The 72,089-nt window shown below is 35.1% G+C and overlaps 3 protein-coding genes across 3 annotated transcripts; 2 read left to right on the forward strand and 1 right to left on the reverse strand.

The window, feature by feature from the left end:
• Window positions 1-24,760: 24,760 nt before the first annotated feature.
• LOC142620694 (B3 domain-containing transcription factor ABI3) lies at window positions 24,761-27,707 on the reverse strand. Its single transcript, XM_075794020.1, has 6 exons — window positions 25,965-27,707; window positions 25,719-25,811; window positions 25,388-25,488; window positions 25,194-25,240; window positions 25,042-25,118; window positions 24,761-24,922 (listed from the first exon to the last, which is right to left on the reverse strand). Exons 1-6 carry the CDS (start codon window positions 27,705-27,707, stop codon window positions 24,761-24,763), a joined length of 2,223 nt encoding a protein of 740 aa, XP_075650135.1.
• Window positions 27,708-38,797: 11,090 nt separating this feature from the next.
• Window positions 38,798-39,408, forward strand: LOC142620695 (cytochrome b-c1 complex subunit 8-like). Its single transcript, XM_075794021.1, has 2 exons — window positions 38,798-38,976; window positions 39,309-39,408. The coding sequence occupies exons 1-2, from the start codon at window positions 38,807-38,809 to the stop codon at window positions 39,406-39,408; spliced, it is 270 nt and encodes an 89-aa protein (XP_075650136.1). The 5' UTR covers window positions 38,798-38,806.
• Window positions 39,409-41,459: 2,051 nt separating this feature from the next.
• Window positions 41,460-42,515, forward strand: LOC142620697 (uncharacterized). Its single transcript, XM_075794022.1, has one exon. The coding sequence runs from the start codon at window positions 41,460-41,462 to the stop codon at window positions 42,513-42,515; it is 1,056 nt and encodes a 351-aa protein (XP_075650137.1).
• Window positions 42,516-72,089: the final 29,574 nt, after the last annotated feature.

The following is a 72,089-nucleotide window of genomic DNA, read 5'->3' on the forward strand; positions in this document are numbered from 1 at the left end:
CTATTTTTGTTAATAATTTGATCATTAAGTACTCTCCATGGTTAACTATTTCATGATATTTTAGCTCTAAATTGTAGTGGCATGAAGAAATTTTATTGCTGTAGACAATATATATATATATATATATATATATATATATATATATATATATATATATATATATATATTATGAATAATAAGATTACAAATAGAAATAGATAGTGCCAATATGAAAGCAAAATAAAAAAAATGAGGAATATCAAAACTAAAATTTTGAAATGTAAATGGTAAAAAATAAAATCCAAAATTTTAAGGAAAAAAGTGTGCTTTATTATGGAAATACGATATTTTAGTGTAAGAACTATAACTTCATTTGTTTTATGCTTTGGACATGGCTAGTAGGCTACCAACAAAATGTGGGGGAACCCATTCCTATGTAAATATTGGGGGCTATTTGTTTCTCCAATAAATATATATATATATATATATATATATATATATTTTTTAGGGGGCTATTTTCTTTTTACTATTATATCTAGATATTGTACATTATATCAAAGGAATCAGCATCTTTTATACCACTTTCCTCGTACCATTCTATGTTCCATGCCATGAAAATCAGCCTGAAGTACCTCTGCAATCTCTGGTAGTACATCTTTTATCCAGACTTGTAATGAAGAAAAAGAAATTGCTCACCTCGCAATCAAGTGAGCTACAATATTACAATGCCTCCTTACATGAGAATAAGATATAATGGAGAATTGAGAGGCTAAGTACTGTATATCGTTGATAGTATGACCAGAATGTGAAAGGCTGTGAGAATTTGGTTTTAGAACATTCATGAGGATTAGTGAGTCACCCTCCAAAACTCCCTTATTGAGACCAATTTCCAGAGCCAACTCCAATGCACGCCTTGTTGCCAACGGTTCAACTTCTATGGTTGTATTGGGTAGGGGGATTCGCTACGACAAAGACACCATCACCTGCCCCTTGCTATCTCTAATCACCACCCCTATTCCGGCTTGATTCTCTACCTTGAAAAGAGCCTCATCAAAATTAATTTTGTACTGTTGGTGTGCTGGGGGCTGCCACTGAGTAGGAGGTCTTCCCACGAGTTCCACATCAGAAGTATTATGCAGCAAAAATTCCTTTAGCCTGCTACGAGCTTACTGCATGAGATTTGGGAGAGTTTCACATTTTTTTCCACCCTCATTTCATTTCTTCTCTTCCATACAGCCCACACTACCATAACAAACAGCTTCGAGTCCCTATTCTCTGCTAGAATACATCCAATGAGATCAACAAAGCTCTTCATTTGTTGTAGACTACGCTGATTCCATGCTGGTACTAAGAGCCATATTTCCTCTAGTTTCGGGTAGAGATAGAGGGCATGGAGGAAGTCTTCATGTTGCATTTGGCAGTGATCACAATAGTTCTCGTTAAGAATCTTTTTTCTCACTAAATTCTACTTTGTGGGGAGGGAATTTTTTGTAGCTCGCCAAATTAGATTCTTCACTTTGCTTGGTACATTGAGACTCTATATCCCTTTCCACAATGGCTTAAGCATCAAAGGGTTGGGCTGTCCTGGTTGTCAATTCTAGTACACCATCTGTAGAAACTGATAGCCCATCTTAACCGTGTAAGCACAATTAGCACTATGAGGCCAAATTAATTCATCGGGTTGCTCTATAAGGCAAAGGGGTATGCTTTTTACCATTGCTGCCACAAAGTCCATTAGTTTTTCATCTATTAAATCTGTCCTCTAGCATCTCCCATCTTCATCTATCAAACTATGGACCTTAGCCTTAGCTAGCCCACCTATCTGTGGAGATAAAACCAGTGGTGAGTGTCTTTGGGGCAGCCACCTATCCCCCTAAATATGAACTGACTTCCCATCCCCAATTCTCCAAATTGCTCCGCGCTTAATCACATCTCACCCTTTTATGATACTCTTTCATGCATAGGATGCCAATCTTGGACAAGTCGCTTCCATGATCGAACAATGTGGGAAAAACCTTGCTTTAAAAATCCGGTATAACAATGTGGACTTATCATGTAGGAGTTGCCAAGTTTGTATAGCAAGCAATGCATCATTAAAGCGTGACAAATCCTTGAAACCCATCCCTCCTTACTTGGCATACATAGCTCTTCCCACCTTACCCAATGCACCTTTCGACTCTCTCCCTACTGCCCCCAAAAGAATCTTTGAATGAGAGCTTCAATGTCATGGCAAAGAGTAACCAGTAGTTTGAAACAAGACATAGTGTACATAGGAAGTGCTTGAGCCACTGCTTTTATTAAATCTCTCTCCCCGCTTGTGATAGGAATTTGCCTTCCCATCTGTTGGGGACATATTTTTATGTAATTGGCATACCTTTTGACAAAATGCACTTTACTTGTATTTGGGTAAGTCTAAGTAGGTTCAAGATGATCATTACAAGTGGTTAAATTGAAGACATGAAGATTACTCAAGAACTGCTCAAGAAAAGTGCAAATTGCAGGTCTTGATACCTCCTCGATAGAAGCTCGATCTGTCAAGATTCATTAAAGCTCGACAAATGTTTCGATCGATCGAGCTTACGGGTTTCAGATTATAGCCAACAATGTTTTTATTCTAAAAAGCTATTTATTTATGAGTTTGTATAATTCTTATTGGACTAGGAAAACTCAAGGCTTGTGTAAATCTATTTGGAATAGGAAAGCCTATTAAGCTCCTATTTAAAAGAGGTGGAAAAAGAAAAACCAAACCCTAGAGAGCTTCATAAGGTTTTCTTTTTGAAACCCTAGCCTCCTCCCACAGAAGAAAGAGTTCTTGCTGCATTTCTTGTACGCCTTTGGGTTTTGTAACCAATCAAAGTCTCTTGCACCAACATTGAAGATCTTATTGGTGTTTCTATGTGAAGCTGCTGCAAATCAACGACAACAATCAAAGGGTTGCTGTGGAGTTAGTTACGTACTAGGATTCGTGCAAAGGAGTAAGTCGTGTACTGGGATCCGCGCATCAAATAGGTTAGTCACGTACTTGGGAGCCGTGCATTGAAAGGAGAAATTGTCACTACAAAATAAGTCTAATTGGGTATTAGGGTAAGGGTCCAACTATAGGTTGGTAAGGTACTTGAGATTCCTTTACTTGTAACCGTTTGTTGTGATAATAGTGGAATTTCGAGAGTGGTGACCTTAAAATCACCAGGTGGGGTTTTTGCCATGTAGGTTTTCCCCATTTGTAAACAGATCACCATGTTATTTAATTTCCTCTGCATACTTAATTTAATTGGTGATTTGTTTGTGCTACTACACAAATTTGCATGTTAATTTGATTAATTAATAACTTGGCTAATTAATTAATTAATCCATCATAAGGGGTCAATACGTTTTTGGCCTATCAAGTGGTATTAGAGCAGGCACACTCTGATTAGGGTTTAATCTTTATGTGTGATCCATTGATCCCTGTTTGTCATGGATAGAGGTCAGTCTCTTATTATACCTTCATTGTTTGATGGTACTAACTATGCATACTGGAAAGTACGCATGAAAGCTTTTTTGTAGTCTCTAGATGAGAAGGTATGACAAGCTGTGGAGATAGGCTGGACCAAGCCTAAAGAAGCGCCGGCCGATTGGGATGAAGCTAAAATCAAGCGGTAAACTTCAACAGCAAAGCATTGAATGCCTTATTCAGTGCGGTCACTAATGAGGAGTTCAAGAAAATATCTTCCATTGAAACTGCTAAGGAAGCATGGACCATCCTTTAGACAACCTATGAGGAAACAAAGGCTGTCAAAGATTCGAAACTACAGAGGCTCACTACAAGCTTCGAAGAAATTAAGATGAAAGAGGATGAGTCATTTGATGAGTGCTATGCCAAGCTCAAGGACATAATGAACTCAGCTTTCAATCTTAGGAAAATCATTCTTGAACCCAAGATTGTGAGAAAAGTGCTCAGATCTCTGCCCAAGAGATTCCATGCCAAGATCACGGCAATAGAGGAATCAAAGGATATTGACAAGATTCCTCTGACTGAGCTGGTTGGCAATCTGCAAACCTATGAGCTAGGGTTGATAAGAATTGACAAGTCGGGTAAAGGCAAGAGCATGGCACTGAAGGCCAAAAGCAATGAAATAGATGAGTCATTAGATGATAAAGACTCTAAGATGAAGTCCTACATCACCAGGCAATTCAAGAAATTCATGAAAAATGCCAATGGAAAAGTCTTCAACAAGGACCGTAGGCAATCTAGCTCTTCTTAGTTCAAGAGCCAAGATAAAGGGAAGAAGGATGTTAGGGATGGCGGTCAGTACACTATTCCAGCAGGACCTAAGTGTTTCGGGTGTCAAGTTTTCGGCCACATGAAACAAGAGTGTCTCACATATCTCAAGAGCATTGGGAAGAGCAAAGCACTAGCTGCTACTTTAAGCGACACTGAGCCTAAGGATGATTCCGACAATGAAGATGACGGAATTTTGAATGCCTTCACTACCACTGTCAATCCTACTAAAGGGATTGTTGAAGATGTGGATGAAGAAGAGGAATTGGTGGAATCCAAGTTTGAAAAGATGGATAATCAAGATGATATCCATACAGCCTATGAGAAATTGTACAAGCTTTCTGAGAAACATGAGAAACTCTATAGGCTAGCCACCAAGAAGCTTAGTGATGTGGAGCTTGACCGTGAAGAGCTTTCCACTAAGTTTGATAAAGCTAATCAGACTATTGGGGCACTGAGATTCAAGAACAATTTCTTGGCTGAGAAGACCAAGAAGCTTGAAGCGGAGCTGTTTCAAGTTAGACCTCAATTGGAGAGGACATCAAGTGCAAAGCTGGATGAGATGCTCAGCATTCAGAAATCTGTTTCTGATCGAACCGGTTTGGGGTATGAATTCTCTTCCTCTAATATTGCTTCTACTAGTACTACTGTTTTTGTTTCTCTTGCCAATAATTTTAAAATTGAGAACAATGATGTTAAAACTAAATTAGCAAGTGAGAACCTAGACAAGGGTAAATCCATCTTAGGAGCACCACCTAAGCCTAAGAAGAAGGAAACTAAAAACCCTAAGGCCAAGAAGGCTAACTCTCAAAAGCCTAAACAGAAGAAGCAGCATCTCTGTCATCATTGTGGTATTGACGGTCATACTCTACCAAATTGCTATAAATGATTAGCCACTCAATAGAGCAATGTCATGATAGCATCTGGGAACTAGAATCAGCTTCAAACCTCTCTTGCTCCTCTTGGAGATCTTCTCAAAGCCCTCATGTTTCTTTCGAACTTGAACGGTTTCAATCCTTCCCCTTCTTCACCGGTTCAAGGGTTTGCAAAAAGGAAATGTTCTTCCAAGGTGTGGAAGGAAAAGGGTTCCAAGTGATTTATTCATTTTTTCTCTCTCTCCCCTTCTTGTTTTTTTTTTTTTGCATTACTTGTGTGTTTTGCTTTACTATTTTTGAGTTAGTCTAGTTTTATGCATTGTTTTGCTTTGATTAACATGTTTTTGTTTGCTTACTTTCAGTTTTTGATTTATTTTGCTTTTCAGATAAAAATAAAAAAAAAATTGAAAAATCAGAAAAATACAAAAACAGTGTGTGTATATGTACATCGGTTCTTGTGAACCTTAAAATGGTCATTGAAATAGAGTTTTCTAAACTTTGTATCTCTTGGAGCTTAGATGAGCATCTCTATGCACAACTAAGAAAGTGAGCTTTGTGGCTCTTAGTTTGTGATGAGTGAGGTTAAGTGATTTCTTGTACTTAACACTTGTATCACTCTTTTTGACGAGTAAGACTAGAAAATCCTAAGAGAAATGCATAAATAATCATCTCATCACTGTTACCCGCCAATCATGATATGACATCTATATGCTTCGGCATAGCAAAAGTGCAATGTCAAAAGCTTAACATAATTAGATATTTCTTTTCTCTCTTTTATATACCCATGTATGGTTTGTTTAATAAAAAGAAAATATGCAAAGAAAATAAAAGCAAAAAGATCAAAAATGCTTTAAATATGATTGCAAGTGTGTTTTCTGGGAGATGTGGGAGTTATAGGATGTACCTCAAAGGTGATAGTCCCCATCAAATAGTTATTATTGTGTGTGAGTTAAAGTGATTTTCACACAACACGCAATTTCTTTGCTATTTTTGATACATGCGCAGGTACAATGTGATTTGGTCATCACAAGGCTTACATGTGTTGATGCATGCTCACTAAACTGTCTTGACTTGTTTTTGAAATATAAAATCGGTTAGGCTTGTTTAGTGTGTGAGTGTGTATTTTGAGATCCCTATGCTTCAGATTGTTGTTGAGAGATGTTTTTGAGAGTCTAATATGTTAATTGGATCATTGCCTGAGTTGCATATTTGATTGCATTCATATCTGTGTTTTTCTCCTCTTTGAAAAACTGTTTTTAAGCCATCTTGACACCGCCTCGATACCTGGCTTATCTGTCGAGCTCTTTAGTTGCATCTTATCGTAATCTCGACACCTCTCGATAGCTAGGTGGATCGATTGAGATATCTCCTATCTCCTCGATAGATTCTCGATAGCTTCTCGATCCATCGAGGTTAGCTTCTTCTCGATAGATTCTCGATACCTCTCGATCGATTGAGATACCTTTGCATGCATTTCATTTTTCTTTTTTTTGCATTTTTTTTCTTCTTCCTTTGTGTCCATAGCATCTTGTTTTTCTTTTTCTTATGGGTCTATGGTTCCTTGTTCTCCTTGTTCCCTCTATATCTGTTTTATGTCTTTCTCCAGTCAAGTCTTTTATGCCCTTTGACAATCGTGTCAAAAAGGGGAAGAAATTTGAGAATTGAATGTCATTCCTTAGGGGGAGAAAGTTTTTGATGTAACTAACTTAGGAGGAGAGTTAGTTTGATACACATTGATATATTTTTATGTTGTGTATCTTTTTGGTTTTGTAACCCTTTTTACATACATGATGCTTATCAAGTGGTATATGTGATGATGTATGTGTTTCATTCTTTATCTCACATGTGTTGTTTCTTTTCTCTTTTTATACACATGTTTCTTGTTCATTTAACTTGTCATTGTTTTCCACATGGTACCTTGATGTGTTTTGTTTAGTGCCTTTTAGGAAAGACAAGTTGAAGCCAAGTCAAGATTCCGAACCTTCTTCTTGCAGCAACTTCCAAGGTTCAGATCTTTTAGACTAGGCTTATTTATTTATTCTTTAGTAGAATGTATTCTAGGACATCAATGTACTCTTGTGGTTTTGTCACAAATTGCCAAAGGCGGAGATTGTTGGGGACATATTTTTATGTAATTGGCATATCTAAGTAGGTTCAAGATGATCATTACAAATGGTTAAATTGAAGACATGAAGATTACTCAAGAACTGCTCAAGAAAAGTGCAAACTACATCTCGATACCTCCTCAACGAAAGCTCGATCTGTCAAGATTCATTAAAGCTCGACAAATGTTTCGATCGATTGAGCTTACGGGTTTCAGATTATAGCCAGCAATGTTTTTATTCTAAAAGGCTATTTGTTTATGGGTTTGTATAATTCTTATTGGACTAGGAAAGCCCAAGTTCTGTGTAAATCTATTTGGAATAGGAGAGCCCATTAAGCTCTTATTTAAAGGAGGTGGAAAAAGAAAAACCAAACCCTTGAGAGTTTCATAAGGTTTTCTTTTTGAAACCCTAGCCTCCTCCCACAGAAGAAAGAGTTCTTGCTGCGTTGTTTTAACTGTATTTATTTTTTGCCCGGATGATCGTTCATAAGTGGCTAAGATCTCCAAAAGCTTCTCACACACATTTATTTTTGCCCTACAAAAAATAAGACTGTCATCTGCAAAAAGAATGTGTGTTAGTTTTGGTGCACTCCAACAAATAGATACACTCCTTATGTCTCCATTCTCCTCAGCTTTTCTCAATAATCCATGGAAGCCTTCCATGCATAATAAGAATAAGTACGGAGATAATGGATCTCCTTGGTGTAAACCCCTTGTGGGTTTGATGTGACCATATGGCTCCCCATTAAATTAAGACCGAATAAGTAGTTTTGGAAATACATTGCATCATCAGATTTATCTAAGTGTCCCCAAAACCCATCTTCTTCGTTAGTCTCTCCATATACAGCCATTCCACCTTATCATACGCCTTGCTCATATCTAATTTAAGTGTCATATACCCCTCTCCCCTGAACTATGGTTTCTCATTTAATGGAGAGTCTTGAAAGCCACCATAATATTATCAGAAATCAACTTGTCCTTCACAAAAGCACTTTGTTGTTCCAACACCAAGTGGGGTAGAACTTTTTTCAACCTATTACCCAACACTTTTGAATAAATTCTATACAATACATTGCTAAGACTAATAGGGCAATATTGTGAAATATATTCTAGATTATTAACTTTAGGGATCAAAGTTATAAATGAATGACACAAAGATGGAGGGAGGTTACCCAAGTTTAGGAAATATAGAATATTATCAACCACATCGCTACCCACCAAGGACCAATAATGTTGGTGAAAAATGGGTGGCATTCCAGCTGGTCCAGGTGATTTCAAAGGAGCCATTTGCTTAAGTGCAGTCACTACTTCTACTTCAAAATTAGCCAACAAATCATTGTTCATCTCAGCTGTTACAACTTGAGGTATTAGTGCCAAAATCTCATCAAAGATGTCCTGCCTTTGGTAAGTGAAAAGAGCTTGATAAAATTCTAGAACAATATCCTCCACTCGGCTTGGATTAGTGCACCATTGGCCATTATTATCATGCAGCCCCTTAATATAATTTTTCCTCCTTTGTGAAGCTTTGCTATGAAAAAACTCCGTATTCCTATCCCCATATTTCAACCGCTAAACCTTTGCCCACTGCCCCCGCATTTGTGCTGCTTTATCAAAGAGTTTGTTTACCTCTTTCTCCAATTTTTTCATCAAAGTCATTGACCCCCCACTACATGCTAGTCTCCGGATTGGGTAGGTTTTTTTCTATTTTGTTCCTTTTCTCTTTTTACATTTTGGAAACATGTCTTTCTCCATTTGGTCAATCTTCTCCCACAATTGTCAATTTTTTTTATCACTTTCTCACCCCTTGGATTAGCACCTGCTTGCTACCGTACCGCTTCAATTGTTGCCCCACACCCTGGCTTACTCATCCACATCTACTCAAACTGAAATAGCCTCTATTGCTTGCATTCCATCCCATCCGAAGTAATTAACAATGGATTATGGTCCGAAGTAGTTACATCTAGATGATAAACTTGTGTATCTGGAAACAAAGAAAACCACTCATTGGTTGCCACCGCTGTTTCCAATCTCTCCCATACTATGAAAGTATCAAAATGCTTATGCCAAGTGAACTTTGATACCACAAAACCAAGATCCATAAATCCATGTTCATCCAAGATGTCTCTAAATGCTTGCATCTGATTATGAGGTCTAGTTCTTCCACCCAACTTTTCCAATTGCTTTGTAACTTCATTAAAATCTCTCGGCATATAACCAAGGTTCGTGACTTTGGGTTCTCAAATTTCTCAAATGCGCCCAAGCTTCATGTCTGAGTAGTGTATCCAATTCTCTATAAAAACCTGTGAATCTCCACTCCCCTTCCTTGCTTTTGCAAATTGTGGCATCAATATGGTTCTTTGAAAAAGTCTCTATTGTTAAGTCAAACTCCTCTTTCTAGTACATCACCAAACTCCCTGATTTGTTTCTCCTAGGTGCAATAAATTTGTACTTAAACTTCAAGAAATTTTAAATTAAAATTAGCCTAGCTTCATCCGTATATCTCTTTATTTAACTAAATCCTCTCGTTATGTCTTTTCTTAATTTAATTACTCACAACAAATTAAGAAGCCAAACACCACTACCATTAACCTTGGCCAGCACCGACCACTTCCACCTATGATGTCACCAGTCACAATAGCCACCGTTGCCCGATCTACACCACTGCTGGACATCTAAGCTACTATTCACACTCAATCCCATCAACCACCATCACTCCATCACAAATAAATTCTAAAATCTTTACATTAAATATAAATAATCTAAAATTTAAAAATCACATAAAAAACTCTGTTACTTTGCTTGGATTTAGTGCTTCCACACTCACCAAAACCCTAAACTTCTCCCAACTTTACTTCGCTGAAGGCTTCAAACTTTTATTGAGACCCAAATTGAACACTTAGCTTGAGACCTAGCTCTAGACTTCGATGATAAATCTTTTTTCTAGGCTTCAATGATAAATCTTCGGAGGATGACGCATCGATTAGATCTTTTTCTAGCCCTTGGGACAAATTTAACACAAAATCAAAGCTCAAAATGATTTGCTCCAAACAGAAGGAAGACAAGATTGATCTGAATGTGATCATCAAAGGCTTTGAAACTTGCCTGCGACTTAAAGTCGAGCAAAACCATGGGAATTGGAACCCTAAGCAAGACAAAGTGGAGACCTTAAATCCAGCTGAGACGAAGCAAAGATTGTGAACCTTGAGTTTTTGGCATTGATTTGAGGGCTTACTATATGAATCGAAGAGGAAACACTAGGCAATAAGGATTTGAGATTGGGAAATCTTGTTTGGTCTTAATTTTCTAGAAAATTGTAGAGAAAGACTTTAGGATATTATTTTAATTTATTAGTTTACCTTATTTTTGGAATTAAAATAATTGTTTTTATTTTTTTATAGTTTTTTTAGGTTATTTAATTGATGTGGCGCACTTAAGAGACATGGCGTGTTTTCATGGGCTATATTTCTTTCACATATGACAATCATATGTGGCATTAAATAATGAATACATTATCAAAACGACCTTCTAACTAGGAGAATAAATCAAAATTTGAAATGTTAGAGGGAAAAATTAAAATGACCCCATACTTCAGTAATGTGATTTGCAAATTTTTTTTTTTTGGTTGAGAAAACAGATATCTTTTTATAGAATTAGGGAGCTGAAAACTAAACAAAAACAACTGAGTCTAAGTTTGGTAGAATATCTTCCATCCAAACTAACAAAGGAAAAGAAAGGAAAAAAGAAAAAGAAAAAAAAGACCAAAACTATATATAATAACCTCATTCTCTCTCCTTTGTGTGGAGCATCAAGTGTGTGTTTTTTTCTTAACAATAAATAAATAAAGTGAAAGGGTTTGGCAACACTACACCAACACTACTTGTATACTTGAAATTCCCTTTTACGAAGAGACTTATAACTCAATTAACATCTATTGATATTTTAACAAAGTAAAATGCTTAGGTCCAGTGTCCAGTTGTACCATACCCGTTGAAATGATGACATGTCTACTTTTAACCACATATCATCATCTCCACGGATCCAATGCACTAAATGCACTAGATCTAACCTAAGTCTTTCAATAAAATTGTCTAAGATCCAAATTAATCAATAGTTGAAAACACCAAAATGTGTCAATAGATTCAAATCATCTATACTCTTACTCTTGGAAAATCTATTTGATATCCCGATTCATAAAATCAATATTTAAAATCCAACTTCTTTTATATTTCAACACTTCTTGTTTTTACATCTTAACCGGATGTGTAAGCTTCAGATTCCAGTACCAACTTTCATTTCCATAATTTGCATGGTTATTATGCTTTGGATCCGATTCAAAATTTTAAGAATAGGTGAGTCGTGAGATAGTCCCAATTCATTATTGCTAATATATAAGTGAATATATATATATATAAATTTGGAATTGGGACTATCTCACTGATTCTTAACAATTTTGCATTGGGATTTCCAGTTCATGGATTAAAAGGCTTTAAAGATCACTACAAAAAAACAGGGCTATCCCAGCGTTTTCAAAACCGCTGGGACAGCCCCAGAAAACGCTGGTATAGGGTCAAAATTCCTATCTCGGCGCTTTTTTTCCCGGCGCTTCAAACCGCCGCGCAGTGCCAGTCGGTATAGGGTCGCTGGACCTGTACTAGCGCTTTTTTCAAGCGCCGGGATAGGTAGTAAACTATACCAGCGCTTTTAAAAGCGCTGGTATAGGTCTTGAATAAACATAATTTAAAAGGCCTATACTAGCGCTTTTGAAAGCGCTGGCATAGGCAATACCTATTTCAGCGCTTTTAAAAGCGCTGATATAGGTCTAGAAAGAACAAAATTTAAAAGGCCTATACCAGCGCTGGCATAGGCAATACATATTCCAGCGCTCTTAAAAGCGCTGGTATAGGTCTTGAATGAATATGCATCAACTAGGCCTATACCAGTGCTTTTGAAAGCGCTGACATATGGACGCCTATGCCAGCGCTCTCAAAAGCGCTGGTATAGGTCTTGAATGAGTATTATTTAAAAGGCCTATACCAGCGCTTTTGAAAGCGCTGGCATAGGCAGTACCTATTCCAGCATTCTCAAAAGCGCTGGTATAAGGCATATGTATATACCCCTATACCAACCCTATTCCAGCGGTTTTCAAAACGCTGGAATAGGTCCTTTTTTTTTTTTTTTTTTAAAAAAAATATTTTTAGCACCTGTAATTTTTAGCACCTGTAATTTTTTTTTTAATGTACATACAATACATATTTTCCAATAGCAAATACAATACCACATTAAACCAATAAGCTAAATATAATTAATTACACCATATCAATAATTACATCCCAAATGTCTAAAATATTATACACAAAATAATACATCCCAAGTGTCTAGAATGTTATGAACAAAATAATACATTCTAGCTATATAATAAAGTTTCCAACTATGTACAATGTCCTACACAAAAAAATACATTCTAACTATATAGAATATTATAATAAAGTTTCCAACTATGATGTGTATATATATCAAAGTTTGAAACTTTATTATAAATATGAAAATGTCACAGTAACTACTCCAAAATAGATGGCCAAATTATCGCCTACTGCATATCATCAAATGATAAGTGCTAAGCACCGAGAGACTCGATATCCACTGCAGAACCACCATCACCAGCACCACCATCATCATCAACATCCTACAAATTAAGAAACACACAATGGATTAACGTACTAAACAACAGAGTTAGTAGCTGAATGACACAATAACACTACTATTTCAATTAAGCATATCAATTGGGTATTAGTCTCAATAAATTTGTCAAAAAGTGATTAATGAGCAATTTATGCAAAAGATTCAATAAGTGATTACTTACAAATAAGTACAAACCAACCATCAATGCAAAGAAAAGGAAAATGTTTTCCAAGCTCCCAGTCAGAAAACCACAATACAATTATCAACTAAAATAAGTTCAAATGAGGATTTAATAAACAAACCAAATATGTAAATGACCTCTTGCCTAAAGAGACATTCAGGCCCTGTTTCGTTTATGGCAAGTGTGGATTCATTTTCTATACTCAAATCTTATTCTCATTTTTTGTTTCTAACTATTTTTTTTTTTTTTTGGGCATCAATTTTCAGTTTTAGTCTTCCCTAACTTTTTTTTTTTACAAACCCAATAGATACATACACAAATGAAGCTTTTTGCAGTTATCCCACCAGTTAGAAGTCACTTCCTACAAACTGGTAAAAGTCATAGCAAATATGCCTGAAAACAAACACCACACAACCATGAATCCACCATTAGATTTCAGCAAGCTCATTCCTAAACTCCTCAAATCCACCTTCAGATAGAAATGGAGTGGAGAAGAGCATACTCCCACCTCCATCACTACCACAACTAATCAAAACCCACAACATCACCACCACTAAATTTGGAAACCATATACACACAGGCACCCCACAACCAACCAGATAGAGTGGAGAAGAGACAAAAAGAAACAACCAAAGCCATACCCAAAGCCATGCCCAAATCAAAACCCAAACTAATCACCACACCCACACCTACCACCAAACCTACTATCATAGCTACAACTTGGATTCAACATCACCAAACTCAAAATAAAAATGCACATATTCAGACACAGAAATACCCACAAACAGTAGCACATTTTATATCAACTTATTGATATAACTTATATAACTTATTGACCAATGAGAAAGATATAACGTTAAAATTTCCATTGCCAATATATATCTTTGTTTAAGCCTAGTAATTTTGTAATTGCTGCGCAAATCTAGAGATTGAACTAAACAAGAGACAAAATTGTACTATATCTGACCGTAATGGATATAGTCTTCAATGAGTTGTTCAATAAGGCATTCCACTTGCATGGTACAAATTTTGGATTATTGAAGATGTTACTATGTTTTGAAGGAAAGAAAAGCATGGTGTTTTCTGTTATCATGGGGCCACAATTTACATTACCATATATCTAATACATATGACACACAACATACTTTGTATTCAAATTTCTTACCCTAGACAAACTAGGAAACGATGGGCATAATCGAGTCAACGCCCTCCGCATTAACCTCATTTCAGCTTCAAGGGCATCATAACGAGTGCATTTCTCCTTCATTGCTTCTACTTGAGTAGACAACTCCATAACTCTTTGGTCAGTTGCAATAGATGTTGGAGGTGGCGTACTATCATCCATTGACCTTGCACGATTGCCAGAGGGGGTTGGACCAAAGCCTACCCCTCTGACACGGCCACCTCTCTCTGCACCGATAATCTGTCCGAATGCATCATCGGGCTGCCAAAGTATGCCAGCCTCAATGTCGTTTCCCTGCAACTGTGACCCCGTTGCCATAAGCTGTTTCATCTTTGCCTAGTACTCACAAATAAACAAGACAACATATTAGCAACGAGGGCAATAATACACATGCAAACATGAGTAATATGCTTTTATATATATAGAAGTTGGGTTGGAGTTATTATAAAAGAGGCTGTACAATTTTGACTGGTACGATTAGCTTTTTCTGTGAGATTTGGTCAAAAAAATCTTTATATGAAATGGTATGAACTGTGCACCTATTAGTGTTAAAAATTTATGTATAATTGGAGAGTTCACTAGAGCTCATTGTAAGAAGAGCTTGTCATAGCCTTTCAAATTGAGTGTGTCACATCTCAGATCGAGTGCTCCAGTTCTTGGTTTACTAGGGTAGTAGTGAATATGATTAGTTACTAGTTTCTTAGAAATAGCAGTGGGTCTTTTTTTGATAATTAGAAATAGTAGTGGTTTTGTTTTTAGAGAATGACATTTTTCTTCCAAGACAAGACAATGCTAGTGAGGATTAGTTAACAATACCTTCAGCTGTAATTTATTGTAAAATACATTAATTAAAAGAATGGAAACTAGTTGAACTCTTGAACCTCCATGTGAACTCAACTTCAAACTTTACAAGTAGATAGATTGGATGAAAAATATGAGCTGTGTGTGTGGGTAGTTGGAAAATATGAAAAAATTTCTGGTTTCCCAGCCATAAATTGGATGAAAAATTCAAAGGGTACCATATGGGCAGTTCCCAATTTTCTATGCCATATTTCAGCTTTCTACAAATATTTGTAAGTGTGTTGTTTATTGCAATTTTGGTTGGTTGGGGAAAAATATGGTCAAACTCATAGGTCCTAAAAGGACATGTCTTTATTCTCATTTTAATTAATATCAGATGCAGGTTGGATTAACTACAAAAAAAAAAAAATGTTATAAACAAAAGTTTCCTAACATTGGACGACCCTAATCTAATATAATCTAATAATCCCAACAACCTAATCAAGGACAAGGTTGGGCAATGAGAAACCAGTCTCCCCTTTAATTAAAGTCCCTACCATGTGACGTTAATCAAAGAACTTCTTTTCAACTCAAAATACAATAAATTTAAATTTAGAAGAATAATTTGTTACAAACTTACAATGTTCGCTTCCGCAGTGGCATTCACAGCAGTACCATCACAGTGAGAATACGCCACTACATACATCTCACCTCTCTCTAGTTGTTTGCCTTTCTCTATTGCCTACAACATGGTCAGTACATTCGGCATATTAAAGCGAGGGTGTCGATTCGATGGTGTCGAATCACATTTATTCCTACTTTACAACACAAAATGATATAAGCTTTGTTATTTTAAGCATGTTATTAATGCTACAAAATATTGTTCTTACCATGATATCTGCCGTCTGGGCCATGCTTCTCGATCCCAGCGTATGTAGCTCTGTTTGCTTTTCACGCCGCAGTTTGTTATCTTTTGACAACTCCTACAAACATTTCAATAAAGTCACTACCAATTACAATAAGAAGCTAATATATAATACTCTTGAGCATGGAACCTATAAAAGCAAAACATCTATACTACTGTAACTATTACTACCTTAAAATTGTCAGAGAACCAATACTCCACCAAGCCATGAAATTGAGTGTCATCAACCTCCGGCAGTGATAGCTGAAGTAATTCTTCCTTAGTTGTGCCCTGCTTGTAGTACTTATTCTTCAACTCTGATTTGTGGCCCCTCCACAACTTCCCAATCCGTGAGAGTGCCCATTTCCTTTGGTCGCCATGTGGGATGCGGTTTGTAGGAATTATGTATCGTGCCTACCATGTGTAAAGTTGAATTAACTCCTTAGGAGGTCACATTTTTAACATTATAGCAAACTGACATAAAGCTTTAAACAAGTAATAAAGAGTGAAGAATTTGAAAGAGAGAGATTTTGATACCAAAATGTTGTGTTGCTTCATAATTTATAAGAAGTTTAAAGTGTCAGGGAAGATACTTTAAAACTCTTTATAACATTTTATCCATAAATAAAATAAAATTTATGGATTAATTGAATCTATAGGAGAATGAATTATGACTTATGAGGTAGTATTTTAGGGGCATAAGTAACCTACATAAGACGAATATAAATATACACTAGAAGAACAATGTGGGCTAGATAATATTTCTAGAGCAACCTAAGACAAGAAGGTCACTTCAAGGCACAAAAGCACTTTTAAAATTGTGTGGTAAAAATACAATCCAGGTTTAAGGTGCTAACTCAAGGAAGCAGAGCCAATGCATGATCAATCCATAATATAGAAAATTAAAAGATTAACTTTACATAGGTTAGAGTATAGACAAGATGAACCAATTAAAACAGAATATCTTAAATCCAAACTGATTACAAGGGAATCAGAGATGCACACTCCTCTCAAAAAACATTTCACTATGATTTTGATCCACTTTTCGCTGATATATTTTATTATGTAATGATCTCCATGAGAAAGAAAGTGTAAGAGATGCTTATGAAAAATTTATACAAGGTAAACGGCATAATCACCACAAGTAGCACTTAAGATAGAGAAATTTGAAATCCACAAAATATTTTATTCTGACTCAGCAAGCTAAGCTATAGAACCTATTATTGTAGTTTGCATAACTTTATATAATTTTATTTAGACAAATTGAATTTTATTTTGAACCAAAAGATAAAAGGAAAAAAGAAGAAGAAAATCATGACTATTGAAGCAATTGATATATGTTTAAAGAAAATTCATGGTCATTTCTTGGCTCCATTGCTTTTTTCCTAATACCTGAACGGCTTCCCAACACCGATTCTTGTATTGTAGTGGCATGGATGGCCATTTTCGGTAATTGATTGGGCACATATCAGGCTTTCTGGCCAATGTTCCCACCACCTAGCAAAAGATCCAGCATTCTTCCCGATTGGCTGGCGCGCTCCGTTTATCTTCAAGAATAATTTTTTGCCCGGTGGCATATTCCAAATATCATCAAATCGATTAGGCCCACGTTTATTGGGCATAATAACCGCTCCTGCTGCCGGTACATCCTCAGTATCTATTAAAACACCAAGTTGCATTACAATGAAACACAAAATAATGAAATGTCAAGAAACTAGCCATTTGGATACTTGGATATTCCAAAAATCATTTAAGTAAAGTTATATTGTATCCTTATTAGTATAAGGATATTTAATGCAAATATTAATAACATTGGAATGAAGAAGGAGTGTGAATTTAAACTTTAAAACAATGAGATACTAACAAATACCCCTAATGATGAAGCTAACTAGTAATAAATTATGTGCCATAAAAAGTTAGAAGGAAAAAAAATGTCTTCAAACTCATTGGTTGAACTTAAGATCACATGTGGACCTGCTTCTAAGAAATAATAGGCCAAAAAAATAATTGGGACTATAATTGCTTGTAGAGTATGAATATATTTGTACAATTGTACCAATATATATTATGAGGTTCATACACAAAGGGATTATTACTTATGCCAATTGCTTTTTTCAGTACATTTAGGTGTGTATAGCATAATGTACCTTGGTAGCTTAGTCAAAGGGAATCAAACATATGGGTCATTACTCATTAGAAATAAACAAAAATACCCCATTTTACAGGAAACAAAAAATTAAAAAAAAAAGCCTTCAAGAAGAATTATAATCCAAACCTAAGAGTAGTAACAAATTGTATAATGAAAGGAATAAAAACATGTTCAAGGTTTTTAATAATGGTTTGTTATAATGATTTTGTTCAATACAGTTTTACAATTTCTAACCTATGAAGGATTGGATGGACATACATACATGGTTCTTTAAGGCCTCTACGAAAGCATTTCTCAACCAGATTTTGCAATTTGGCAATGTGGCTTAATAATAGTAATGACCTTAAACGTGTAAAGATGAAAGAGAAGAGAAACTTAAGAGTACATAAATATTAGCCACACTCCAAAGTCCAAACCTTAAAACAAAGCCCACATCGACACATTAACTGAACCCAACTAAAAGCTTTATAACCCACATCCAAAAAATAAATCAGCCTGCTAAAATGAGAAGGCCCGCCATCATTAAACTCACAAAACTTCCACTTCTAAAATGAGAAGGACCCTATTCCAGCGCTTCAAAAAAGCGCTGGGATAGGTCTCTTTCCATAAGGGAATGGAGAGACCTATCCCAGCGCTTTTTGAAGCGCTAGAATAGGTAGACCCTATTCCAGTGCTTTTAAAAGCGTCGAGATAGGTCGCTCCATTCCCTTACAGAGAGAAGCCTATCCCAGCGCTTTTTGAAGCGCTGGAATAGGGTCCACCTATTTTGAAGCACTGGGATAGGTCTCTCCATGCCCTTATGGAAAGAGGCCTATCCCAGCGCTTTTAAAAGCGCTGGGATAGGGTTCACCTATTCCAGCACTTCAAAAAGCACTAGGATAGGTCTATCCATCCCCTTATGGAGAGAGGCCTATCCCAGCGCTTTTTGAAGCGCTGGAATAAGTAGACCCTATTCCAACGCTTTTAAAAGCGCCGGGATAGGTCTTTCACAGAAGGGAAATCAATAACCCTATTCTAGCGCAATAAGGCATCCTGTACCAGCGTTTTTGAAAACCGCCGCTATAGACCTCCTATTGCAGCAATTTATAAAACGCCGGTATTGAGCTGTCGTAATAGGGTTTCCTATACCAGCGCTTTCAAAAAATGCTGGTACAGGCTTATCTATTACGGCGGTTTTTAAAAGCGCTGGGAAAAAAAAGCTGGGACAGGACGATTTTTTTGTAGTGGATCAAGTAGTTCCCTTCCATTGCTTGCATCCAAAACATTGATATTTTGGAACTTTAGTTGATTATATGCAAATCCAAACAACTTTCAATTGCAAACTACGGGGAAATAATAGTGATAATAATAATAAATTGCAAAACCAAAGAGAGATAACTTTCTAGGCTGCAATGTTCATCAAATAAAAGATCACAGGTACCATCAAATTAGTGACGCCTCTTTTGCACGACGAGTTTGGGTTTTTAATTGTATTGTATGATGCTTTAGGCTTAATTTTCTAATTGTATTGACTTAATTAATATGGTATATTAGTGAAGGAGCAGCGTGATTGTGTATATTAGGACACGTTTGGTAGACTGTAATAAACACTATAATGTAATAGATATTCCTATTGCATAACTATTCGGTTGTTTGGTTATGCTTTTATTACAATGAATAATTATTCCTTATGAATAGCTATATTCTTCAAAATGAGGAATAACTATTCCTTATCAAAAGTACTGAATATTGAAAAATTCTTAGGTACTTCCAAAGTATAGTGAAATGGTGCTCCCTCTTCTCACATTCATGGTGGACCCTACTATGAATTTAATGAGTAGACCCCACCATGAATGTGAAAGGAGTGAGAACCATTCTCCGTGCTCCGGGAGTACCTAAGAATTACTTTTGAATATCTATTCCTTCACCTAATGTAATAACTTTTTTAAAAAATTTCCTAAAAAGCCACTAGTTGCCACATCTTCAAAAGGAAAGAAAACAAATTTTCCTTCTTGTTAATTATTAGCTCTATTTTGAACACTCTAAACTAAATGTATTTTAGAAAATTTGACTTAAAAATGATTTAATTACACCTTCTTTTTATTCTTTACTAAATTGTGGATGCATATTTAGGATTCTATTATTAAATAATCACAAAACTAATGAATAGTAATACTCATTACATTCCAATTTAATGTATTCCTTGTAATACTTATTCTTATTCCCATGTAATAATCATTACAGTGTACCAAACGTGCCCTTAGCATTTAGTTGTTATTAGAAAGCAAAAAAAAAAAAAGTGCATTAGCATTTTGCAACTATTTTTCTATTTGCAAAGTTTTGACGTAACACAATGATATTTTAGAAGGTATAAATTAATAATGTACACTTTTTTTTACCAGGGCCCTTCTTGATTTTAATCTCACAGCTACAAATACAAGAGGACTGACCTAACTTTGATAAACACCATAATACAAATATACTAAAAAACCCTAGAGACGCTAGTGTAATAGTATTTGAATAAATTGTGATGTCATGTTAGGATTGAATGGCAAGGACTAAGGAGGGCCATGTCCGTCCGAGGTTTGATTTTTTATTTTATTTAAATAATATATATATTTATATATTTTATAAATTATTATAGTGACAAATTATTTCCTTTTATAATGGTCTATTAACTCACAATCTTGTTCCAATCCAACTCTTAACTCACAATAGTGTCTTTGTTCTTTTGGATGGAAGAGAATCCTTACTTTTTAGAACAAGATCTTCTCCATAATGTAGGTTGCTTTCTGTAATTTTCTTAATAAAGTTTTACAGTTTCCTATCAAAAAAAAAAAAGGTGTCTTTGTTCTTTTGTGACTCATCTAAAAAGTCAAAGAAATCAACACTTTTCTTTTATGCTGCGATGATGAGATATTTTCTTTTTTATTTGACACTTCGTTTTTGCAAGTTGTGACAAATGACAAACCCCGGGGTGGCTTGATGTATTTAAGGCCTTAAAGTGAAAATTGATTATCTTGTTTTGAATGTAAAATTACTATTAATTAACATAAATCACAATTTTTTTTTAAGAAAGTTTATAGACACAAAAAATTTAACAAAACTTTTCACACTTATTGATGTGGTAGATTAATAGTGGTAAATAATAGAGCCAAGTTAATAGTGGACTAGTAAAAGTTTGCTAACTTAACTAATGTCAAAAAAGTTGTGAACTTTTTTGTGTATTGCTTTTTTTTTTTTTTTAAGAATTGCAACATTCACAATATTTTTCATAACAAATCTTAGGTAATAAGTTGCTTCTTGTTTTCTATTTGAACCCACCACTATAATTATTTTTTTGCCATCAATAACAAGTTATAACAACTTCCTATTTAGAATTTGTTGTAAAAGTGTTGTGAAAATGTTATGGACGTAACATTTTTTTTTTTTTTTTGGTTTTCATTTGATAAAAATATTGTGGGGGGTAAAAATTCCCAAATAAACATTTGGGCTTTGGGCTTTATTGACGGGTACTATTTTGTTTTTTGATTAAGGCCTCCAGGCCCATAAGTCAATCTGCACTGTAAAGGTTCGAGGAGTTGTCCGAGGAGGAATGTCTCCTCGGATTGGCTCGGCAATGACCCTGGGACTTGTCAAGAAGGTTAAAGGCAGAATTGTGAAAAAACTGATGGGTAAGAGGGTGATCCAAGCACCCTCTGGAAGCAAGGACGTGAGAGAAATATCTAAAAAAAAGGCTGCTACCTCCACATTAAAGACCCTGCATCTACCTCCCTGGCCGCATTAATGGGGAAATGACCTCTAAACAGTAGAATTCAATCTTCTTTCTATTGTTTGAAGACTTCAAGAAGGTGGCGGATGGGACAAATATCTAAGGGGAAGATTTGTATGACACGTGGAGGAACTAGTGAAGAAGAAGTATATAAGGAGACAAGAGAGGAGAGAGAAGGGGATCGGCACTTTCTGCTAAGAATAAAATAGGAACTAAGGATTGTAAACTTTGGCCTAGAAAGAGAATATTTATACAAATCGTCATCGGCTTACGTCCGAGGAGATCTATTTGTCATATTTGTTCATTATTTGCACAGATTGTAACACTCTAGCCTGTTAATCGAACTTCAAACATCCCGAGCCTAGATTTCAAACTCATACTCTACAAATTTTATTGTATAAGGCTCATTGGGCCTGAGCCCAACATTCATTTTTGGGTCCAGGTACAATTGTGCACTTACAAATATATTATTTTACTTATTGGTTATAAATTTGGGGTGCTTTTTTTTACTTAAGGCCTTAGGCGACCACATCGATTTCTTCTAACATCCAACCAGCCCTGGTTATAATAACAATATATAATTTCCTTAATTTCTCTATTTCTTTTTCCCAAAATTTTAATCCCCTTGCCATTAGATATTTTAATTAATTTCCTTTTGTTCAAGAAAAAATATATAATCATTAACTCTCATTCATATTTGATTTATTAAAAATAATGTTTTTTTTAATATAAGTTTCTTCCTAACTGCTCTATTTCTTTTTACCAAAATTTTAATCTCCTTGCTACTAGATATTTTAATTAATCTCATTTTACCAAAATTTTAATCTCTCGGCTACTAGATATTTTAATTGATCTCATTTTATTCGAAGACAAGATATATATAATCTCTAGGACAAAGTTTAGCTATAACCTCACTCAATATCTTTTTATATATTTTTTATTAGAAGTGAATAGGTGTTCACCAAACTGCATAAACCGCACCAAAATCGCCCGCAAAATGGCATAACCGCACCGCAAGTATTAGTGCACCGCACCACACCGCATGGTGCAGTACGGTCTGTGGTTTTACAATAAGAAAACCACACAAATTACACCGCACCACACTGCACCCTCTCTGTATATTAATGTATTTAATTATTAATATTGAATATATTATTAATGATTTAATAACCCTAGTTTTCAAAAAAAAAAAGTTTGATAACCCTAGCAAGTGTTGATCAGGAAAGCCAACTCAAAATAAAGAAAAACTAGCTCAATAGTTTAAAACTTGGACCAAAATAAAGGAAAAAATTAGTTTAGGGCTGGGTAGAAAAGGCCCAAAATTTGAAAAATAGACTAACTTCAAACCATTCAAACCGCATCTTATACATTGTAGTGCATATGTGATCGCAAAAATAAGGTGCGGTGCGGTTATGGTTTTGGCTAAACTTTAAACCGTACCGCACCACACTGCACCGCACATGTGATCGCAAAAATAGGGTGCGGTGCAATTATGGTTTTAGCTAAACTGTACCGCAAAGTGCGGTGCTAAAAATGGCCCAAAACCGCACCGCACCGCACCGCAACGCAAACACCCCTAAGTGAATGTTGACAAACTTACAATTGGATTTGGATTTCATTTTCTTCTTATCCTTCAAGTATAAAAATTTCCAAAAGACTAAAGATCAATAGTTATATTATCAATCAATTATTTATATTTCAATTTTTTGTAATCTAAAATTATGCATAAAAATAAGTTTATGGATCAAATAATAAATAATATCTAATTAACACAAAATTTGATATGGATGTTCCATTATATTTTCAAAATATGTAGCCAAGTTAATTTCTTTTAGTAAGACATTAATTTTGTCCAATTCTTAACACATTTGCATTCTACTACGGAAACTTCAATTCTAAAGAACTTCTTAGATTCTCTAAGTACGAAAATTGCTAAAAACTTCAGCTCTAAATTAAAGTTAATTAGATTTTTAATGGAAAGTTTTCGTTTTTTTTTTTTAATTTCCTTTTATACAATAAATTCAATATAAAAATATATAATACATAAAAAAGAAAAAAATATTAAATATTAATTATGATATTTTAATTTAAGCTCAAAATAAATTCCTGACTTTGTTAGTGGGTTAGACAATTCAAAGTAAAACATTTGGCTTCATAAACTCCTCCTTGGAAAAGTACAATCGTGTCTCTGGGACTGGAACAATATCAAATGGCTATTACACATTTTATAAATTAATTAAAATTTACAATCTATTTGTGTGCGGTAATAGATGTGATTAGTAGATATCAAAAACATAACCGACTAGTATCTTGATTTGATAATAAAAGAGCTATCGTGGATAGATACCATAAGTTGAAACTCTTTAAAAAAAAAATTTAAAAATTTAAAAATATATCATGGTAGAATTTACTTCTTTAAAATTTGAATCATATTGTTGTGAGATAATTAAATAAACATCATAAACTACAACAATGTCTATCCTTACAAAGTAAGAATAATAATAATAGCAACCATGAACAAGTGTAGTACAATGTGAATTGGATGAAGTGAAAGGACACCCCAACATAAATAACATACACATACACTAAAAAGCATACACTAGTATTGGAACGTTACACCCTAATTATAACTAATTATGGATCTAAAAAACCACAGACTAAGCCAGCCAACCACAGTAAAAGCGTCCTTAACGCATGGTCTCCAAGCCAAACTCCTTATTACACTCTCGGCAGTTGTGATCTGCTCGATCGTAGTAAGCTTTTTTGACTGGAAAAAAACCAAAAGTGGGAGCTAGCTAGCTGCAGAAAATCAAGGGGCTGTGTAGCCAAACAACTCCCAGAAAATCCTGGCCGTCCATTTGTCACGTCACCCTTGTGCATGCAAGAGAAGTGGCATATTTTTGCTTACTTATACTTACTTTACAGTTTTTTGTGAGTACGTAATGGGTGACGATAACGCGTTGTTAACACCACCAGCTGGAGTCGTTAAAGTTGCATGCTGGTTTCTTTGCGACTTTCCTGCCCTTTTGTTCTCAGATTTTGGCCCTGCTTGCCTTACTTTCACTCCTCGTATCATCTGTCAGGTTTAATTCAAATTATTTCAATTTCAATTACCAAAATATAGATCAAAGAAATTATCAAATTTAAGCCCAAAAAGAAAAAGAAAAAAAAAAGTGAATATTGGATCGTGCATACATATTTGCCACACTTGACATCTGAGTATATGACTATAAAGTCTCCTTCCTGGAGTCCATTGGCCCTCACAAAATCACCTATCAAAAGAAGTTGATTAGGATTCTAAAATGAAGTAAAGCTTTAGTAGGAAAAAGTATTGCAATTTTGGGTACCGGTGTTTTCAAGCAGATACATCCTGCTTTTATTGTTTGGCCAATACCTGTGACTCCATGATAGTGGAAAAACAAAAGGGAAGAAACAAACCAGTGATTGCTTTGTTTGTTCTAATTAAAACGAAGATGAAATGAACTTTAGGCCGATAATAAAAGATTGTTACTAGTAAAAAAAAATACTAGTAATAGAATACCTATAGCGCATGTTCCATACACGGGAAGTCCCTATGTCTTCCATGGCAATAGAAATACCATCTCTTGCCTCCAATTCTGGGAGATGAGTCTCCGCTTCCTTCTAAATAAATTCCAACACATATAATAAAACTATTTTTATCTAGTTAATGGAACAGTTCCACAACATTGATAGATAAGATAGAAAGAAAGAGAGATTAAATTACAACACATATTTAAATCACATATACATCAAACATGATAAAGAAAATAAAACTACTATTTTTATCTAGTTAATGGAACAGTTCCACAACATTGATAGATCAGATAGAAAGATTTAAAATACGTTCGCACCTTTGGCAACACAATTCTTCCAAGATTACCAACATCGCTCTGCTTCAACACTTTCTGCAGAAGAAACCTCAAGTTCTTCTCAGGTTTCCATCCCTATAATCCATCAAATAAACCCACAACACAACACATGCACCATTCATTATTGAGAGAACTAAAAAATCATTCAACTATATTCTAACAAATAAAAATCTTTTATCCCATTTTGAGTGTTTCAATTTATGATTCACCAGCTAAAAAAACACTCACTGGTCGTCTATCTGATGCGACTCTCCCTTGCAAATTCTGGGCTTGCATGGCAGTCCGATCTGCTTGATGTCCAGGTGGTGCCTCTGCCAGCATCGCCGGAGATGCTGAAGGTGCACCAGCAGCAGCAGCAGAGGCCCAGTACACCCAGTTGGCCGGATTGGTCTGAGCTGCAGTGGCCGTGGTGCAATTGTCATTCCCAAGCCTTGCACTTGCATGCGGATCTGTGTTCTGGTTGCATTGATTTTGCTGGTTATGTTGATTGTGATGGTGTCTATGGTGTGACAAGAACCGCCTTTGCCTCGCCATCCTCTTCTTCCTCGCTTCTTTAGTGGCTGAAGAACCTAACCTCGCCAGAGTACTCTCGCCGTGCCCTTGAAAATATTGATGATATGGGTATTGATTTCCATACCCAGCGAAAGCTTGCGGAGTATTATTGTCTGGAAATGTGTTGTAATGAGACGCTGACATAGTGAACTGTGAGGATGGCCATGATTGTGAGGAGTCCAGCATGCGATACTCTGGTGGAGCTGAAGCTGGAGCTGTGTAAACTTGACTATTATTGACACTGATATTAGAACTACCTCCATTTGTGTACGGATCAGCACCCATATACCCAACCATTGAAGGATAAGTCGCCAGAGGAGCAGTTGGCTCAGGAACATAAGGCGGCTGAGCTGGGATCCATGTGGACTGGTTGGTGAAACAAGGATTTGGGTTTGGGTTTGATTCAGGTGTGACAGAATTATTAGGGTTTTGGAAAGGGTCTTGGTATTGGTTGGGAAAATGTGTTGGTGGTAAGTCTTTGAAGCGCCTTTTCTGAAGATGGTTAGTCTGAACCCATTCCAGAACAAGTTTCAACAACTGTTTCATGGCTTCTTTTCCACCACCTAAGCGCTTTGCCGCACACTCTATGGTGGACTTCTTGATCTTCACACTCCTCAAATCTTCAGCAGAGACAGTCTCTTTGTTTGTTCTAAGCCAATCTAAGAACACCGAGGCCATGTCATTTGGATCCTTATTCTCTTCCTGCTGGATATCTTCGTCGTTGTTGTGGTTGCTCTGAAACATCATCAACTGGTCATGTTCTTGTATTGCATGTTGTTCTTGTGACATTTGCTCCTGTGAACAAAAATCCTCTAATGCGTTGTTTGCATTTTGGAAAATACATGATGGGTCAAAGAAATCGTTGCTTTCTAGTAGATCCATGTACCCAAAAGTCTCCATCACATCCATACAGTCCACACCTTCAAGGCCTTGATTATCAAGTGGCTGCTGAGGGATCTCCATAGAGGCTGTGGAAATTAACTCTGCTTGAGGTGGTGCAATATCATCAACCACTTGATCATACTGGCCTTGAAATTGTTGGTGACAGTGATTATTGTTCTTCTCCACGTCTTCCTCTGCATCTGACTTCAGAACAGCCCAAGAAGCAGCCGAAGAGGTCGAGGAAGAGGCCGAAGGCGAAGACGACATTGCCTTAAGTGGTATTTGAGTGGATGAGGATGATGAAGATGATGACATGCAAGGGAAATCAGGGAGTGGAGGGAAGTCAGTGTAAAACATTGAAGAATCGTCGTGGAAATCTGCAAGCAGATGATGATCTTGCTCGTCTGAAAGCCAGATCTGTCTATCATCAACATCAACATCTAATGCCTCTTCTTCCACACCATCATCATCAAACACAATACTAATAGGGTTTGCTTCATTTCTAAGCCCTGCATGCAGATCTTCCATACTCTTCATCTCTCTAAAATACCCAAAAATGATCAAACAAAAAAAAGGTTGAAGCTTGAAAACCCTTTTGGGTTCTGCTGTTCTCAGATAGATTTTAGAGAGAGAAAGCGAAGGATAGGGTTTCCTGTGTTTGTATAAGAGAGAGAGAGATTGTATTGTATCTGATTAAGGAAGCAAGAGAGAGAACAAAGAGAGATGCAACATAAAGCATCTGGGTCTATCAACAACAACACCAAGATAACATAAACAATAATGACACCCCAATTACCAACAAAGAAAGCGACCTCTCTACTCTAATCAACAACTTTATTTTTTTTTTAATCGTATAATAGTTATCAGAGACATACACTATCTAACAATTCTATACTATTACTATACCAACATAAAATCAAGAACACTAAAAAAATAAAATAAGATGCTATATTTTTTTACAAAGAATAATAATATAACAAAGCAAGAAATATCAAGGATTGAGGTCAAACCCGGCAAATTAACCAATGAACATGACTATTTTTGGGACACACATGCTTAAAAACCTTTGTAAAACTCAACCCCCATGTGTGTTCTGGTTTGTTCCGGGAAGTTCCGATGTCTCACTCTTCTTGTGGACAAGTTCAAAACTATTTTTTTAACACTCTGCCTTAAGTAACTGAGAGAGAGAGAGAGACAGTTTTAGAGAGAGATTAAAGAGAAAAAATAAATGAAACTTCGTGCCGCTACTTTCTCAGCCTCACTCCGGATTTTGTGACACCCGCCATGCGTTCCCACCTGAATGGTGCAATCAACGGTGCATCAGTCTTAAATTATGGGCAATCAGAGAGAGAAAGATAGCTGGCACATCCTACATACGGTAAAAGCGTATGCAATTGGTTAGATTCTTCCAATTCTCTGTGAACATGAGACGATGATTTTTATTTTTTATTTTTTAGGTTTACACATTTTACTAATGTCAGTTTTATTATATTTTTTTATTTTAAGAAAAAGTTTTATTAGTATTTGACAACTCTAGTGTAAAAGAAAAATGTGGAGAGAGAAAAAAGATCAGTTTAGTGATAAAAAAAAATGATACGTTTGTAGAAAAAAAAAGCTATTTTATTTTCTATGTTTAAAAAAAAAGTTGTATTAATACTTGATAACTAACGTGAGAAAGAAATGTAGAAGTGAAAGAAAAAATAGTTTTTCTTTTTATTTATAATTTAGCTAAAAATTAGGAGTTTTAAATTATTAATTTTACATGTCTAACCATATAATTTAAGCCTTAGAAACAGTTGAATTCGAGGGTATTTGAGACATCTAAATTGAGGATCTCAAATAGGAAAAAACCCCGTCAATAAAGTATGGCATCTCTATTTTTTATCAGATTATTTTTATTCATGAATTACCTCAAAAATTCTAAGAACCCATAGTATAATGGATTGAAAGTTCGACCTCTAGTTTCTGTCACACTAGCTTAAACCATTATGAAACCACCACCCAAATACCCTCACTTGTGGGGGAGATATAGCCCTAATCTAATAAAAAAAATTAAAAATAATAAGAAAACAAATATATCTTTACTAGTGTTGGTATTCATCAAGAAAAAAATTAGTATTAGTGGTACCCTCCAATACACAGGATTGTCTAATTAAAAAAAATCTTTTATTTTTTCTAAATATGAAATTTGATAATTATATATTTTTTTAATAATAATTTAATAGCTACAACAATAAAAGAAATTTGAATTATTTTTATTAAAAACACTAGAGATGTCAATTAAGCTATAAGGCTCTTAACATAATCATGAAGTCGAACCAATAATATTATTGATACATTCGCTTGTAAACTTTTTGTAATAAAATTTAAAGAAATTATGCTTTAAATTATTTAATTTAGGAGCTGTAAAAAATTAAATATAAATATTGTTGCTTCAAAAGAAAAATATTAAACCCCAAATTTCAAAAGGTAACACCTCATAATTTCAATAATAACAAATTAAACACCAAACATAATTACTTGCACTTAAGTGGTATAAGATTTAATTTTTCTACTTTTGGTTTTTTTTTTTTATAGAAATTTGTTGCTTCTTTTTTTTTTTTGAAAAAGAGAATTTGTTACCTTTTAAAACTATAAGTTTTAATTTAGTATTTTTGAAACTATACAATTTAATCTGTTACATTTTGAAACTTTAATATCTAAATTGTTTGAAACTAATATCTCAAAAACTATATGGTTTAAAACGTAGTTTCTTCTAAAATTTACGTACAATAACTTTTGTATTTTTTTATTATTACATTTTCAAATGAATCTGTACATAACTTCGTCAAACTGGGTAAGGATAGATCGGTTATTTTTTGCACTGATATTACCTAAGGAACCCGAGCCTAAGATATTGTGTACTAAGACATCAAACAATTTTTTATGTAGGCTGGATTTGAAACTTCATCACATGAATTTTTTTTTATAAAGAAAACTACATATATTTGCCACTTGGAGAGTTATGCAACAAATTACTTGATGTAAAATGCATTATTTTGAATTTACCACTTATATCAAGAATAAATTCAGTTAAACTTTTAATACTTATTTTATAATTTTAAAATTATACAAATCTTAATATTGCTATCTAAAACAAAATAACACAAAGATAAGTAAAATAAATACACAAGTTTTATTTTTACACAATATCAACATCTCAAAATATAAAACAAAATTACAAATGACTTATTAGATAATTCATTTGACAAAGAATAAAAGCATATAAGAAATTTACAATCTTGAAAATTAATTTTATAGTCTATTGTCAATTGTAGTTGGCACTCTATTTCAATTTAAGATATACATTAAAGTTTGATTGTTTACTTATTTATACATGGTCTCTTTTATGAATATCATATCATTGTTAAGCAACACACACTTTAGAAAATATCATAATTTATTTTGAAAAACCATTTATATTGGACATAAATTGTTAAAAAATAGGTCTAAACATTCATAATTTATGTTTATCTGATACTTTGGCTATACTATTTTTACACTTGTGAATGTTTTTCACACATTTCTACAATTTTAAATCTATGTTTTTAAATCTAATATAACCAAATTAGCTTGACATGTACTTTGCTATTTGATATCTAAAAATATTTACTCATTATAGAATGCTTAACTATTCATCTTTCAATTAATTTGCATGCAATTATGTAAATGTCTCAATTGTTTTCTTAAAACTCACAACAAACAATTAAACCAATATTGTCTTAATTTTATTATTTTTTTACCAATTTTTTTTAAAAAAAATGGTTCGGGTTTGGGTCGGGTCGCTGCTTCGGTTGAGTTGACCCACAAAAACACAGATCGGGTCATGAATCCATCCGTTTTGCTTCGGGTCAAAAAATCTAGTTCAAATCAAATATTTTTCAAGTAAAGTCAAGTGAGGTCAAAACTTTCTGACCCATTTTGCCTGGTCCAACGTATATAACTCCATCATAATTAATGAGCCAGTCAGAAAAGTTAGTTTTTTTGTTCAATTACTTAATTAAAAAGCCTATAAAACAAACTGTACGCTGTCCGCCGTAGACTAAAATTAGTAAATAACAAACACTTCAAAGTCCATACTCCATATTACAAGGCAATTAATCTAGATAGAGAAAAATTGGTGGGGGTGACTACAGTACTCGCATTCACATTATCACATACTATAATAATAATATAGAAATATAAATAGTCTAGCTAGGTTTTTTTTTTTTTTTTTTTAATACAAAATAGAATTCTACTATAGTCTAATTTAAGTGTATATGTGTGAAGCTCTTTTTTAGAGACTTGAACCCCGGCCATTGCCCTCCACACTCCACAAATACTTATACTTGTGAAGTGACTATCGTACCAAAGGTGTGCAGCGGTATAGTCTAGCTAGGTTGGTTTGTCTTAATATGACCCATTTTGCCATGTTTACTCAACATAACTCTATCATAATTAATGAGCCATTCAGAAAAGTTAATTTTTTGTTCAATGACTTAATTAAAAAACCTATAAAACAAACTGTACGCTGTCCACCGTAGGCTAAAATTAGTAAATAACAAACACTTAAAGTCCATTCTCCATAATGCAAGGCATTTAACCTAGATAGAGAAAAATTGGTGAGGGTGACTACAGTACTCGCATTCACATTATCACATACTATAATAATAATATAGAAATAGAAATAGTCTAGCTAGGCTGGTTTGTCTGGATTTGTTGGTGAAGCGGCGGAATTCACAGTGTAGTGCTACGTGTCTCATGCACTTCTTCTTCTTCTGACGTAACCAACTTTAACCTCTATTTTTCTATACTAAAAACTTTTTTTGTTTCTCTTTCCCATAGATATCCACCAATAACAATGCTCTTCCGTTTCAATAGTCCGTTTATCTCAAACCTTACCTCAGCAGTGGATAGATATATTCACATGCACATCAACTAAGATATGTCATGACAGGCTTCTCCAATCTTGCCACCTCCTTTTCATTGTCTCCTCAATCACGTTTCTTTCTTCTATTGGTACTTCGCTACTGGATGACGCTGTATATAAGTTTTCGCTGTAAGAGATTTCTGCTCACACTAAAAAGTCTTAGTATAGTGATAAATAACTATCATTATGAACGAATTTCATAAGTAAAAATTTTCTAAAAATAAAGTTATTATTAGTGTGTAAATAAATAATTTTATTTTTTTGAAAAGAAGCTCATATTATAACTACTAACAACTAACAATTTGTCATCAAAATATTTTGAATGTAACAATTAAGTAGCATTACTCTTTAAAATAAGGCCTTTGTTGGTGGGTGTTAAAAAAAAAAAAAAAAAAAAAATTGCGAATACTTCTTTAATTCATTTATGTTCAATTGCACCCAAAAAAAGAAATAGATCGATTATTATGACAATCTTGATGTATTTGCTCTATATTACTAAATAAATTTTCCCTTTAAAAAAACACTCAGTTTTGACTTTTTACGTATAGAGAATTTAAATATAAATAAACACAAAGGAGTCACCATTGGGATTCTTTTTCCGTACATTACAGTCCCCTTTGTTTTCTTTTCATCTAACTTTCACGTTGGCGGGCTCTCACGTGGGTGCCCCATGGCAATGGATGATATTACGTCCAAGATTAAAAAATCCAAAACAAACGTCACTACTCTTGCAACCACAGCCAAAACAAAACAAAATTTTTAAAAAAAAAAAATGACATAAAACAAAGGCTTAAGATTTATCTTTGTTGTGATACCACTTTGTTGAGAGAGAACATCTCAAAGAGATTCAATGAGTATAATATATATATATATATATATTTTAACGAAGGTATCCAAATCTCTTTGAATATTTGACTATTTCCTTCAGTATATGCAGTCCTCTCATCTCATACATGCACACTAGATTATATTATAAGGAGGAATCTCTTAGGAGTAGCCCCAAATATCAGTAAGAAGTTTCGAACTCAAAATATCATAGATATCATGAAATCTTAAAAACCGTATATGAAGATACCATTTAATCGAATACAATCCGTATAGGAAACCCAATTTGCCAACTTAATAATACCTCAATATATATATGTGTGTGTGTGTTGTTATGTGAAGCAAGGTCAATGTATTCCAAAAAGAAAAACTTAGCAGCCACAACATTAATTTGTTGAGAGTGTAAGCCATGTGTTCTTTGTCTTGCAAGTCTTGTGAGAGAGAGTTAGGGTATAATTGGAATTTGGATTTCATGAGAGTATTTTGTGCCACTGTCGTATCTTCTTATATTTATAGTGAAATTTTCCCTAGTCGCTAATTGTGGATGTAGCATTTTGTTGAACCATGTAAATTCTAGTGTTCATTGAATCATTATGTGTGCTTGATATTTATTTTATTACTTTTATTATTGTTGATTTGAGTCCTGGGGTGTTGTTTCCACAACAATATCCTATTTGAAAGCAAGTTTCATATTTTTAGTTTTATCAATTAAAATCTCCAACTTACAAAACTGAAAGTTAATAGTTTTATTTATTTATTTATTTTAAATTTAGGTTTCAATTTTTTTTTTTTTTTGAGAGAGAGTTTCATTTATTTATTTATTTTAAATTTAGGTTTTCAAATTTTTTTTTTGAGAGAGTTTCAATCTATGACATCCGCTCTTCATGATAGTTCTTTATCATCAGACCAAAATACCAATCAGTTTTTAGTGTAAGTGGAGATTGAACTCCAAATCTTTTATACATCCATTAGAGATTTTACCGGTTAAGCTAACTGAAACCCACATTTAAGTTTCAATTGAAAACTGATATATACCACTCCAAACTATAGTAAAATTATTTAATTTATCAAAATATTTAATTAAAGATCACCACTTGTGCAACGAAAGTCTCTCTTCTACTTCTTCTTTTTCTTTTTCTTTTTTAAATAATAATTTGATTGTTACAATTGGGGATGGGAACAAAGACAAAATATAAGCTTTACCAGAAATCCCCATTGTAACTAAAAAAAAAAAAAAACGTTATAATTAAGTTCAACTCAAAAAAAGTAATAAAAAAAAATCATACAAAGAGTACATGCTTTTTTTTTTTTTCTTTTTTTTTTGAGAATCCGGACAAGGATGTTATTAATCAAAACTAAGCCAGTAAATCCAATTACAAAATGAAAAAATTATGGTAGAACAAACTTCGTGTCCATTTAGGAATAACTTATTTAACTGAAACTGAAAACCTTTTGTCGAAAGTATCATAATGAATGTAAAAGTTAGTTGAATAGTGTAGTGTGACCCATGAATAGTATCAAAAAGTACAGTAGGACCCATGAATAGTAGCAAAAAAAAGCTGAAAATGGAGATAAGCTTAAAAATTCAGCTCATCCCAAATGCACACTTCATCTAAACTAATAAAGGAGAAGAAATCCTAACTTTTCTGGCTAAGGTATGGGCTAAATCCTAGCTCTTTTGACCCAACTCGATCTACCATGTATATAAATTATTTTATTATCCTCAATTTTTTTGATTGATTTTGATATTTTGAGAATTAGTTTTGATGATTTTGAAAATTTGACTTATAAATATTAAACATATTATATGAATTGGAATGATTTATTAAAAAATGTGTTTGAATAATTGATGAAAATTTTCTTTTCCTTCTATAAAACATAAACATGTATACATAACCAAGTACAGACCCACAAGGGGGGCCGCGCCCCCAGCCCAAAGAGTAAAAAGTAAAAAAAAATTGGGCCCCCCCTAGCCCAAAGAAAAAAAAAAGAATTTTTTTTAATGATTATATATATATATATATATATATATTTTTTTTCCTAGAGTTGTGCCTCACTCTTCCAAAAACTTAGTCTCCCTCTCTTTTAATTAGCCCAGCACAACTAGCAACTATCCAACTTAAAAACTTAACAAAAATAAAATTTTAAAATAAAAAATCTCAGTCAACCCAATATTAGAGTATTAGTATTAGGTGTTCTAAATGGTAAATATTTAGTAGTTAGAGCACCAAATACCAAAAACACTATTGTACGAGATATTTCAAATGCTATACTAAAGTTGCAAAAGTAAGTTTTGTTTTGTGATTTTTTTTTTTGTGCAACAATTGATGCTCTTAGGAAAAAATATTATTTTGTTTTTTTATCATTATTGGTAAATAATTGCATCTTAATGTGTTAGGAAACAATGATTTTTTGAATTGATCTTAGTTGATAGTTTGTTAGTACTATATGGATACCTATTTGGATTAATTTCCTTCTTATACTTTGGCTCCCCTAGCTTGAAATCCTAGGTTTACCCCTATGCATAACCCACTGACCCAATATGATAATGGGTTAGGTTGGCTTGGACATTTCTCAATCTGCCCTTGTCGGGTTGGATTGAAAAAACGCCCCAACCCGACCTATGCACACCTCTTCCTAAAATCCTTTGTGTGCAGGAACAAATACAGTACATGAGAAAATTATTTTAAGTAATGTTAATTTTTTTTATTAAAAATAATTATTGTAAACTATTTTTATGTAAAAGGTTTGATTTTACAAAGCTTGAAAATTTTATTTTTCTAAAAAGGACCTCTGAATATGTTGGGAACTGTGTAAATTCCCACATATTCAGCTATCACACAGGGTTTCCTTTTTTGGTTGAAGCTCACGCAACAATTTAAGCATTGAAGAAAGCTAACGAACTTGGATATGTGCAATTTGAGGTGTCTCCAAGAACCTCTTTTCAGCTATCTTAGAGTTTAATTGGCAATGCTGAAGATATTTAATCCTTACTGCCTTCTTTTATTCTGAGATCCTTTGTTTACAAGTAATTACAACCAAAGATTGTCTTACTTTTTCACCCATAACCTTACTGCTAGGACTGTTTTGTAACTCAGCGCACTGGTTAATTTGTCCGGTTGTCCCCGTCTCAACTATTCCTAGACGGGTTTTCTCCAATCAAGTTTGAGATGGTCAGGTCCCATGGTGCTTTTTGCTATAAAATTCAATCGCAAAGCCCAAAAAAAAAGGTTGAATACCAGTTTGGTCAAGAAAATTCAGATAACTTATTCGGACTGAAGGTTACAACCGAAAGGCATGCCATGCCAATTAAAGGAAAATCAAAGAGCTATTGATTTCTAATAGTGCTCTCATTTATTAAGATTGATACAGCAGCATTCCAAGTCTGATGGTTGATGCCCAAGACACATGCCCCCTTCAGGATATCCCTTGCTAATGCACTTCTGATCGCAATCCGAACATGGAACGAAGCAGATGTGTCCAGGAACTAGTGCTGCTATTGGGTCTGCCATTAACAATAAGGGCTACAACATTAGCAGCATGAGCCTTGAGGGGAATGGGAGGGGGAAGGAGAGAAAAAATAAATAAATAAATAATAATAATAATAATAATAATAATAATAATAATAATAATAATAAACACATACACACAAACTAAGGTTGTCTTTTGGCCTAATGATCAATTTTCTCAAAATTTTTGAGGCTTTTGTAAGTCATTCTTCCACATGGTGGTAAACTGCATGTCTACAATATAGCCAAGTACTCCAAACCATACCCCATCTCTCTTAACACCAAAATCAAAATTATTTTTTTAGTTGAAAATATCAATTTGTATATTTTTTATTATATGAATGTCTAATAGAAAATATCAACCTAGATATGAAAACTAGAAGAAAGAGGAAAAAAAAAGGGAAAGAGTTAGAACAATACTAAAGTTAATTGAATCTCAAAAAAGATCTAAGATTGATAAATTTGTTAATGGCATTATAAAAAATACAACAAAAAGTTTAGATAAAAATCACAAATAAAAAATAAATTCATTAAAACTGGTTAGAAGCTAATTAGATTGATGTTCACACGTATTATTTTTTAAATGTATATAGCACTTACGTATTTTTACTAACAACACTTATTACAATTTTTTATGTAGAAAAAAGTTTTTCAAAATTAAAATTGGTAAAATTATAATTAAAATCAATTATATTAAAAATAAAATTAAGTGTATTAGCCATATATTATCCATGAAAATAAAATGTTATCAAACCCTAAATTCAAAAACTTAATTAGTCTCTTTACATCTTAAAAAGCAAGACAAAATGAATCTTAAAAAAAAAATCATAACATAGAAAGTAAAATAAATGTTTAAATATAAAAATGATTCACTTGGAGTTGTCACCTATTACCCTCAAACTATATCAAGCTAGCCTGAGATGTCAAAGTAGGGGTGGCAATTTGTGTTCGTGTATTGGGTCGAGTAGTAAGTATTATACAGGTCAATCCAAATACGACCTGTTTAGTAAACAAGTCATGATTTATTAAATAGGTAACCCAACATGACACATTTAACCCATTTAATTAGCAATTCATGTTAGGGTCGACAAAAATGACCCATTTAATAATTTGTTTGATTAATAGGTCATAATTGATCTAAATAACTTGTTTGATTAATAGGTCATACCTAACCTGAATAGCTTTTTATCAATTCTCATATATCTAAAATTAAAATACTAAATATAATAATAAACATTTAGCTACAACCATAAATCTTGTAATAATAGCAAAAGTTGTGAAGGAAAAGAGAGAGTAAAAGACAGGTGAAGCCGTGGAGGAGAAGAGAGAGTAGAAAGGGAGGCTAAGGTTTTAAGGAGAAGAGATAGTAGAAAGTTGAGAGACAAAAGGGAAGCTAAGATTTTGAGTTTAAATAGAGAGTAGAGCTTAGAGCTTAGAGGGACGGCTAGGGTTTTGCAAAGAAGTTGAAGAAAGAGTAGAAAGTTGAGAGACCAATGAGACATTAAGAATTGAGAATCACAAATAGTCAAAGTGACTAAGAGAGTGAGAGGCCTGAGATGAGGGATCAGGAGAATCACTAAGCTTATATACCTAGGTTTATAAGGGTAAAAATGGTATAATTACATTTAGGTGTAAATGTATTTTTAGTCCCTACATTTTTGCACTTTTTTCATTTTGGTCCTTACATTTTATTTTTACCACTTTTAGTCCCTAAACCAATTAACGCGTGTTATTTTCGTTCTTTCCGTCGATCAACCAACGGAAATAGCTGAGGTGGCAGCCGAAGGAATTAAAATATTATAAAAAATGCCACATCACTCATGACACATCAGCATCTATTTTTTTTATAAATAATTTGTCAATTTTAACTAAATAAAAAAAGAAAATTTTAAAACACAAACTCAAATTTAAAAACATAAAAACACAAGAACACAAACCCAAAAAATCAAACCCAAGAACACGAATTCAAAATTAAACCCATTGAGTCAGCTTTCTTTCCCACTTAAAATCAAATCAATAATGCAATAAAATTTGAGAAGAGAACAAAGACCAATGCTGAAAGACTGATGCTGAAAACCCATCAGTTTTTCTCATTCTTCCCCAAAGATTCATAGCCAAAATCATAAAATCAAAGAAAACTCAGAAATCCCAAACACTCAATAACCCAGAAACCCAAAAACTCAAACAAAACCCAGTTTCTTTCATTAAAAAAAAAATATATATATATATATATATATATATATGACTTTTGGGGAAGCAAACAGAGAGAGAGAGAGAGAGAGAGAGAGACACACACACACACACACACAGAGGCATTACCTTCTCGAATCGCAGAAGAGAAGATCTCGACGACGATGGGGAAGCAACCAGTGAGGATGAAGGCGGTGGTGTACGCACTCTCACCGTTCCAAAAAAAGGTGATGCCTGGCCTTTGGAAAGACATTCCGGGAAAGATCCACCACAAGGTCTCCGAGAATTGGCACAGCGCTGTCCTTCTCCTTGCTCTTCTCGTCGACACCTACTCGTAATTTCACACTTTTACCCCTCCCTCTTTCTTTTTTCTTTTTTTTTTTTTTATAATTATTATACTATACTATCAATCTTAGGGTTTCGCTTTCTTGTTATTTGTTGATTTTGACCCTTCAATTCGATCAAAATAAAGTCAAATTTGTATTAGATTAGAGAAATCTATTATGATTCGGGGTCTTTAGGGTTTTGATTTAGAAGAAACACTATGATTTGGGGGCGAATTAGAGCTATAATCAGTAGTATATAAGGACTTTTGCTTTGGTGATGTAGTTTTGGACTGGTGGTTTTGTATTGTATTTTGTATATTTGGAATCTGTATTGGTGCAGTTTTTTGGTTTGCATAGTGGTATTGTTGCTGGCTTTTGGTGTTGACCATGGGACGGGGACGATGGACGAGGGTTTGAGGTTTCTAGTTTCTAGTTTCTAGTCTACTCCCCTTGTTTGGATTGTTTTTGAGTTTCTAGGTTTTTGAGTGTTTGAGATTTCTGGGTTTTCTTTGATTTTATGATTTTGGCTATGAATCTTTGGGGAAGAACGAGAAAAACTGATGGGTTTTCAGCATGGGTCTTTCAGCATTGGTCTTTGTTCTCTTCTTAAATTTTATTGCATTATTTATTTGATTTTAAGTGGGAAAGGAAGTTGATTCAATGCGTTTGATTTTGAATTCATGTTCTTGGGTCTGATTTTCTGGGTTTGTGTTCTTGTGTTTTTGTGTTTTTAAATTTGACTTTGTGTTTTTAATTTTCTTTTTTTATTTAGTTAAAATTTACAAATTATTTATAAAAAAAAAAAAAAGATGTTGATGTGTCATGGGTGATGTGACATTTTTTATAATATTTTAATTCTTCTAGCTGCCACCTCAGTTATTTCCTTCGGTTGACCAACGGAAAAGACGAAAATAACACGCGTTAATTGGTTTAGGGACTAAAAGTGGTAAAAATAAAATGTAGGGACCAAAATAAAAAAAAGTGCAAAAATGTAGGGACTAAAAGTGCATTTATGCCTTACATTTAAAAGCTAATTGAGTAAAATAGGTTCACATATTGAACATGAACATGACCTGTTTATTAAAAGGGTTAGTTGTTTAATCCAAATATGACCCGAACCCGTTTAGCTTCAACCTATGACCTGTATATAAATGGGTTGTGTTGGATTTTACCACCCATGGGTCAAACTAAACAATTAAGGAAAGGAAAAACTTCAACTCCGAAAATTCTTCATAAACACAATTGCTAGAAATTAGGAAGCGTTCCCTAACAATACTCCTCCAAGGCTTACCATAACTTAGGTTTCTAGCATCAATTAAGTAAAATAGTGAATGCTTTCAGAGGGGGTTTTAGATGACACACGATAATAGCTTCACTTCGATAATATGGTTCATCACATGTCTTTACTAATTATAGTGCCAAAAGACTTATCAACTAGGACAAATTATATCTTAAACTACATAGTTCAAGGGTAGTTTCAAATTAAACATTATAATTTCTAAAGTTTCAAATTAAATCCATAATCTAAGACTGTTAATTAGCAACCACCACTAAAATATAGGTTTGGGTAATGTTTGGATAGCGTCTGGTGGCCAGCGTTTCACGTTTGCGTCCAGCACAGCATGGGTCCCACAGCTACAGTGCATTGGACAGGAAACACAAGAACTTCAGCTGAAACGCGTTAAACGCAAGTGCACAGTACCTCGCGTGTATTGTAGATGGACACCAAGAGCAAAGGAAACGCGTTGCAACGCACCGTTTCTTGTTTTGTGCTTTTTATTTCTCGCGTGTACTGTTTAGTTCACCATTTCTTGTTTTTTATTTCACTGGTCTGTGCTTTTAATTTCTCACTGTACGTTTTGGGTCAGTTTATAACACCAAGGATATTTCTTCTTCTTCGAATTTATTCACTAATCTGACCAAAGAAGCAGAGCAACGGCTATTTCGCACAGCCCCCTCTCTCTCAACTACCGTGGCAGACGTCTTCATTTCTCTTCATCAATAGTCCGTCCTCTTCCTCTTCAATGAACTCCACCTACCCACCCATCAATAATCCATTAAACCAAAAGAAACCCATTACTCTGAACCACGTAAATACACGGAACAAACCCACCCGATTCGGAGCTCTGTTCTTCCTTCGCTCCAGCGCACCTTCTCGTTGCTTGGGACGCCGTTGCTGCCACTGTGGCCATCTGCATTCACGGGTAAGTTGCTCTCTCTCTCTTCTCATACTCTCTCTTCTCATACTGTGGTTATTTTCCATGAGGCTTGAGGCTTGAATTTGTGGGTTTTTTTGTGTTCAACGTGTGTGTGCGTGGTTGCTGTGTTCAACTCTAGTCTGTGTAGTTTTTGTGTTTGCCATGACAGTAGTATGTGACTATGTGAGTTTACTTTTTATTTTTCATGTGGGCATGTGTAACCAATTGCATATCATGCACATGGCCTATTTGTTGAAATGCCTCAATGAGTATAGACCAAGCTTGTAGCAAAAATGGGTAAGGGGAAATCGAATGATGGTGGTGATGATGTGAGACAAGATTGGAAAGAACCGAATGAAGTAAAAGCATTTTGTGATTTCTGTGCTGTTCAAGTCCTAGAGGGCAAGAGGAAGGGAGGATATTTGAGAAAGGAAGGGGTTGATGAAGTGATTAAGCAGTTGGTAGAAATGGGAAAAGTGGTAACTCACCAACAGTTCAAAAATAAATGGGATCATCTGAGGAGAAATTGGAGGAAGTATAAGGACTGTTTTGAGCATGAGAGTGGGTTGGGTATTGATGCTGGAACTGGGCAGCTTGATGCTACTGATGACTGGTGGACCCGAAAGATTGCGGTGAGTTCACTTCACATGTCCTTGAGGTCACTTCCATTGCCTACAATTATATTTTGTTCTAACTACTGGTTGTCTACATGTAGGCATGTCCCATCGCAGGAACCTTTAGAAAAAAAAAGAATGCCGAATCTTGACTCCATAGACATCATGTATGGAGGCACAATTGCAAAGGGGAAACATGCATTCTGCACTAGTGGTCCAATGCCAAAGGAAAGCACCGAAGGGTCCGAGGACTCCGTTGATAGCGAAGAGTTTGTTGACCCCCAATGTCAATCCTCTGTGAATGTTGACCCAATGGAGGTTGAAGACCCATCATTGTCGAGGGCAGGAATGGCAATAGATAAGGGGAAAAGCAAGCTCAGTAGTGTCCACATTGCTAGGGGAATTTGCAAGAAACCAAAAAAAAAGCGTTCAGTTGTGCAAGAGTTGTTCGACTCTTTGAAGAGCATCTCAAATGTTATTGTTGAAAGTAGAACTGTAAGTACTCGTCCACCAATTGCAAACACAGCAACTACTGAGTTTAAAGAAATTCTGGACATGGTGTTGAGTCTTCCTGGGGTGCAATTGGGCGATCGTCTTTTTATGTTTAGCACCCTCTTCTTCATGGAAACAGCAGTGAATAGGAGCATGTTTACAGCACTTGTTCATGACAAGGACATCCAGCTGAAGTGGCTAGAGATGCAGTTTCAAAGGAACCCTCAATTTCATTTTCTTTGAACAAAAGGGGATTGTCTCGATAGGGTTGCTTCAATGTGGTGTTGTGTAGTAATCGGATTTTCAAAATTTTACCTATTGCACTCTTTTTTGTTTATTTTTATTTTTTATGTGTTCACAAATATGTCTTTAAAATTTATTACTGTTAAAAAACTTTGGCCTCTCTTGGTCAGTGTCTTCATCTTGATTTGGATATAATAGGCATGTACTCATCTTTTACATTCTGCTAGGAAGTAATATATAAACTCCTTGAGTATTCCATGATAGGCTGTGATCATTAAATTGGCCTTAAAATGAATGACATCTTCCATGTGCCATTGTTGTTATGATTCTTAAAAAAAAAAAAAGTTTGGTAAAAGCTTATATTGGTTAAAGCTATAAACAAAAAACATTAACAAAAAAAAATCTATAAAAAAAGCTTATATATATTGGTAAAAGTTTGGTAAGATCTTATATTGGTAAAAACTATTAAAAAAAAAAAAGTGGCCAACGGTTTTCTCCCCTTTAAAAGCTAAAAAAAAAAAAAGTTATAAAAAAAAATCACAGCGGTGAAAGTTTGGAAAAAGCTTATATTGGTAAAAACTATAACCAAAAAAAAGGGGCCAACCATTCTCTCCACTTGAAAAGCTAAAAAAAAAAAAAGCCTATATTGGTAAAAGTTTGGTAAAAGCTTATATTGGTAAAAACTATAACAAAAAATAAAAAATAAAAAAGGGGCCAACGGTTCTCTCCACTTGAAACGCTAAAAAAAAAAAAAAAAAAAAAAAAAAAAAAAAAAAGCCTATATTTGTAAAAGTTTGGTAAAAGCTTATATGGGTAAAAACTATAACAAAAATAAAAATTAAAAATAAAAATAAAAAGTGGCCAACGGTTCTAAAAGCTATAAACAAAAAAAAAAATCTATAAAAAAAGCTTATATTGGTAAAAGTTTGGTAAAAGCTATAAAAAAAAAAAATCCAAATCATATGTGAGTTTTACGCGTAGCAGTTTATAATAAGAAACTCCACTATGGCAACAATAATCCATTTTTCTGCTTTTCACTAGTGAATTTTACGTGTAGTTTATGCAAATGATTTAAGAATTATTTTCAAATAACATCAAAATCATTGTATTAAATGCTTGGAGAAAGAAGTGTAGTTTATGCAGACGATTTAATTCACGTTGTACTGTGGCATTGCTTTATATCCAATTGACTGGTGAATATGTGTGTATTGGTCAGATAACGCATTTCTAAATCTTCCAGAAGGGTGAATTTGGTAAATGACTCAGACTTCGACCTGACTGACGACATTGTACTCGCGGCATATATAGCTGGGTGTGCATGTGTAGCTTACGTGGAGATCTATATGACCAAAGTACCAATGCATACAAATATACAAACGGGGTATGAATGGGTACAGTATGTATTAAATGGAAATGAGCAGAAATGTTGCAATATTTTTAGAATGTCAAGCCATGTGTTTCGACAATTGTGTAATACATTGCGCACTCAGTATGGATATAACGGTACCAAAAGAGTTTGCGTGGAAGAGTCTGTGGCAATGACATTGGTGGTACTTGGTCATGCCTCGGGTAACAGAGTAGTGTAGGATAGATTTCAGCATTCGGGTGAGACAGTGCATCGACACGTGGCCACGGTAGTTACATTGTTAGCCACCGTTATGGCACCAGACATTATCAAGCTTGCTAATCGTACATTTCGTAATGTGCCAGAACATATTCAGCATTCAGATCGATATTGGCCAAATTTCAAGGTACTTTGTGAATTTCGTATCTTGACTTAATTTTATTCAAATTATTTTTATTGTCATACCGCGTATACCTTTTCACATTGTTTTTTTGTGGCAATGGTTAGGGTTTCATTGGTGCGATTGATGGGGTCCACGTCGAAGTGGTCGCACCTGTTGATGAGCAACACCCGTATAGAGGCAGGAAAGGGATCATCACAACAAACTGCATGTGCGCATGTGATTTTGACATGAAATTCACATTTGCTTGTGTTGGATGGGAAGGGTCAGCGCATGACACAAGGATATTTTTAAGCTGCCTCAATAATGAGAGTGCCAACTTCCCAAAACCTCCACCAAGTTTGTAAATATGCAGAATAATTGACCGTATCAAAGTATGTATATGTAATGAAAATGTTAATGCACTAAACATATAATTTTGCAGGGAAGTACTATCTTGTTGATTCAGGGTACCCTATGAAACAAGGCTTCCTTGCACCATATAAAGGGGAGAGGTACCACATCCCCGAATTTAACCGAGGTGAACAGCTACATCGTCTAGAGGAGAAATTTAATTATCCCCATTCATCACTTCGTTCGGTCATAGAACGAACTTTTGGAGTTTGGAAAAATAAATGGAAAATTTTGAGAAGTATGCCACCCTTTCACTTACGCACTCAATGTCGCATCATTGTTGCTACAATGGTTCTTCACAATTTCATTAGAGCACATGAAAACAACGACGGTGAACATTTCAACTCTGCAGGGGGCACATATGGACGTAGTGAGGGAGGTCATTACGATGCCATGGCAGATGTGATCTCAATGTTGGACGAAGCTGAGATGAGAGAGGTTCATAACAAAATCACAGCATCGATATGTTCGTGACAATATAACATTATGGTAATTTTTTTGTGGAGACCATAACCGGTGGTTCACAAACTTGAATATATATACCATTTTCAAATTATGGTGATTGGTAAGCAGAGCTAATGGCTCACAAACTTAATTTATGCATTTGTATATACCCTGATTACAACAGTATCTACCTTTAACTCAATGAATTTTAAGATTACAACAGTAAACGACGTTGAACTTGCAGATTAAAAATAGTTTTACAAAAGAATATCTACTCTGAATTTGATTTAAAGACCCCAAGAATCGGAAGTATGAAATTGCTGGCAAAGTGTTTTAGATACACATATACAACATAAGGAAAAATATATTTTAATTTCCAATGCCTATGGATGCTAACATTCATATTTAAGAAATGTTCCTCACAAAATAAAAATCACGTGGTACAACTTTTAATGAAAGATTTCAGAGTTTTGATAGCAATAGAGCTAACTTCTCATCATACACCTTAACTTCAATGCAAAGGGAAAGAAAACTTGGCAGATCTCCGAAAAAAATCCATGCATGTCTACCTTATTCCCCCCTTCTTGAAGGACAGTAACTTCTTGTGAAGTGAATTTGGCCATTGATACTGATTTTACTCGATGTGTGAACTCTCGATTGAAAAATAATTACACATAATCAACAGACTGCAGGTATGACATCAAAGGAAATACTATTTGCCCTCTCTCTCTCTCTCTCTCTCTCTCTCACACACACACACACACACAAAGAAAAGGAAATTTTAAGAAACATCAACACTTATTGTATTCCACTGCAGGTGGTGCAAACAAACGTCCAGAAATTTGTGCAAACATATTGAGGTCCCTGCTTAGCAGAAGATAAAGTAGAACTTGTAAAACAAACCATATCTACTTTTCCATTTAGGAAAAATTTGAGTGTAAACGCTCTTTGAACTTCTTAGTAACAACGCCAATACTTTATGTAAGTGAGCACCAACTCAAAAATTGCTATAAACAAGTAACAATCTTAGAGAGTCTACCACAGTGGTTCTTTCATTAAACATACTAATGGGATGATTTTGAGGTTGGACTGTTGGATGTAATTTTATTCCAGGTAAAGTAAATCCTAAAAGAAAACACTAAAACAACAACTTCATCTTGTGTCTGCTCTACATACGTAATCAAAATAACCTGAATTCCAAGAACTTTTTGATCCAGAGATTAATCAAAGTCATGATCAACATATCAATTCTTTCTTTGATAAGTGAAAGCCATGATTTCTCTAACCATTCAAAACAATTTATGTTACAAGCCACACAGACATTAAAATTCTAACCAAAAATCAGAAGTAAACAATAGACCAAGAGAATGTTCAAGAAATTTTGAAGAGTTATTTCTCTAAAACTGGAAGAATCTTAAATGCACAGTTTCATTGAGACAGGATTCCTATTAAATGAAAAGAATACAAAATAATTAACATAACATGGTAAAATGGTTATAAATTTAAGATTTTGTCTTTATAACCCATTACATAATGAAAGTGCCAACATTTGGAGATACCATAGAAGGATCTGGAACAGGAAGAAAGAGAAGCAGAAACCACTTAAGTAAAGGGATCAATTGTGTTTTGTCCTTTCACCGTAGCAAGTGAGGATTAAAACGCATCACATTTGATGACTTATTAAGGGAAATACAAACTAAGAGTATCAATGAAAAATATAGCGAAACAATTCCCGTTACCCCAACAAAAGAAAAGAAAAGTAAATCCTTAAAACATTAAAAGCTTTCATTTCCAAATTTTATCCTTCTTCAGATATCCAGATAAAATATTGATTTCAGTAAGGTCTTTCTAATTACTGATTGCATCTCTAGAGGTATCCTAAAGGTTTATCTCAGTCCGAGTATAATGCTTAAAAGAGAAGGTTTTTGATAAAAGCTTTCATTGCTTGATTTCCCTATAAACGGTTATTGCACACATGTCAAGCCCACATATCCTAAGCAATGATATTAACAAGAAATAGACAAAACCAAGTATAGATTTCAATGAATTGATCGCCACAGTTAATGACATCCACTACTAATCAATTTCTCACTAGTTCATGGCAAGTTATTTACTGGCTTACTTCACATCATTTTAAACAAAGCCAAATAGAAACTAATAAAAAAACAATCAATGATTGCGCGCAATCCAATTCCATTAATTCACAATGCAATACAGCAAAGCAACTCTCAAATGTAAGGTTTTGGCAATTAAAACTATCTCAGTAATTAGTTAATATAATGGGGGAGAAGGGAAATGGATAGCATACCATACTATTGCAATTGATACATCGACAATTCTTAGTAAGTTTGAGTAGACCGCGTATAATTCGTTTGTTTTTCTCATCCTCCTTTCGATTAGCCATTTCCACTTCCTACACCAATTCAAACCAAATTTATATTATAACAACAACCACAACAACAATAATAATAATAATTTCTTGGTAATAATTCAGATAATAACAATAATATTCAGAAAGTGCAAGGAATTCAATAATCCTTAGTTTGATTGCTCGGGAAATTAAGAAATCAATATAAAAACATGGACTTTTTTTTTCCTTTTCACTTCTAACTCGCTTAGACACAGTTAATAAATTGAAGAGGAACAAAATTAAAATTGAGAAACCGAAATATTGTTTATTTCCCTGCATTTTCTCGGCAACCAAACAGAGGTTAAATTGAATCGAAATTCAACCTAATGTAAGAATGGATCTGAGAAATCTGAGCTCGATTGGAGTCAAACAAAAGGAGTAGACTCAGGTAAGACGTGTTTGGAACCCTAGAAAGTTGAGGAGAAAAAAAATAAAGAAAGAGTACCTGAAATTTGGAGTAGATGAACAGAAAGTGGTTTCTAGCTCTACTAGTTCTGCAGCTTTTTTATTTTCAACTGAAGGCGATGCGTGAGAGAGCCGCCACGCGCTTTGCACTCACGCTCTTAGAGAGAGAGAGAGAGAGAGAGAGAGAGAGAGAGAGTTGCAGATCTTTGCTTAAAGGGTTGGTTGGTTACTATTAACACTCGATGGCGAAATCGATCCTGCCCTGAACCATTTGCGCAGCTCCGATCCACTCCTCACCTCCCTAATCGATTCGTATTGTCGTCCTTCTTTCGAATCTGACCCGTCACCACCATTCTTATCCCTCACCAAAAGCATTCTCTACCAGGGTCTTGCTTGCTGAGCTACGGTGGGTGAGGAGAGAAGGCACAAAAAAAAGAAAACAATAAAAAACGCAACCCTCAAATAAAAAAAGCTGAGCTACAGTAAAAAATTATCATCTGCGTTTTTTAATTATTTGTTACAGTGTTTTCAGTTTTCAGCAAAATAAGCTCTATCCAAACGGACCCTTAAAATGTAATTTATCTAATAAAAAAACAAGAACACAATCTTTACCACTTCTCTTGTACTGCGTTCGTTATTTTATTACCAATTTTTGGGCTTTCCCAAAAGTTTATGATACATATGTAACTTTTCTTAAAGAATGTGACAAGAGGAATTTTACCCGAAGCCGAAAGCAAAGCAATGCAAAGAAACCCTAGAAAGCAGCAGTAAGTGAAGTACAGGTGTAATATAAACGACAGCCATTCTATGAAAATATGCCTTCTTACGCTTTCTTTCTTTCTTATGGATAAAGATGCTTTCTTCGGTGGTGGATATTTGAAGGTGAAATACTTTATATATAAGAGGGTAAATGATTTGTTTGGTTGGATGGAAAAGGAAAATGATGAAAAAAAAAACCATCAAATTGCTTTTATGTTCATTGTTAAAAAAAATAAATTGAATGTTTATTCAATATTTAGATTTCAAAAACCTACCAAAAAAGATAAGATAAGATAAGATAAGATTTTGTTTTAAGTAAAGATTAGATGTGATTTTAAATGCTTTTGAAACCCATTAATTATTTGCATTGTTTTTTCCTAAAAGAAAACACTATATAATAAACCAAAGAACTTTAACTTTCAGTTAACTTCATAATATTTTGCCATATAAACTTTTGATGCATTGTAAATTTACAAATCATATATATATATATATATAATTGTAAATTTACAAATCTCTCTCTCTCTCTTTCTCAACATGTTAAAGGTTTTAACTAATTCTAATATTTCATTTCCGAACAAAGTATAGTTACAAAATTAGTTGTAGTCTTAAGCTACAACTTTACTCAATATTTTTTTATTGGAAGTGAATTTTAACAAATTCACCATTAGATTACATCTTCTTCTTATATCCTTCATGCTTGCAAAATTTCAAGAAAATTAAAGATCAATAGATATGCCATCATTAAATTTTTAAAATTGCAAGTTTTTGTAATTTAAAATTATGCATAAAATATAAACTTTAGATCATATAGTAATTCAACTTTAGATCATATAAAATATAAACTTAAGAGTGTAAAGAATATGCAATTCAACGGTTAGATTTTCAAAATATGTAGTAATATTTATCATATTGAGTGAGTTTGTAACCTTAAGGTATAACTAATTTTGTAGCTAAACTTTGTCCTTTTCGTAATTAAAAAACAAAAACATGTAAAAAATGTGCCCTTTAATGATAAGGAATTTGGAAAGCAATAAATAAGGAGAGAAAAAAAAGTATTTAATTAAGTAATGATGTCAAAAGTATAAACATTTAATGACGTATTTTTTAACAATTAAATTAAGGGGTGTCAATTCATGTTCGCGTGTCGGGTACATGTCGTGTCAACTTATGAGTATCTGACTATATGTGTCACCACTAACTTAACATGTTTATTAAACAAGTCAAGATTCCTCAACTTAGCACAACCCATTTATTAAACGGATCAGTCATGTCGACCTGTTTATTAAATTTTATCCAAATGAAAAAAAAACAAATAAATAAATATTTTTAATATAAAATTCTGAACTAACAAGTAACTGCATCACCAATAATCATTCAAAACTAAAGAATATCTCAATATCACAAATTATCAATCACATTAAGTCAAAGAAAGTAAACCATAACAACTAATAGGTTTATATACTTAGGGTATGAAGGGTATATTAGTAAAATATCATTTCATTAAACGGGTCAAACGAGTTCCATAGATTGAACACTAACCCAACCCATTTATTAAACGGGTTAGTCATGTCAACCCAAATATGACACGAACCCATTAAGCCTCAACCCATAATCTTCTAATTTCGTGTTATGTCATGTCATGTCAGGTTCGCGGATCATGTCCAATTTTGTCACCCCTAATTAGATCTTTTTGAAATCTAAGGTTAAAAAAATATATAACCATAGGAAAGTTACACCAGGTGTAACTTGAACCTCTCTCTCTCTCTCTCTCTCTCTCTCTCTCTCTCTATATATATATATATATATGTATAATCCTATTCAATATTTAAACTCCCAACTAGAATCTTGCCACATTATATTTCTTTAATCAATATAATAGATAATTCCATATATGAATATAAAACCATAATAAATATCTATTAATAATTACCATAATTATACATTTAATTCTATATTTAATATTTCATATAAAAATGCAATCATAATAAATTCATATTAATAAAGATCATAATTATTAAATTTCGTATTTAATATTTCATAGGGAAAAGTTAATGAATGCTCTAAGAGAACTTGTTTAGAAACTATTTTTAGAAACATTTAATAAGAAAATGGTAATAAATTAATTCTTTAAACGCCTTTTTATATTTTCCATGGAAGTAGTGTTAAAATTCTTTTAACACCTTATTTCATACACAAACACAATCATAATAAATATCTATTAATAATTACCATAATTATGTATTTAATAGTTACTTATAAAAATGAAATCATAATAAATACCTATTGGCTACTAATACCTACAATAATTATTAGCTCTCTTATTTATATTTTTATATACAAACACAATCAAAATAATTGTTTATTAATAACTATCATAACCATCAAATTTCAAATTTATATACAAAATAAAAGAGGGAAAATCATTTTTTTGAGGCAAAATTATATTTTATTGAACTTTTCTATACATTACAGGGGTTGCTGAATAGTACACACCAAATAGCAAAAATAGTTTCCTAAATCTTCAACTATTTTACACCATCCACATTATAATGGTCAACTCATATAATTTGAGGTCCAAGGTAATAATTCTGTGATTGAGCTTATAATATTTTACCACATAATCTTCTTAGGCCTCGTACTTCATCATATTAACAGACTTCTCCAATGCTGCCACCTCCTTCTCATTGTCTCTTCAATCACATTTCCTTTTTGTTATTGGTACTTCTCTACTTGATGACCCCATAAACCCAATAATAATTTAAGGTAGGGAATTACTATCTGCACACATTTTTACCACAAATTTTAAGTAGCAAGTTATTATTAGTGGATAAAAAAAATAATTTTAATATATTTTTTTAAGAAAAAAACTCAAATTATATATGTAAAACCGAAGTTTTTGACTTTTTGTTGACCTCTCCAAAGCTTGACACATTATTATTATTATTATTATTATTATTATTATTATTAAACAAAACTATATTAATATCTATAGCACATCATAATTATTTTATTTATTTATTTTATGTTCCAATTCCGATTAGAACATGCCTACTTTTGGTAATTTCAGGCCATAACAAACTCTACTATTGGAATTTCAAATAGTAATAAAAATCCTTCCCTTGCATTTAAAATACAAAATTCTCTATATCTCTTTTTGTTTGTAGTTTTTGCCGCACAAGTCTTACCTCTAAATCTTTGTAATTTTTTTTTTTTTTTGTCATCTGCATTTTTCTAATTCTTTGCTCTGGTCTTGCCACAGTATTTCTCCAAGGTCCATCTATAATCTTATCCTTCTTTTTTGTGCTTTTCATTAGTTTTAGTCTTTATTTAGCTCCTGTGAAAATTGTGGTACAAAGTATTTAGAATCATAGGTAATACTCAGCATCTGATTCAAAATTTGAGAGGGTTCTTAACGTCAACTTTGATTATTTTTATTATCAAGTTGAGGATTTTATTGGTTTATCAAGTCATGGGTTAGTTGAGAAATCTGGTCCTCATATGCAATTGATAGTCGATTACTAAGAGAGACAATCATTTATTATAAATAGAGGTTGAGGAGTTTAACAAGGTTTTGGGCATGTGGAAAGAATGACTTAATGAGTAGCAACATGGCGAAAATTCGGTGGAGTCTTTAGGGTATGCAGGGTTTAAATCTCAAAAATCTGATTTGACAATAAGATAATCTCCCACCGTCCCTAGACTTCAGTTTTATAACTTTGTCAAAACCAAATAAATCAAGAAGCAGGTTCAACCAGTTTAACCAAGTGATGTTGGCCTTTTGGAGAACCATTTATGTATATCTCAACTCTGTGTGACATATAGAATCCCACAAACAAACCTTGGGAAGGCTATTCTGTTTGGTGTGACCACTGGATTTGTCAAATACTGGTATTGATCACTTGGAAGTGCTAGTTGTGGGAATGTGTACAGCTTTGGTATTTTTCCAAGCACTTGATAATATTAGACCTAGATTGAACACCTTCTACTTGACTTGCTGAATCTTTATTTTGCTTTCAGGTGCATTACATTCTTAAAATTTCCCCAGCAGGGATTATTATCTGTTAAGTTATCAACAGTGGACAGTGTTCCTTGCACACAGCAGAGTCTGCTTTTATTTGCAGCAGTAAGTGGATTGGTACTTTCATGGCAGCAATGCAGTGAAATTAATCCAGTCCCTATCAATTTGACAATCTCTTGCATTGATTTTGGTTCTTGGAGCACTTTCAAAACAAAAAAGTTATGTAAAATTTTCTTATCTGGTTTAATGTTATATGAGAGATATTTTGCTTAATTAGAAAAATTTTGATGAAACATAAAAGGAAAAAGAACTAAAGAATGCACAATCTGGAAAAAAAAATAGTGACTATATTAGGCAGAGACTTTTGGAGATGGTTATTTTTATTTTTGGAATTCTTTACATTCATGTATATGTATGTTTTGGGTTTAATTGAATTGGAATTGTCTTTGAAACTTTGGTTTTGATTGAATAATGAAAATAGCAGAAGAAGTATGTTCCAATATTTGTAGTCTTCTGTATATGTGTTGTTGTAGTTTAAACTTGGTATTTGAATTGTTAAATTGTTAATTCACAGTTTCATTATTCATCTATTATTCATGAATAATAATATTACCATTTGCAACCATCATGATATGGTATCAATGACGTGATCATTCCAAATGCTTTCCTTTAGAGTTTAGATAGAGTTTATTTTATGATTAAAAAAAATTTACAATTAAAAGACTTTTGAAATTAATTTTTTTTTTAAATTATTGGATATGTTGGATCTTAAATGACTTCTATTAAACTCCATCCTCTATGGCATCATTAAAAAGAAAACTCATATAGATAGGTGATGATGCCGAAAAAATCACCAATAAGCTGCAAGCACTCCTAATCGAAACAACACCTGCAAAAAGAAAAGAGAAGACCTAATAGAGAGCACCGGTGTAGTGCCGGCCAAAAACCCTCCGAAGGTCAAGTTAGAGTCTTTTTACAACCCTAGAGTGCCAGAGTCAAGTTAATTATGCGTACCTTCATTTATGAGAGTTTTGGGGTATTTATATTGGTGTAGGGTATCATCCATGCCTTGGCCAAGAAACCCTTTCCTTTTAGGATAACACTTCCTTCGATTCTGCATTCCTTATAGAGCTCTTTTCCATATAGGAGTCTTTTGATTATGGTCAAACGTTCAGCGCAAGAACTCCCTTTATTCACACTTGTGTGGGGATCAAGCAAAGCCATATCAAACTTATCGTGAGACACAAGTTGATTCCGATTAGGAGTCCATGAAGCCTAATCAATACTAACGGAGACCGAATGCTACAACCGTCCACTACACATCCTTGCAGCATTGACCCGTCGACCCTCCTTATGTCAACACCGCTCCGTCGTGATTTACAAAGAAAGATCCGTCTCATATTTGATCATCTTCAGTTGCCCCCTCACTCCTTAAGTTCGTCGCTACAAACTAGACGGACCCATGGAGTGGCAGTCTTCCTTTCTCATGGCCACATATCGAGACAAACGGGCCAGGGTTATTTATGACAATGGACACGCGGCCTTTATTGATTGGCTATTCACCCTAAGCAAGGTGTCCCTTTGTATTTTGTGCCCTCTGCTTTATAAAAGCGTGTCTTATCCTTCATCATTCTCACCTTCTTATAAAAATTATGTAATCGGACCGCCACCGTCGTTTACTTTGCACACTTGTGTCGTCCTGCTAGTTTCTCTGTCATCCTACATTGCTTGATTTCAATCCGGTATGTACTTCTTTGAATTTTTTTTTTTTTTTTACATACTTTCTGTAGATCCATCAGTGTTTTAGGTTTTACCATCATATGTAGGTAATGTCTAGTGTGTCGAGTAATCAGTCGTTTGTCCGCGACGAGGCGAGCTACGATGAAGGATTCCCGTCAGGTCAAAAAGACCCTGACACTTCAAGTGAAGAAAGGAATTCGTCTGCTTCTTCTCCTTCCTTGGATGACGAAGGTTTGGAGTCGGATAGTTTAGAGGAGACTTCAAGTGATGGCCTAGACGGCGTCGATCCCCCTGTCCAATCTGTAATTGGTCCTGACGGCCTTAGGGAGTTCGTCATGCTACCCCTGTGGACGGTCAATGATTTTAGGTCCATAGTCACCGAATCCCATTTCAAAACAATTAGGGCGAAGTACCAAATTCCTGACAACGTCCGTCTCCGTCTCCCCCACAAATCCGAGAAATGTTACTACAGGGGTGTTGACGGTGTTGGGATTTATGAGCAAGCATTAAAGGCAGGGCTCAGATTTCCTCTAAGCTCTCTCCACCATCGACTACTTCAATATCTTGGTTTATCCGTCACACAAATCTCCCCAAATGCCTGGAGGGCTTTCATAGGCGTGGAGATCTTGTACGGGGCCATGTCAGACAGTGCACGAAGGTTGACGGTGGAAGAATTCTTTCACTGTTACCGTCCCACGGAGATTATAAAGTTAAAAGGTACGTATAGTTTCGTAGCTAGGAGCCTGTTGTTGAGGCTTGTCCGTGATATACCCGACTCCAATAAGGACTGGAAGAGTAGGTATTTTTTCTTGGAAGGGGACGAGTGGATGTGTCGTCTAGGGGATAACACATATATGCCCGTCGACACAACATGGGCCATAATGCCTCCGTCGGGTATGCAATTGCTTTTAGTTCCCGTGTGGTCAAACCTTTTATTTTTGTAAGTTATTCTAACCGTCTTCTTTTGCAGCTCGAGACTGTCCGCAAGTTACTTTGGAGGAGTGGAGCTTCCTGGAGAGGATTTTCAACAAGACGAAGCTTGAAGAGAGGACGTGGGCACAATTAGTCACCCTCGACACACTCCACTGGTATTGTGAAGGCCCCGAACCAACTTCTTTCGCTCGTCGTTACGACAGTAGAGTTCGCAAACATAAGCCCATCATAAACGCTTTTAGTCTCTTTTACTCATTCTTTTCTAACACTGCACATCCATCTTTTATTTGTAGAAATGGACGCTGCCAAGAGAAGAGCCTTCATCAAGTAGCAAAGAAGAAACAAGAGGTCGGTCAACAAGCTAAGGGGACGAGTCCATCCGTTCCGTCAAAACGGAACCAACCGAAGAAGATGGACCGTCAACCAAAGAAGCAGAAGACCACTTTGGAGCCCGTCGTAGCGCTGGAGGCCGAGACCAAAAGAACGGTCACTCCCATGGGGCATGGGAAGGGTAAAGGTCTGATGAAAGGTCCATCTCCCACTGGTGAGAAACCCCCCGTCCTCCTGCGAGAGGACTCAGAATACGCCTTGGAAAAACTCTCGTCTATCCTTACCGTTGATGATTATGAGGACCTTGGCAACCACGCTACGAAGGCGATGAGAGAGACGGGCCTTTTCACTATTGCTTAGGTATTTTAAACCCGTCCTCAACCTTGAAACCGTCCTACTTTATCCGTCGTTTACATCATGTTTATTTTGACTTTGTTTTCAGGCCATGTTGATGATGAAGGGGCTGATGGGTCGTTGTCTGAACCATGAGACAACTTTGGACCATCTTAGGAAAAAGAATAAGATGATGGAGGACGAGCTTCATGACCTAAAGGCCTGGAAGATCAATATGGAGAGGAAACTCACCTGTTCGGAGCAGGTTAGAGGAGAGCTAGAGAGGCAGACAGAGCAGCTGACACAAATTCTGAAAGCTTCGTGATGCTAAAGAAGTGGCGATCCGGGAGTATCATGACTCCGACCTTCTTTTAACAGAGCTTGGGAGCTCCTTTGCTGACGGATTCGACGATGCCCTCCGTCAGGTCAAGGCCTCATATCTTGATCTGGACGTGTCCCATGTCTCCATCGACACTCAAGGGCAGACACTAGCTCACTCCGTCCATTCAGAGAGTATAGAAGATGTGTTTGCCATCACTGCTCCTCTTGTGGACGAAGGCCAAACTCTTCCTCAAGATCAACTAGATGATAACCAGAAAGTTGAAAGCACTCCCCCTAAGCATCAGCAGCAGTAGTTTTTTTTTTTTTTTTTTGAATGTTAAGGACAAAATTTTAACCGTCGGAATCTGTTTTGTTGAACCATCGTAATTTGTTTGTGGACATATTTCCTCTTATAAGATTTAACTAGCTTATTCACTTGCTTTATCCGTCGTGCATTTTTAATTTACTGCTCGTATAATAGATAATCTAATCATGTCGCAAGGGTCCGTCCAATTGTGACTTGTATGCGATTAAGACATCTTTTATCTATAATGTCTGTCCATCTCACAATTTGACTTGTACATTTCATCCTTGAGAGGATGAACTGTCCATTTTTTGGACATTTATCCTTTTGGATGACCCGTCCATTATGTGGACAGTACACTTTTATCCGTATTGGATTACCCGTCCACCATGTGGACTATTTTTTTATCCTTGTAGGATGATCCGTCCACTACGTGGGCTGTATATTTGTTATCCTTACTGGATTATCCGTCCACTATGTGGGTGTATATTTTTATCCTTATTGGATTATCCGTCCACTATGTGGACTTATATTTTCATCCTTGTAGGATGATCCGTCCACTATGTGGACTCGATAAATTTTCATCCATCTTGGATGATCTATCCATTGTGTGGACTTAGTAGATTTTTATCCTTGTAGGATGATCTGTCCACTATGTGGGCTATATATTTTTATCCTTATTGGATGATCCGTCTACTATGTGGACTTATATTTTCATCCTTGTAGGATGATCCGTCCACTATGTAGACTCGATAAATTTTCATCCATCTTGGATGATCCGTCCACTATGTGGACTTAGTAGATTTTGAGCAAAACACGTTTCATACGTTTTGAATAAAACTCCTTTTATTATAATGGACTGGTAGACTATATTGTTCATAGAAAATAAAAAACTTTGGCTTTAGTAAGTAGAAATTATGACCTTCTAAAAAATAAACTGGAAATGAGGAGGTAAATGTTGCTGTTTTCTTTGCCCTTTGTCTACTGGTAGTATTTTTTCAAGTGCTCTGTGTTCCATGAATGGCTCAACTTTCTTCCATCTAGCGTCTCTAAGTAGTATGTTCCCTTCCTATGCCATGAAATGATCTGGTATGGTCCTTCCCAGTTAGGGCCCAGCTTTCCTTGGGAGGCATCCTTTGTAGCGCCGAGTACTTTTCTTAAGACCATATCTCCCACCTAGAAATCCCTGTGCCTAACCTTGGAGTTGTAATGCTTTGCCATCATGTCTTGGTATCGCGCTAATCTCTGTGTAGCTGCTGCCCTGAGTTCGTCCACAAGGTCGAGCTGTAAACGCAAAGCTTCATCATTCTTGCTTTCATCATAGCTTTCCACACGGTAGCTTGTTAATCCTACTTCTGTCGGTATGAGAGCCTCACTACCATACGCCAATCGGAACGGTGTTTCCCCTGTCGGTGTTCTTGTCGTTGTCCTGTATGCCCATAAAACACTTAGTAATTCGTCCGGCCATATGCCCTTTGCCCCCTCGAGCCGAGTCTTGATAATCTTCAGCAAGGACCGGTTTGTGACTTTGACTTGTCCGTTGGCTTGTGGGTGGGCGGGCGATGAGTAGTGATTTTTTATCCTAAGCTGAGAACAGAAGTCTCTGAATGTGTCGTTGTCGAATTGTTTCCCGTTGTCTGAAACGAGCACCCTCGGAATTCCATACCTGCAAATAATACTTCTCCACACAAAACTACAGATGTTTTTCTCCGTGATAGTAGCCAGAGCCTATGCCTCCACCCATTTGGTGAAGTAGTCAATACTAACAACCAAGAACTTCAGCTGCCTCACCGCTATTGGGAATGGACATATGATGTCTAACCCCCATTGTGCAAACGGCCATGGAGCCGTCATAGGGGTAAGTTCTTCCGTTGGTTGCCTAATGAAATTGTCAAATCGTTGACACTTGTCGCAAGCTCTAACATATGTGTGGGCATCCTTCTGCATTGTTGGCCTGTAGTATCCTGCTCGGAGTAACTTGTGCACTAGAGACCTTGATCCAGAATGGTTTCCACAAACTCTTTCATGGACCTCCCTCATCACGTAGTCTGCTTCTCCGCGGCCGAGGCATCTTAGATATGGCCAGGAGAATCCTCTTTCGTATAGGACATCTTTAATCAAGACGAACCGGGCAGCTTTAACCTTTAACTTCCTTGCGTCTTCTTTGTTATCGGGCAGCTTGCCTTCCTTGAGATACGCCATTATTGGAGCCGTCCAACAACACTCATTGCTTACCTCCTGCATGCTAATGTCATCTAATAATGATGAAAGCTGGACGAAGGACAATACCTGTTTAGGGATGATCATGGGTTCGGCCGAAGCTGCCTTTGCGAGTCGGTCCGCTTCTTGGTTCTCCTCCCTTGGGATTTGAATCATCGTGAATTGGAGGTTATTCGTTCGACCCTTCACTTCCCCAAGGTACCTTTTCATCCTTTCATTCTTGCAATCATAGCTCCCATTAATCTGACTGGCAACGATTTGAGAATCGGAGTAGACCACTGCCCTCTTAGCTCCTGCCGCTATCGCAAGATCTAGTCCCACAACCAAGGCCTCGTATTCCGCTTCGTTGTTAGTAGTGGTGAAGTCCAGACGAATCATGCATTCGATCTTGTCTCCTTCCGGGGTGTGGAGTACGACTCAAACACCTCCAACGTGCTTATTGGAAGATCCGTCTATATGAATTCTCCATATGGGCGTCTCTTCTGCCCCCTGCTCCTTTGCGGTAGTGAATTCAACAACGAAGTCTGCCAATATCTGTCCTTTTACTGTCGTCCGTGGCTGATATTGGATATCGAATTCACTTAGCTCAATTGCCCATAGCGCCATCCGTCCAGCAGTTTCGGGACTGCTCATTGCTCTCCGTAAGGGTTTATCTGTCAGGACATTTATGGTATGTGCTTGAAAGTATGGCTTGAGCTTCCAAGCCGCGGTCACAAGAGCAAATGCAAGTTTTTCCATCTGAGGGTACCTCTCTTCTGCTCCTCTCAGTGCTCGGCTTATAAAGTACACGGGCTTTTGTATCTTTCCTTCTTCTCTAATGAGAGCTGCACTGAACGCGGCTGAGGAGACGGCAATGTACAAGAACAATTCTTCCCCCGGCATAGATGGGCTAAGCAATGGCGGAGCGGAGAGATACATCTTTAACTCTTCAAATGCCTTTTGGCACTCGTCTGTCCATTTGAATGATCTCTTCAGTGTGTAGAAGAATGGGAGGCATTTATCCATCACTCTTGATACGAACCTGTTCAAGGCTACTATCTTCCCGGTCAAGCTTTGTACTTCCTTTACCGTCCTTGGAGGAGATAGTTCCATAGTCACCTTTACTTTCTCTGGATTGACTTCAATACCCCTCTGGGATACCATAAATCCCAAGAATTTTCCTGTGGTTACTTCGAACACGCATTTGTTCGGATTGAGCTTCATTTTGTATGTCCGAAGAGTATTGAAAGTCTTCTAGAGGTCCCTCAGGTGATCAGACACCTTTACGCTTTTTACCAACATATCATCTATGTAAACCTACACGTTTCGGCCAATTTGGTGCTCGAACATCTTGTTCATCAATCTCTGATATGTGGCTCCTTCGTTTTTAAGCCCGAATGGCATTACCTTGTAGCAAAAAAGCCCCTGACTCGTTACAAACAAGGTTTTCTCTTGATCAGTCTTATCCAATTTGATTTGGTTGTAGCCGAAGAAGGCATCCATGAAGCTCAAAAGTTCATGCCTTGTAGTGGAGTCTACCAGGGTGTCAATACGTGGAAGTGGGTAACTATCCTTAGGGCAGGCCCTATTTAGATCTGTGAAGTCAACACACATTCTCCACTTCCCGTTGTTCTTCTTGACCATTACTACATTTGCCAACCAATCAGGGTAGTATACTTCGCGTATGAAGTTTGCTTCTTGTAACTTTTGTACTTCCTCTACTATGGCTCGGTCTCGTTCGGGGGCGAACACTCGTTTCTTCTGTCGGACAGGAGAGAAAGAGGGTGACACATTCAAACTATGAACTATGACCGTTAGGTCTATCCCCGGCATATCCTCATGACTCCATGCAAAAACATCTTGGTTCTCTTTGAGGAATAATACGAGCGCTTGTCGGACTGTGTGGTTGGTCAAGGTGCCGATTCTCATGGTTCGGTCGGGCCTAGAATCATCCAATTGTACTTCTTCTAATTCTTCCACTGGTTCTGCCACCGTCCTTTGTTCCTCGATGCTCATTGCTTGTAGGTGGTCATCCATTTCCATCATGGCGATGTAACACTCCCATCCAGCCACCTGATTTCCACGCAGCTCTCCAACTCTGTGTTCGGTGGGGAATTTGACCATTAGATGGTAGGTAGAGGTAACAGCCTTCCATGCATTAAGAGTTGGCCGTCCTAGGATGGCGTTGTAAGCAGAAGAGCAGTCGACCATAAGAAAAGCTACATCCTTAGTTATTTTCTATGGGTAATCCTCGACTGTCACAGACAACGTGACGACGCCCAAAAGGTAGACCTTTGTCCCTCCGAAGCCAACAAGGGGTGCGTTCGTTGGGACCAGTCGTTCTTTAGCAATCCCCATTTGCTGGAATGCGGGATAGTAGAGGATATCTGCTAAGCTTCCGTTGTCCACCAAAACTCGATGTATGTTGTAGTCCCCTGCCCGTATGCTGACGACGAGCACGTTGTCATGTGGGTGGTGAAGGCGTCGCGCATCTTTTTTCGAAAACCCAATGTTGGGGCTATCGCGTCGTGTCAGTTTTAGTGAGGAACCTGTCAACTGGACGCTTTGAACCATCCACAAGTAGGTCTTTCTAGCCTTTTTGGACGACCCTGCAGAAGTAGTGCCCTCTACAATCATCTGTATATCTCCTACAGGTGGTCTGGGATGCTCGTTCTCCCGTCGGGGAATTTGTTCCTGGAGTTGATCCGTTCTCTCCTTCCTCACGAACCTCTACAACCTTCCTTGCCTAATGAAGGCTTCAATTTATTGTTTTTAGTCATAACAGTCCATCGTATCGTGGCCATGATCGCCATGAAAATGGCAGTATCTGTCTCTTGGCCTCTTGTTCGGATCTCCCTTCAGCTTGCCAGGAAACGTCAGGGTTCCTTCATCTTTGATCTGCATTAACACTTGGTCGATTGGGGCTGTAAGGGGGGTGAAGTTCGTGAATCTTCTCGTAGGCGGTTTGGGTCGTCGATCTTCCTGTCGTTCTCTGGTTCTAGCCATTTTTTGTCCCTTGTCCGATCGTGTATCTTCTTGCCTTTCCCTTTTTCTAGGTTTTTCCTCTCAAGCTAGCAAAGCATCCTCTACATTCATATACTTCGTTGCCCTGTAAAACACTTCGAACATAGTCTTTAGGTCATTCTTGTACAGAGAAAACAGGAACTTACCCTTTTGCAGCCCGTTTGTGAACGCTGCTACAAGTATCTTGTCATCTGCCTCATCTATCGAGAGGGCTTCCTTGTTAAAGCGGGCTATGTATGATCTTAAAGTCTCGTCTTCTCGTTGCCTAATGTTCATCAGACACGCAGTAGACTTCTTATGCCAGTGACTCCCGATAAAGTGTGATATGAACTGTGCGCCTAATTCCTTAAAAGTGCTGATGGAATTAGGTGTCAGCCTATTGTACCAGTCCCTTGCAGGCCCTTTCAACGTGGTGAGAAAAGCCCTTCACATGGTTTTATTTGGTACGCCCTGAAGATGCATTAGGGTCTTGAAAGATTCCAAGTGATCCAATGGGTCCTTGGATACGTCGTAATTCTCCACCTGAGGCATGCGAAACTTTGGAGGAAGGGGGCATGAATTCACAAGCGCTATGAAAGGTGAATATGTTCTATGGATTAGGTCGTCCAGGTCACTAGAGATTCGTCCTCTAAGGGCATTCATCATCACATCCATACATTCCCTCATCTCCTGCATCTCATCTACTATGTGAGTTGGCAAGGTGTCCGAGATGGATGGCCGATTGGTCTCCTGCCACTCTGGTCTAGTTGGAGCGTTGCTACCCTCAGGCCCTTCTGCGTTCCTCCCCTCCAGACTAGCACCTTCCTGGTCTTCCTCTGGTGCGCTTGGGTGTGCATTTCTTTGCCGCAGTTGTTCTTCCAAATCATGATTCTGCTTGGTTAGGCGCTCAATCGCCACTGCGAGTGTTTGGACTTGCCTCTCTAGAGTTATGGCGTGTGGTTCGTCACCTTAATGGTTGGTTGTTGCCATCGATCGAGTGAGTACTATGAAACTTTTTGTCTCAAGAATAGAGCAAAGGCTAAATAATCTTTCCCACAGACGGCGCCAACTGATGATGCCGAAAAAATCACCAGTAAGCTGCAAGCACTCCTAATCGAGACAACACCTGAAAAAAGAAAAAAAGAAGACCTAACAGAGAGCACCAGTGTGGTGCCGGCCAAAAACCCTCCGAAGGTCAAGTTAGAGTCTTTCTACAACCCTAGAGTGCTAGAGTCGAGTTAATTATGCATACCTTCATTTACGAGGGTTTTGGGGTTTTTATATTGGTGTAGGGTATCATCCATGCCTTGGCCAAGAAACCCTTTCCTTTTAGGATAACACTTCCTTCGATTCTGCATTCCTTATAGAGTTCTTTTCCATATAGGAGTCTTTTGATTATGGTCAAATGTGCAACGCAAGAACTCCCTTTATTCACACTTGTGTGGGGATCAAGCAAAGCCATATCAAACTTATCGTGAGACATAAGTTGATTTCGATTAGGAGTCCATGAAGCCTAATCAATACCGACGGAGACCAAATGATACAACCATCCACTACGCGTCCTTGCAGCATTGGCCCGTCGACCCTCCTTATGTCAACACCGCTCCATCGTGATTTACAAAGAAAGATCCATCTCATATTTGATCCTCTTCAATAAGTATTAGGATATTATTTGGAACTATCATAATGGATTAACGTATTACACATTATACGGATCTAACTATAACATCTTATGCTATATAATAAAAATTGGGCCTATGATTATATTCTCTTTACAAAAATGGTTAAATTCTCATTAATTATGATAGTTCACTTTTAGGTAAATTAGAAACTCTATTAACTAGGTTTTAAGAAATCTAAAATTATGTTTCAAAAAATTTCCAGAACTTTAGATTTTATTTTAATCATCTATCATAATTATTTTATATTGTAAAAGAATAAAATTTACACATTACATACAATCATTACTCCAATTACCTTCTAAATGATGGAGGATATGAAAATGCAATTTGTAGATCTACTATCAAGATAACATAGATTAGATTGGTGGTGGGTAGTAGATTTAATTGCAGTTGAGTATTGTGTGAAATTGTCACCATAGAATAGCCTACACCGATGATATGAAAGAAAAAGAATTTTTCTAAACCATTATATTAAACAAAAAATTACTTATTTTCATTCCTTTTCAAGTTATACATTTTTTTAAGCCAAGTTATGGACCTTTAAGCAAAATAAATATTTTTAATAACAACTAAAAACTTGTCATCTAAAATTTATTATAAAAATATATTGGATGTGTGGACTAATGGAATTGCCACCTAGATTAGGTCTAGGAACCATATTGGGCCCTTTGAGCCAATCACTTACACACATGAATCCACGTACCAGATTATGGATCTGGAGTTTAGGTACGACTTGGAAAGGTTTTAGGCACCCAAGACCGCTTGGCTTGTGGGCTAGCCTCCATTATTTAATTAAAGAATTTATTAAGAGATCCCTAATCCTTAACCTAAATATACATCATGCACTCAAGGAAAATAAAACACACAACATGTTAAAGATCACATCACAATATAAAAGGAAATAAATAAAACACAATCAGACAAAATAAATTAAACGTAGCAAGTTGACAATTAAATAAAACACAGAAGAAAAAAATATCAAATAAACTAAACATGGCAAAAAAATGCTCAAACAAACATAGAAAACAATTAAACACAATATATTAACCTAAATAGAGTCAAATAGAATCAAATAACATGCTTTTTTTTAGGGTTTTAACCTATGGCGTTCGCTCTTAATGATTGCTCTTTGTCATCAGATCAAGATACCATTCAGTTTTCAGAAACTTTACTAGTTGAGCTAATTGGAACCCACAATCAAATAACATGTTAAAAATTTATTAAAACAAATAAAAACGAGATTTTACCCTAATCTGGATTTGGGGTACGTGCACATGCTCAACTATATATGCGTACGCATGGTTGAACCACGCGCACACATACTCAATGATGCGCATGCATCATTTAACACAGATTCCAAAAAAATACATTTTTAGAGATTTCATCATTCAAAGATATTAAATCAAAAATCAAACAAGTATGTTAGAATCCTAAACACTTAAACTAATATGAAGCAAATAAATCAAACATCAATATAAACAAGTTGTACGTGCAAGTTAGATTTAAGCTTATATAGAGGAATAAAATAAGTTATCTAACATTACATTTACATGAAAAAGCTTTTAAGTGACAAAGATGCTAGTTTTGACATGACACATATTAAAGAAGAAGAAAGTGATAGCAAGAACGTAAAAGAACACAAGATGTACATGGAAAACTCTAGAAAAGGAATGAAAAACCATGGTTTGGGCAAGAATGGAATGTTCTTGCTCTGCTTAGCTTTGTATTGTGTGGGGAAAAGAGGTCACTCTTGTACAATAAGGGTGTTCTTCCTTCAAGAGAGACCTTGTTTTCTACCTTCCTATCTTATCAACTTTCTACTCTCTTTTACAAATATTTACTTAGGTTCTTACCCTAAAAATATAGTTGCATGTTCCTCTTATAGTCTGAGAGTACAAAGACAAGTATCAAGTCATCATTTCTCTATTTTGGACCATTCCATAGTTGTGATATTATCCGCTAACTAGAGGATAGAAATTGTGCCAACATGGCACTAGGACCCATGGGTAGGTGATTTTTCCACTACTTGGGAAACCAGTACTAGACATTGAGAATGACATCAGGAGTGCTGTGAATGATACATGTGTCTTTGAAGTGGTCCAACATGCATTTAACCAATAAGGAGTGTCCTCGTAGTTGCTGACCTTAGAAAGTCACTGTCTTCCTTTTTGTGAGTGCTTGAATACCATGTCAGATTCATATCTTACGTCCATCCCAAGGCAGTCACACCTTTGGCATGAACCAAGAATAGGATCTTTTAGCCAATGCTTCCTCTTCCTTTGCTCACAGCCATTCCACATGTAAGGTTTAGATCCAACCACATATGCATTCTCCCATGCCTTAGTGGTGTTATGTACACAAGTAAACATGAAACAAAATTAAACAATTAAACTAAACTACATTAAATCAATAAACATGTTAAACTAACCTAGGAATTGCAATAACAATATAAGAACAATAAGAACATATTATAACAATCTAAAATCAGATTAATACATATCAAACATAATCATGAATATAAAAAAAATCAAATAAAACAAATATAAAAACTATGTTAAGAAACTCATGTGAATCCTATTGAACAAAGAAAGAGTTCATGGAAAGAACACTCACCTTGCTTTAGATTATAAGTTTAGAGTTTGTTTAACCGACCCCTCAATGCCTACAACACAAAGATTAGATTGATAGGACAAGAATAATCAAAGAATACAAAAATGGTTAGTAACCAATGGTTAGTAGTCACAACTCAAGAATAAAGTTAAAAAGTGTAGACACCCGATTTTGCACCTATAATTTAATTTTTAAAAGATGACTAGAATGACCATACATATACCTAAAATTTAGAGTTGCATTACATGTATTAGTTCATTCATTGCATATCCTAAAAATGATCTTGAGATTCTAATGGTCGCGACAGTATGTTCGATTTCCAAATCGGACCCTCGGATTGAAAGATATCACATGATCAAGTTTGCACGATCTGCATGCATTTTGTTTGGGTGTAACTGATCACACATGATTAATTTAAATTAATTATGATTAATAAAATTAATTAAATAATATTATGATTGGTAGTTTGTTAGTGTCAAAAATAGACCTACTTGCTTGAGAATAAAGTGGATAATCATATAACAAAGAAGTTGTGGATAGTCAAGCCTTCTTGGAATATTTATCTACAAGATAATTATCACTTTAAAGACCTGAATATCAAGAAAAATGGATTAATTTTTAAAATACAGATTAAAAACATGTCTAGGTGTGATTCTTGGCTCAAAAATCCTTACAAAGGGAGTCCAAATTGGACTACAACCCAAACGCAGACTCGGCACCCAAGAGGGCCATTCGACACTCTCCAAGTGTCGATTTTCGAATTTTTAGAGATAAGAATGCATTCTAATTCGTATTTGATCTTATTCAGCTTACTTTTTGAAGCATCCCAACCTCTATCAATAGTAAAAACAAATCAGAATTAGGGGCTCTTCTTTTCTGACTTTTCTATTCCCCTTTTGGAGGCTTTTGCTTTAGGAACTTCTTTTTTGTAAGTAAAGTATTTTAGATCTCAAAGAGGTGAACAAACTTCTTTGATTTCTAAAATATTCTTTCATTAGAATAGCACGCTCATGCAAGAGGCATTCTGTTTTTCTTCTTCCTTTTCTTCTTCCATTAATTAGTATGTTTTTTGTTTGATGCATGAATATGTTTAGTATGTTTTATTATGTCTTATTCTTAATATATAATTGCCATGCTTAGATACCTTAGATGATTGTTTATTTCAATTCTTTCTTTTTGCTTCAAAATCTGCAATGATCAACAAAATTCTTTTATGAAAACCCAAACCTGATCTGTATTTTCATTAAATACAGATCTGACTTTTTTCTCTAAGTACAAAACTAATCTGTATTTTCATTAAATACATATCTGTTTTTTTTCTAAATACAAAAACTTATCTATATTTTCATTAAATACAGATCTGACTTTTTTTTCTAAACACAAAACTGATCTATATTTTCATTAAATATAGATCTATTTTTTTCTAAATACAAAAACTGATCTGTATTTTCATTAAATACAAATCTGATTTAAAAAAAAAAGTTTTCTTTGTTATAAAATTGCAAATTTTGAAATTTAAAAAGAAGGGATTGAAAGTTAGATTTTTTTTTTTAATATGTGATACATGCACAATAAATTTGTCTCATGAATGTGGATCCTTTTTCAAAAAGTCTTTTTTTTTTCTTTCTTTACACTACAGATCTGATTTTAACAAATCAAAATCATTTTTTTTATTAAATTTACATGAAACGGATCTGATTCTTTTTTACAAAATCTCATTCTTTTTCCCTTTCACAAAACATATTTGATTTTTCTTGATAAAATCTTTCTTTTTAATACTTTGCAAAAACAGATCTGATTTTTCTTTACAAACCAAGTTTTTTTTTTTTTTTTTTTCAAAACAGATATGATTTTCTTTAAAAAGAGGGCACATCCATAAGGCAAATTTATTAAAATTAATTTTGGTCAAGTGTTTGTCATGTGCATTATAACATATCATTCAACATCATGCAAAAAAAGGTATATTGGTCATTGGAGTCTAAAAGACCAGACTCTGTTTGGGCAAAATAGGTACCTAACACCTTCCCATTCTGTAACCTAGCCCTCGAGCTTAGGATTTTTGGATAGGTAAATTAGTGTCTTGTCTTTTAATTTTGGTAGATTGTAACTAGAACCAAAGTTTTGTATGCTTTTGCATGGATTGTAGCTAGGACCCAAAGCCTTGTAAGGTTAATTTACCAAAATTGCATTTTTCTTTATTCAATCAATGTCATTCGAAGTATTTTGAACATGTAATCTATATTTTTTTCTATTTTTTTTTGTATAAAAAAATAAGTAGCGACTCTACACTACTACCCCAAAAGAGAGGTGCCCTTACAAGCACCCAAATCTCTTTTTGAGAAGGCCCAAATTTCGTGACCTCTCACAAAAAGGTTTTGAGAAATCAATTTAGAAAAATAGTTTCTACTTAGAACTAACTAAAGAGAGGGTTTAATTTTGTAAACAACGTTCTAAGGTGTTGCCCTAAGGTTTTGAAAAGAGAAAAAAAAAAAAGTTTTAGAGAAGATGGAGGCCAAAAAATAACTCTCTCCCTAACTAGGGTTTTTATTGGAGGCATAAGATCAATATTTATAAGTTAAAATTAGGGTTTTCATACTTTTTAATGATCTTTGAACATTCTCAAGGGTCCATGGGCTGGCCCACATCAAAGCATTATGTTTTGGGCCCTTAAAATGAAGTTTTAAAAACTAGAAAATAGGACTACCTAGTTGGCCCAACTTCAAACAGTCATAACTCACTTAATATTAGTCCAAATTAGGCAAAATTTGTGTTCCAATTGAAGCCCAAGATGTCTGATTTCCAATGAAACAAACCTCACTCAAAATATTCTTTGTTAATCAAAAGTTATGGCCAAAACAGTGAGCAAATATCATTTTTCAGTATCGATTTCAAAGCGATTTGAGTACTTTTGAGTTGTTATTATTTCCAAACTATTGTAAACTCTTTAATTACCCTTGGTTGACATATGTCAAGCTCATCATTGGGTCCGAGGACCAAGATTTATTAATAAGTACAAAATACGGTATCTACAGAATAGAGCAAGTAGAATTACTCTTTAAAATAAGGCCTTCGCTAACTAGTGTTAAAAAAAAAAAAAAAAAAAAAAAAAAAACTTCTTTAATTAATTCATGTGCAATTGCACCCAAAAAAAAAAAAAAAACTGAGATTATAATTTATGATAGTCTTGGAGTTTGTTTGGATACTGCTTATTACTGAAAACTGAAAATAGTATAACAAAATAATTTTTAAATATGTGAATAGTACCGTGAGACCCAGATTTAAAGTTGCTTTTGCTGAAAAAAGTATTTGTGCCGTGAGACCCACCATCTTTCAGCCAAACGCAGAAACGCAGTGCCTTCCAAACACACACTTGCTGCATTTGCTCTATGTTAATAAAAAAATTATCCTTCTCCAAAAAAAAACTCAGTTTTGACTTTTTATATATAAAAAGAGGAGAATTTAAATATAAAAATAAATAAACACAAATGAGTCACCTTAGGGCTTGGGTTTCCGTACATTGCAGTCCCCTTTGTTTTCTTTTCATCTAACTTTCACGTTGGCGGGCCCCATGGCCATGGATGACATTATGCCCAAGATTAAAAAATCCAAAACATACCGCATACGTCACTTTCCTCGCACCCACAACCAAAACAAAACAAATATATACACACAAATGTACATAAAACAAAGACTTAAGATTTATTTTTGTCGTGATACCACTTGTTGGACCTAAAATACTTTAGGGAAACTCATTGAGATTTTTTTTTTTTTTTTTTAACAAACGAGAGTATTTAAATATCTTCGAATATTTAACTATTCTCTCAAGTATAAACAATCTTTTGTCTATCATACTAGGTTATTACAATGATAAGTCTCTTAGGAGTGGCCCAAAATACTAGTAAGAAATTTTAAATACATGATCTCTTAGATATTATAAGACCTTAAGAACCACATATAAAGATACCATTTAATCGAATATAATTCATATAGGAAAACTTAGTTTGCTAAGTTAATATAATATTACAATATATGTGTTGATAGTGACGTTATTACAAGGTGACGATACATGAAGAAGGTGACGGAAGTTCACTTACATATTGAATGCGCGTCAAGAAGCTGACGACAATACGCTGTCCGTCAACTACTGTCACTAACACCTCTTTAGCATTCATAGCCATGCCCCTTACGCAACAACGTTAGGGTGACGGATCACGTGGACGAGTCAGGGGTGACGACCTTGACTGTGAAGTCTGGCTGATGTCCTTGGCTGACGGACCACGTTGACGTACGTAAGCCGACGACGGTATAGGAGTTACGCGTGGCCGACGACCTTGGCGAGGTGAAGGCCGAAGGAATAATCCAACTTTCATTTTTAGCCTATCTGGACCTCTGCTTATGTGAATATAAGGAAAGTCCTTGCGCTACGCGTTCGACTTAGTTAAGGAGATTCCCATAAGGAAAGGGCTCAATACAATAGACAAAGATCCGTGAATTACTCTTTTAAAAAGGAAAGTACATCTTCACCTGGGCGCAAATTTCGGCCACACACCACTATATATACCCCAAGGCCCTCATGACCCAAAGGTACGCACAATTACCTCAACTCTGGCACTCTAGGGTTGTTTAAAAGATTCTAACTTGATCGTCGGAGGGTCTTTGGCCGGCACCACACCGGTGCTCTCTGTCGATCACCTACCTTTTTCCTTCGCAGGTGTTGCTTCAAATCGGGAAAGTACTAGCAGCTTACTGTTGATCTTTTAGGCATCATCATGTGTGTTGTGCCACTTTTGTATCTTCTTATATTTATAGAAAATGGTTTTCTACCTGTGGATGTAATTAGTTTGCCGGACCACATAAGGATAGCATTTTATTGAATCATTACGTGTGCTTGATATTCTTCTCCAAAAAAAAAAAAAAAAAGTGTGCTTGATATTTATTTTATTGCTTTTTATATTGTTGATTTGAGTCAAGTGGTGCTATTTCCAAAAGTAGGTTTCAGACTTTTAGTTCTATCATTTAAATCTCCAACTTACAAAACTGTTTTAGTATCCGTCTATGCTATTCGTTTATATTATTCTAGGCAATAACAGAACAAGAAAAACATGAAATTGTTAATGGCATTGGTCTGTTTGTTTGTATTTTAAAATTTTGTTTTTTATATGTTGTTTGGTATAGTAGTATTTAAATACAGACATGAATTTTTTATTTTTTATTTTGTGGTTAGATAAGTTGTAATAACAAATTATGTTAAGTTATTATCCATCTATGCGAGGGCATAAACTGAAAGCACTTAAAAATTAAATAGTTTCATTTTTTATTTTAAATTTAGATTTCAATTGAAAATTGATATATACCACTATGGACTACAGTAAAATTATTTAATTTATTATCTCTTTTAAGAAATTTATTTTACCTCTTAAAACTAAAAAGGTCTTTGATAATTGAACTAAAATTAGGAGTGTGAATCAAACCCACTAACCCAACCCAATCTAATGCCTCATATTTGTTTTAGTGTTGATGGATTAATTAGGTTGAATTGGAATTTTACTTTTAGCCTTGGGTCAAGCCAAGTTCAAGCAGCTGATAATTTTTTTAATCTATTTGACCCAACCCAACCCACTATGTATATAAATATATTTTATTATCCTCTTCTTCTTCTTTTTTTAATAGTTTGATTGATTTTGATATTTTGAGAATTAGTTTTGATTAGTTTGAAAATTTGAATATAATTTAAACATATTATATGAATTAGAATGATTTATTAAAAAAATGTGTTTAAATAATTGATGAAAATTCTTTTTATATATATAAAACATAAACATGTATGCATAACCTACCAACCCAATGTGATAATGGGTTAGGTTGGCTTGGAAATTTCTCAATCCACCCTTGTTGGTTTTGATTGATAGAACCCTCCAACCCAACCTATACACACCCTTACC

Source organism: Castanea sativa, chromosome 12 (assembly GCF_040712315.1).
Source record: "Castanea sativa cultivar Marrone di Chiusa Pesio chromosome 12, ASM4071231v1".
In the NCBI taxonomy this organism is placed as follows: Eukaryota; Viridiplantae; Streptophyta; class Magnoliopsida; order Fagales; family Fagaceae; genus Castanea; species Castanea sativa.

Coding starts and splice junctions, on each gene's coding strand:
- LOC142620695 (XM_075794021.1), top strand. CDS start 38,807: ATGGGGAAGCAACCAGTGAGGATGAAGGCGGTGGTGTACGCACTCTCA. Junction 38,977..39,308: donor CTTCTCGTCGACACCTACTC/GTAATTTCACAC, acceptor GTATTGGTGCAG/TTTTTTGGTTTGCATAGTGG.
- LOC142620694 (XM_075794020.1), bottom strand. CDS start 27,707: ATGAAGAGTATGGAAGATCTGCATGCAGGGCTTAGAAATGAAGCAAAC. Junction 25,489..25,718: donor GAAGAATTGTGTTGCCAAAG/GTGCGAACGTAT, acceptor GAATTTATTTAG/AAGGAAGCGGAGACTCATCT. Junction 24,923..25,041: donor ATGTCAAGTGTGGCAAATAT/GTATGCACGATC, acceptor TAAACCTGACAG/ATGATACGAGGAGTGAAAGT.
- LOC142620697 (XM_075794022.1), top strand. CDS start 41,460: ATGGGTAAGGGGAAATCGAATGATGGTGGTGATGATGTGAGACAAGAT.